Source organism: Nelumbo nucifera, chromosome 2 (genome assembly GCF_055504915.1).
Source record: "Nelumbo nucifera cultivar China Antique chromosome 2, China Antique-T2T, whole genome shotgun sequence".
In the NCBI taxonomy this organism is placed as follows: Eukaryota; Viridiplantae; Streptophyta; class Magnoliopsida; order Proteales; family Nelumbonaceae; genus Nelumbo; species Nelumbo nucifera.
The window spans coordinates 25,120,247-25,191,991 of record NC_142650.1 but is presented as its reverse complement, the minus strand read 5'-3'; the positions used below and the strand labels follow the sequence as shown (position 1 = coordinate 25,191,991).

At 37.1% G+C, this 71,745-nt stretch overlaps 4 protein-coding genes and 1 non-coding gene across 15 annotated transcripts in view; 3 read left to right on the top strand and 2 right to left on the bottom strand.

The window, feature by feature from the left end:
- The window catches only part of LOC104595320 (boron transporter 4), a 5,707-nt gene extending 1,686 nt beyond the window's left edge, over positions 1-4,021 (bottom strand). Inside the window, exons 1-10 of one of the 2 annotated variants that reach the window (XM_010256014.3) lie at positions 3,666-4,021; positions 2,716-2,821; positions 2,535-2,617; positions 2,072-2,264; positions 1,840-1,978; positions 1,573-1,738; positions 1,294-1,460; positions 727-900; positions 535-630; positions 326-442 (exon numbers count right to left, since the gene is read on the bottom strand). In XM_010256014.3, the coding sequence (XP_010254316.2) occupies positions 326-442; positions 535-630; positions 727-900; positions 1,294-1,460; positions 1,573-1,738; positions 1,840-1,978; positions 2,072-2,264; positions 2,535-2,617; positions 2,716-2,819 (1,239 nt within the window). In that variant the 5' untranslated portion in view covers positions 2,820-2,821; positions 3,666-4,021. The remainder of the gene's footprint in view (positions 1-325; positions 443-534; positions 631-726; positions 901-1,293; positions 1,461-1,572; positions 1,739-1,839; positions 1,979-2,071; positions 2,265-2,534; positions 2,618-2,715; positions 2,822-3,665) is intronic. The other variant, XM_088899246.1, reaches the window with a different exon arrangement.
- Positions 4,022-26,883: 22,862 nt separating this feature from the next.
- Positions 26,884-33,438, top strand: LOC104595319 (uncharacterized). Of its 2 annotated transcripts, none has more exons than XM_010256012.3 (6): positions 26,884-27,120; positions 29,379-29,537; positions 30,528-30,695; positions 30,800-30,954; positions 31,506-31,675; positions 33,190-33,438. In XM_010256012.3, exons 1-6 carry the CDS (start codon positions 27,036-27,038, stop codon positions 33,242-33,244), a joined length of 792 nt encoding a protein of 263 aa, XP_010254314.1. In that variant the 5' UTR covers positions 26,884-27,035; the 3' UTR covers positions 33,245-33,438. The 2 variants fall into 2 exon arrangements, with proteins under 2 accessions (XP_010254314.1, XP_010254315.1); XM_010256013.3 differs by having other exon boundaries at positions 26,909-27,120; positions 30,803-30,954.
- Positions 33,439-34,337: 899 nt separating this feature from the next.
- On the bottom strand, positions 34,338-52,790 carry DXPS3 (1-deoxy-D-xylulose 5-phosphate synthase 3). Of its 8 annotated transcripts, XM_088898034.1 has the most exons (13): positions 52,245-52,380; positions 49,818-50,105; positions 49,043-49,255; positions 48,612-48,926; positions 47,962-48,081; positions 47,708-47,872; positions 41,579-41,729; positions 40,884-41,152; positions 40,155-40,434; positions 39,200-39,510; positions 38,519-38,797; positions 36,938-37,222; positions 34,338-34,872 (listed from the first exon to the last, which is right to left on the bottom strand). In XM_088898034.1, the coding sequence occupies exons 5-13, from the start codon at positions 48,001-48,003 to the stop codon at positions 34,723-34,725; spliced, it is 1,932 nt and encodes a 643-aa protein (XP_088754160.1). In that variant the 5' UTR covers positions 48,004-48,081; positions 48,612-48,926; positions 49,043-49,255; positions 49,818-50,105; positions 52,245-52,380; the 3' UTR covers positions 34,338-34,722. The 8 variants fall into 8 exon arrangements, 7 of the variants coding, with proteins under 7 accessions (XP_088754160.1, XP_010254312.1, XP_088754161.1 ...); XM_010256010.2 differs by having other exon boundaries at positions 48,612-49,255; positions 49,818-50,113; positions 52,245-52,376; XM_088898035.1 differs by lacking the exons at positions 48,612-48,926; positions 49,043-49,255; positions 49,818-50,105 and adding an exon at positions 51,420-51,568 and having other exon boundaries at positions 52,245-52,777.
- A 54-nt stretch (positions 52,791-52,844) lies between these two features.
- On the top strand, positions 52,845-52,918 carry TRNAV-AAC (transfer RNA valine (anticodon AAC)). Its single transcript has one exon. It is a non-coding gene; the product is annotated as a tRNA-Val (tRNA).
- Positions 52,919-58,556: 5,638 nt separating this feature from the next.
- Positions 58,557-65,423, top strand: LOC104595317 (EG45-like domain containing protein). Of its 2 annotated transcripts, XM_019197369.2 has the most exons (5): positions 58,557-58,644; positions 61,217-61,275; positions 64,414-64,523; positions 64,683-64,986; positions 65,151-65,423. In XM_019197369.2, the coding sequence occupies exons 2-5, from the start codon at positions 61,244-61,246 to the stop codon at positions 65,155-65,157; spliced, it is 453 nt and encodes a 150-aa protein (XP_019052914.1). In that variant the 5' UTR covers positions 58,557-58,644; positions 61,217-61,243; the 3' UTR covers positions 65,158-65,423. The 2 variants fall into 2 exon arrangements, with proteins under 2 accessions (XP_019052914.1, XP_019052913.1); XM_019197368.2 differs by lacking the exons at positions 58,557-58,644; positions 61,217-61,275 and adding an exon at positions 63,874-64,291.
- Positions 65,424-71,745: the final 6,322 nt, after the last annotated feature.

The window sequence follows — 71,745 nt, the reverse complement described above, 5'->3', positions numbered from 1 at the left end:
TTTATGTCGGAATAGTAGGGTGAACAAAATCTTAATAAACATTTTTTAAGGTCTTTTTCTTGGTGGCATTGCTTGGTGCAGTGGTAAAACCTGGTTGGCAAGCATAGAATGTAGTCTGAAAGCAGCTGGATAGCTGGTACCATAGTTGGGTAATGGCCCTTTTTAATGTCTCCCCCTCCCCTTGCATTTATCTTGCAAGGTCCGGGAACAGGAGAGCATACTATATGTTTCCTTGTTCTGTTGTCTAGTGCAAGCCAAGGACTAGGAGAGATGACAGTGCCAGAGTAAGCAATTTGTGTATGAATAGAGAACCTAGAATACTTACTTTTGGAGCTGCATCCATTTCTATAAACACTGCTTGCATCTTGCCATAGATTTCTGAGTTGCTAGCTTGTTGCTTGATGCATTCCTTAGCACTCTCTACCATCTTCTTTCGAAGCAACTGCAGCTTGCAGTTCAGATTGTAAGTATTTAAAGCAACTGTACTTGTATGAATATACAGCAGAAATTTTGTTTTCAGTTCCTTCAACAGACCTGCCTCTTAAGAACAGCAAGGCTCTTGGTGTGCATAGGGGATTGTGGGAGGACCCCATTTGAAGGAGGTAATCCAATCAATCCACACAATAAAACCTGAAACCGTAATTTTAAAGCAGCACATAAGCTATGAAGAAAAATAGGACCTAGAGGAAATACATATAAACAAACATAATTAGAAAGAAATAATACCATGACCCCCAGCAAAAAGATGTCATAATGGTAAGCAGATGGGTTCTTGAGATTGAAATCCTTTTGCTGTGCCATCTGGGAAGCAACGCTATGGTCAAAAAAATAAAGACCTGCTACCATCACAGCTGGAATAAACGCAGCAAATATGTATACCACAGGGACCCTCCACATATCCTGAAATTTAGGTAAATAAGCTGGTCATTTAGTCTGACCATTTTTATGAGCAATGATAATAACTAGATATGCACTGTGGTTTTCCACCTTTTTTCCTACAAAGGCACCTAAACAAAATGTGAAATTTCATTTAAGCCATACATAGTGGAACTCTATCTTGTCATTCATAAATTGAGAATATATCCCTCTCAATTATGTCATTATAACATATTGCAAAGTTACAATTCTCTAAAATATAGGTTCAAAGAAAAGGAGCACATGCCTTCAGAAAAGACTGCTTAATATAGATGCAGTATTGTGATTAGGTTCTAATTTCTTATATGGAATTGAAACAAGCAAAGGACCACTGAGAAATAAACAGAAAGAAATATTATTTTGCCAGAATGTTTTTACCTTGATTACTGTCCAATGGTATAATGAGTCTGAATCCCAAGGAAGAGGACTAAAAAGCCTCCTAGGAACTCCAGAAGGAACTTTGCTTGGTACACTGAATGATAATGCCGTCCAAACCAATACCATCAAAGGAACACCATAGTCCGCAATGAAACTTCTAAGCCACCCTAAATTCAGTGGGAGAAATTCAGGTTGGCATGCATGTCACTTTGAGTAGAAAAAAGAGAATATCATCTTTCCTTTTGCTATTAAAAGTCTCTCACAAATCACTTCACAAACCTGTGCCATATCGCCATGACCTTGCCCTCCTGCTTTTTAAAGCTGTATAGAGTAAACCAAAGGAGAATATGAGCCCCAGTAATCCATTTGCATAAAGCCACTGGAACTGGTACTTTTCTTCCTTTGGGTCTTCAGCTTTGGGTATCTTGAATTCACTCACCACTCCCTGTGAATCAAGCATTATAGAGTGTCAGGCTGTCAGCATCAATTTTTATTCTGCAGATGTGCTAAACTCTTAGTTTCTTTTGTTATAGATTGAACAGACACCTTGATAGCCTCTTGGATGAAAAGAACAGCAATTAACATGCCAAAAAGCTCCCCTGCAATCCTCGTAAATCTAGTGATAACAGTGCAAGCATTGAATATGGCTAGAAGAAACAACATAAGTGCTGTCCAGATGCAAACCCTGCAAAGAGAGATTATGTTAGTAAATTTATTATGTTAGATAAAAATCAAGGAATCTCAAATGTGGAATTATGAAGAAGTTGCTTCATGTTACCATCCTGCCCAAGCCAAGTACAGTTCTTTTCCCAAATCTTCCCTTCCTTTGGTAAAATTGTACAAATAAGTGTACATTATAACAGTGGGCTCTGCAACTCCAAGTATCAATAAGGGCTGTCCACCAAATATTGAGTGTATGATACCACAAATAGCAGTAGAAGCTAAAGTTTCTACCGTGGTCAAGCTTCCATCTAAAGACAAAAAACATACAATCAAATGCAATTTAAAAACTCAAAAAAAAAAAAAAAACAGCAATGACTTGTTAGTTCAGAGCTAAACTTGAAATAGTTTATTCAGATCACACATTCCATGAAGAAGAAGAAAAACAAAGGATATGGCCGTGAATAGAACGGAACGGTTAAACAGGATTCATGTAAACGATCCCAGATAGATGGGACAAGTCTTAGATGATAATTATGATGACATTCTATGAAGAAAAGGAAATATAAACAGAAGCCAACCTGTTTCTCTACTCAATTGCTCCCCAAAGGCAATAACTGGAAGAGCCGAAGCGAAGAAAATATAGGCAATTGGAGCCAATATCCTGACAGAAAAGAACAACATTTTGAATTTAAGTTGTAAAGCCCCTCTGCCTGTGATAGAATTACATTACTACTCGGTTTCAATCAAACAAAAAACTACCTGACGCCTGAACGAAGTCCACTAATCCAATCTTGCTTATAGCATGGTGTCCTTCCTTTTACATCTTTAATAATCCCTCTGAATGGAAATTTGATGTTATCCATCGCTGAAGAAAAAAATAAGAATATCAGATAAGGCGCCTTAGAGAACAGATAGAATAAAAAATCCACAGAGGTGTCTCCTGAATCGTTGAAAACTAGAAGAAGTCATAGACTCATAGTCCTTAAGAATCATGAGTATAAAATCTGTATCAATAAAAAACGAACTAGAAAAAAAAAGGAGAAATTAGGGAGAGAACTCTCTTGACGTCTAAAAAAGGATTAAAAAAAGCACCCTCAAAGAAGAAGTCAGTAGCCTTTCAAGCTCCTTGAACAATCAAAAGAACCTTCAGAAAGGCTCACAGCATGTATACAACGAACTTTAAAGAAGAACATAAAAAACTGATGAAGTTAGTAAATATGGAGAGAGAGAGAGAGAGAACAAAGAAACGATGATAAATCGCTCACTCAAGTGCTTCATGCACATAAGAAGGAACTTGAAAAGGCTGTTCGTCTATGAAAAACAGGACGAAAGCTCCATAAACAGGAACAGAACATCAAGGATTTGTTTTCTTAAACTAATCAATCAGTCTGCAGTAAAGTGCCCGGAACAAATCCGAGAATGGTCTTATAAGACCCACAAATCCGAGAACGGAACAAATAAATAAGAAGACAGATGGACAGTTCTATAAATCTCAAGAAACAAAAAGAAACTAACGGAGAACCTACGTTCTACATCGACAAAACCATAATGCAATATATTTCGACGAAAGAAACGCCATTAGAAACACCCATGCACTTAGTAGCTCGATTCCAGATCCATTAGTCGAGAAAACAAAACCAACAAAACCACAAAACACAAACACATTACAGAAATAAATATATATGATAGAAGAAGAATCGAAACCCTACCGGAGCCTCGGATGCCAAGACTCTCCGTGTCTATCGCTAAGAAAGGAGAAGCAAAATCTCTGTATTTCTCACTGGAGGCTCATGACAAGAACAGAGGACAAGAGAAAAACCAAAAACAGTACCCTGAGACGAAGAAGCCAAAGAAGAGATTCGTGCGTACAGCTTCTCCCGCCAGAAAGCCTTACGAAACTCTCAAACTCGCCGGCGGTAGCAGTGGCAAGGCCGGAAAATTTCACCAGAGAAAAAATAAGACTAGAGAAGAGAGTGTTTTTCTCCTCTTAGGTACGTCCTTCGCAGTCTGTCGAGCGTCGAACGGTCGAAGTGAGAGTCTCGCATTCGCTCCTTTGAAAAGCCGCGCGACTCGGTGGTCCCCACTTCCCTTTTCTATTGACCTTCCGGGGAATCCTCCTAGTCGCCACGTGGCTATACTTTATTGGCTCCTCTATCTAGCAGGTTCCGCCTGTCTTTCCTACTACTTGACAATGCTACACCGAAAGAGGCAAAACATTTCCAAATAGACCAGCATACCCCTGACACCAACAAGGTTTTTTGTTTGGTCGTTCTGTCATTTTAAGTATATATAGGGATATCTTTGTCTTAATGGAGCTTCAGGCGAATAAAAGGTATCTCTCTTCACGTAACCTTGATGATCACGTGTAGGTGTATGCACCGAAATTCGCGTGCATGGACTATCACTACAGAGTACAAACCTCCAAAATCTGCCCATCAAAATGGTACCCGCCAAAATCAGGTTAAGTAGTCATATCGGACGGTTCAAAACAGGCTGTCATTGCTCCGAACCGCGTCTTGTTCTAATGATAGCTATTTGGAAGCCTTTATTTGACTGAACTTGAGTGTGTTTTTTGACTCGTAGAGAACGAGTATTTAGTGTATCACATGACTTGTCCCAACACCGCCACTTCTCGGTTGTAAAGATCTTTGTTTCAAGAAGATGGCAAATTGAAGCTGAACCGTTGGATCTGTTGCCTCGGTTCTCGTCGTAAGATGAAGGGCTAGGGGCTTTAATAGCTACTCTAGTTCTATGGTCCATGCCACAACCTGACAACCTTCAGACGAGAGAGAGTGTGTGTGGTTAGGCAGTTAGAGGGCCCACACGTTTGCCGAACGCAACAAATAGGAGAGCTCGTGCGCCAGGGAGGATCTATCTGGCCTCGTGGCACGGGCACAGACGTGCACCTGAAACGACGCGAAAATTCTCTGTACCAACGAATTAATTAATCAAGTTTGGTAATTACTAATTAGTATCGCTAAGCGCGCTTGCACAAATAAAATTACTTGTGCAAGAGCACTCAACCGTCTGATCTACTTCTAGATGATAATTAAGTAAATCATGGCCACTTGATATGATCCAATGATGATGCACTGCAAGTGCACTTCATACATTGCAATAAAACCCTTAGGAGTCATTAACTTTTGCATTCCAATTTTAGTCTAGTGATTGTCGCCTTGTCGGCACCCACTTCGATGATGCAATGGATTAGGGGGTTGAGACAGAGGAAAGACAGAGGCTTTTGCTGGTGAGAATGAATCTAGGGTTGATCATTTATAGTTTGGCCACTAATTCGGAGGCCCCTTATGATGAATGGTCTGGATTTGGCCACAAGATTCCTCCGTAGGGTGAAAATATAGTAGGTTTTGTGGGGGAAGTGGGCACCGTTTGGCTTTATTTCTGCTATTTGGAAGGATGATGTGGCTTACTATTGAAAGTTAAAATCTTCTGAATTGATCATCATTTGTTCATCAATTCCACGGTTGCAAACAGCCCTATATTGAGTTTTGTTCAAATATGAGATGGCCCGGTCCGGAAGATAGGCCCGATCAGGTACCCGATTTTCATCCCATAATCTATAATGCAAAATTTTTAAATATCCACTTAAAAATGGGATGCAATTAAAGCGAACTTTAATCGAATAATTTTGGCTCGAGTTCGAATTTTAGAGCAATTTAGATTTGTTATTTGAATTTGAAATTGATTAAATAAAATATTTGGCTTAAAAGCTTGCAAATTTAGCTCATTTAATATTATATTTATATTTATAAAATATAAAAATATATTGGTTTTGAGATTTTGAACCTGATTGAATTGAAAAATAGAGTTTGAATTGAACTGGAACTCAAATTGAAATATAGGCTGCATTTGAATGAGGTGTAAATGTGAATCAATGCCATCAGTTCGCATTTACACCTATTTATTTCTTGTATAAAACTCTACACCTGTCCTTTTTGTAGCAGTTTGTTTCCCATGTAAAAGTTACACCGAAAATCGATGTAACCCTCTTTTTGGCTGATTTTTACATTGTTAATCGATGTACCTTTACATCTATTCTCACTTAAAAAAAATCCCAATGGTCCAAATAGTTTTAAATTATGAATCTTTACATGATGAATTTTTGTATTGATTGACTTTCACATAATGGATTTTTCCACTGCACTCAAAAGTCTCAAACACAGCCATATGAATAATTTAGTTGAATCGAGTTAAGATATGTCGAAACTCAACTTGATTTGACTAGATTGCACAACTACTTAAAAGAGCTTATTTTACAAAAATGACTAAACAATTTTGAATTAAAACTTCTCCAAGAAATGATGAACTAGCAGAACTGTTGGGTTGCCTACACTTTCAGACTAGATGAACCATCATTGCCAAACAAGAAGCTTGGTTGTTTGGAAAAAACAACCAGGGCCGTTAGAGAGCTTCTTGACATGATACCATGGGTGGTGAGTGCTAAAAGAATATTTGCAATCAAATCTTTTAGCTAAAAGGACAAATGCGGAACTAAGGTGACATGTCATGTGTTTTCTTCTCCCTCTTTTAGTGACATATCTGGAGTACTTGAGAGCAGCTGAACCAACATATTAACTCGATATTCAGCTCAGCCTCCCAAACAGGCCCTAAATAAAAATTGCGCTCTGCCACTGCCACCAAAGATTTTAAATGAGCTAGTTACGAAACATTGCAATTTACAAACACCAAAATCATTAAAGTTGTCCCAATACATAGGAAAAGGAAAAGGAAAAGAAAAAGAGTCAAATAACCGTTTAAATTGCATCATTTTCTTGTCTTTTGGGCAAAGAAAAGACTCGATTAATTTATGTGGTTGGGTTTGCCCACCCACGTGTATGTGTATGGAATATTGTTTTGTTTGTTCATTCGTGAATCGTGATTAATTTATGTTGTTGACCATGCAGAACAGTAGATCTTTTAATACAGAAATCGGATTCAGTCATCATAATATTTGTTCTTACACTGTTTTCACAACGTTTACAGCCTTACATTTGGAATATCTCTTTACTTATATTTTTTCATTTATGAGGGATATTCTCAATACATAACAAAAGTCTGTGAGTACGGTGTGAGCACATGTGAGGACTGAATCCAAATTCTTAACCACAACACTGAAGTCACACATCGAGAATATGCTTCCTATTTATACGCTGTTATTGATTGGGCATGTTCCACATGTGTGGTTGTAGCATGTCATGTAAAGGTGATCATAGGCCAGGTTGGGCCCGGGCCAGGCTTTACATTTATACCTCAGGCTCGGGCCGGACTTAATGCAGGGTTTATGTATTTTATTTATAAATTATTGGACTTATATAATGTTTTACATTGAATGGCATATAAATATATATAGAAATTTACATATATAAATATCATATTTAGATCTGTTCATGGGCCAAATATGGAAAAAAAATATTGTTTTCTTTTTCAATTCAACTAAAAGTTATTTTATTTATACTAAAAGACTTCAAAATCTAAAAAAAATGAAAAGTGCCATTATTACCTTGAAAAAAGAGAAGAAAAATAAATAAAAATACTATATATATATATATATATATATATATATATATATATATATATGTGTGTGTGTGTGTTTTTATTATATAAAATATATTTTTATTAATATAATACATTATCAAGTCAGGCTTGGGCTCGGGCCAGGCTTTTTTGAGAAAGCCCTAGCATGTGGGCCTAAAATCTTGTCCAAGCCCGACTTAGATCGGGTAGGTGCGGGCCAAGCCGGCCCGTCTAGCTACCCAACCCATTAATAGGTTTAGTCATATTATAATATTTATATAAAATATTTAATATAACATAAATAACATATATACGTACTTTGTTTACAAAATACATATATTTAAATATATACAAGCCGGCTGGGCTCGGGCTAGGCTTAAAGTATTAGGCCCATGCCCGGCCTTGAAAATTGCTGGCCTAATGAAGTCCCAAGCCCTGACCCAGGCCTGAACATAAAACCTAGGTCCATGTCTAGAATTTTTGGGCTGGGTTGAAATGAGTGATGGAAATTTTCCCCATTTTCCTAATGATTTTCCCCCGTAGGGACAGGGATTGGGAAATTTTCATCTCCGTTAGTAGGGATGGGGAGAGCACTCCCCGACCCACGGGGACCCCGATCCCTGCCCCGTGGGATCCCGATTAACATATATATATATATATATATATATATATATATACATACATACATCTATATATTAATATTTTTAAAAATATGGTTGAATGTATTTGAATAATTTCTAATGGGATTGTAAATTTTAATTATTTTATTTTTATTTTTTTAGATAAAATAAAAACAAAAACAAAATGGATAACATTATAAAAAATCATAGGGAATGGGGGATCCCCATGGGGACGAGGATGGGGATAACTTTATCCCCGTTAACAGGGACGGGTCCCCATCCCCGCCCTGCTCCGTTGCCATTCCTACCCCTAATCTCATGGATAGTGTACGTAGCATTAACCTACCAATCACTGCTTCTATCAAAGGTTTAAAATTTCGACATGATATCAGAGCATATTGTATCGGACCAGTGCATTGATATGTCATTTTTAAGGGTCTTTTGAAAAAGCCAATGTTTTAAAATAAAAAATTAAAATTATTTTATATGCCACGTAGCATCAACCCACCAATCACTGCTTTTATCAAAGGTTTAAAATTTCGACATGATATCAGAGCATATTGTATCGGACCGGTGGCCATTGATATGTCATTTTTAAGGGTCTTTTGAAAAAGCCAATGTTTTAAAATAAAAAATTAAAATTATTTTATATGCCTCTACTTCAAAGTATTGATAACCTGATACTCAATTTATAAATATTGAACATTTGCGACCGAACTGGATGGTCAAGCCGAAAAAATCAGGAACCGCTCACCATTTTACCCCAAATCCACTTTTTGGCCAAAAACTGTTGATTTGGTTAGCAAACTGTTCACCCGTGTGGTTGAACCGTCAAATCGTCAATCCAGACAATAGTTTTTGGTTGCTTTGTGTTTTTAATTTTTTAAGGTCTTTTTAAGTTTTTTTGTCAGAACGAACTATCCGCTCATACTGGATGGTCGGACCATTCAACTCAAGAACCAAACTCCAAAACGGTTCCCTATCTAATCCGGTTTTAAAAACCTAGATTTAAATCAATTAAAAATCTCTAAATATTATTATTTGATGTATCAAAGACAATGAAAATCGATATATATGATAGCACCAATAAGTTGCCATATTTTGAACCTTTTGCATATAGGTAGGTTTGATGAAATCAACATTAACCAACAGCCTAAAAAACTGTATCAACTTTGATAGTTCAATTGTTGAATTGGGAGGAATCTAGACATAATTGGTAAAGCACTCCTTGCCCAACTCTCAGGACTAAGAATGGTTATGGGATATTCTCACAACAAAAACTGTTTCAACACGATTCTAACATGATTAGTTCATATATCTCACCATAAAACTAGGACCCATTATATAAATACAAATATATACTACTTATAAAAGAACGAATGCCCATTTACTTTTATAATATTCATTGGACGTTTTCTATCCTTTTTGTCAAAAAATACAACGGACATAGAAAAGACATATATATATATATCACTTATTCAGCTCATGAGTTATAAATAATTTTGTTTTAGAGAGGACAAATGCACGTAAACAATTACTAGTTATATTGAAACATGTTCGGGCCCGTCCACCCTCACCCATTCTGTTACTTTGTGCATAAAACTTTATCCACTTTTAAATTTTGGTAGAGTTTTACGGTTATGTCCACCCTACACAGCTTACTTTACATAGAATCCGTTTGCTTGTCCAACAGTCCAAACAAAATTTATTAAAGACTATGACTAGCTGATCAATCTGACCGACCTTTATTCCTAGCTGGATGCATGGAACCATGGCTGGTAGCCCCAAAGGTTAGGTCATCCATCACAATCTCTAAGTACAAATACAGATTCATCCATATAAAAGCTATGACGTTTCAAGCCATCTTCTTCAATGTGACAAATACATGAGCAAAAAATGCACAAAGAAAATTTTGGTAAAGACGCCTAATAAAAATTGTTGTATTGTGGTAATCACCATCTACCCATTCATTGAAAGCAGACTTATATATATATATATTTTCATTTTATTAAATTGTGTATACGCAAGTAGTTATCTATAAATATATAAATTATTCAAAATTGATGAATTCATACAGGAGAAAGGCCCATTATTATTTATTGCTACATGTGTAATTTTCTTCTCTGAAGTGTAAGCCATGCTTATTGGCTGGTCATATGTCATCAATCTTTTTGGATAACACAAAAAAGATGGTTTGGGAAGAACTATTATAGATTGATGACATATTAACATACTGTGATATTACGGCCAAACAATTGGTGAATTTAAAAACTTATGTTGTTTTGAATAGATTTTATTTTTTATAATAGTGATATTAGGAACCTATGCCAGTAAGAGGAGATAATGGAGTCAAGGCTGAAAGCCTAAATATAACAAAAAATAAATAAAAGAAAATTTTGGAGAAATTTATTAAGGTTGCTTGTTATATGGGATTCAATTATGATGCCAGAAAAATATGACATCCTAAAAATTTATGACCAATCAATCAGTATCATAAAACATGGTAACGAACCAGGTGGTCTTTATCAAAATTCACCGGTGGATTTTGATTGATCAAAGTTCTTGTACCATGTCTTTCTTTCGGTCATCATAGATTTTCCCTCTTTGGGTGAATTTGGATTTGGTAGTAGAATTGAAATTTGAAATGATGAGAGGAGGGGTAAGAAAAATTGCTGGAAGTAGTTCATTGGGTTCCAAACTCATCTTAAAAATTGATTCTTTGGAGCTAAAATATATCCCCTTAAAGGAAGAATAATTTTTCCATCAAATAGTGATTCTTTCAAGCAGAATTTTAATCAAGCTTCTTTAAAGTTTATCTCTTATGTGATGGAGGCATCTCCATGAGTAGAATTTCTTCCTGTTCTTATGGTTAGGAAGATAAGGTCTATGATAAGATATAGAAAATTACTTGGGCCACAGGCTAAAGCAGGTCAATACCAGAAAAGAAAACGCCACAAAATCTTCTAAATTCCCCAATTACAGAGAACGGAGACAATTATTTTCTTTAACAAGCTTATTATTATTATTATTAGTTTTTGGGGTATTTTGCTGATTTCTAAATGATTTCTAAACCACAAAAAACCCAGAGCAGACCACTTTGTGGCTTGATGCTCCATCCTTTACTGAATTTTTCCCACTTGAATACTCAACCAGTTAAAGGAATCTTTTAATTAATGTACTGAACAGAAAGAGTAAAAGACTGACCCACTTGAGGTTAAGAAAAGTGTTTCGATCTTTTGTCACTTCATCACCCAAGTGCACCGAATCTGATGGGCTGTCTGCTGGGGGGCCCATTGGACCAGTTGAGAAAAACCCATTTAATGGGGGGAGGGGGGGTAACTGGTGTTGAAATTTTGTCAATGGATGACTTTTCTACGATGCAGAATGGCTTAGAACATGAGTGGCTTTCAAGTTTCAGGCTTGTTGAACCAAGGGTCCAAGTTTGTATTCAATGACACAGTCCTTGTCAGTGACTCAGTAGTCAGTTCCTCCCATTTCATGTGCGTCACTATGAAAATCATGTTGGACTGTAGTATAAGCAACTAGGTTGAATACATATATGCTACGAACAAGTTATTACAGTCGTGCATTGAAAATATCTCCCATCAATTACAGGGTAGATATTCCTAATATATAGCTGCAATGGCTTGTTGGAATTTCTATCTATACCCCACAGAATGTTCTGGACGCCCCACAAAACATCTTAATTTGCATTGGAAACATCTCTTATTCTCAATAAACGCTAAAATGTGCATATGGGGCGCCAATGTGAAGTTTACATCTCCGCCATACAATGTCCTACAGTACATTCTCGCCATGTATTTAGAACATTTTTGGATGATAGTATAAAATCAATGATGTCATCATCAAAAGATGCTTCCAATACACAACGAGAATGTATTGTGGGACATTGTGAAAAAACCCATTGTGGGGCGGAGATGTGCCCTCGCCAATGTGAACTCAGCTTGTTGGAATAGTGTTGAGAGCGTTCTTGATAGCAAACCCTTAACCTAGTATGGTGCCATTGTCTCTTCTGCAGGCTGCAGGAGTGTATATGGCCGAGGACGCTGGAAGTGGAACCATATGCGCCTCGTGATCTAGTGGCTGCAGACACCAAGGCTGAAAGAAGAGGAACACCACTTGTGTGTTATAAAGAGACTTTGTTATTACATTCCACAAGCAAACGAAAATTTGTCATCTTTCTTTCTCCCTGACAAGGAACCAATGCTTTTAAAATCCGGGTCGAAAGTTGAATTGATTGTGTTTTTCTTTGGGTCAAATGAGCCAGTGGTTCAATTGTCTGGGTCATTGAAATATCATTAATAAAAATTTTAGAAAAGTTAAAATAATATAGAAAACAAGAAATTCATTAAAAAGGTCAATGGACTCATGGTTCAACCATCTGGTTGATGGACCAAATTAATGAGATTTTGTGATATTTACGTATATGTATGTATATATGTATATATGTATATATGTATTGTGATATATATATATATATATATATTCGTAGGTGCACGCAACCATATGAATAATTTAGTTGAATTGAGTTAAAATATGTCGAAATTCAGCTTGATTTAACTCAGTTTGACTAGATTGCACAACTACTTAGCTTAATTTGCAAAAATGAGTAACGATTTTGAATTAAAACTTCTCCAATAAATGGTGAACAAGTAGAACTGTTGGGTTGCCTAGACTTTCAGACTAGGCAACCAGGGCTGTTAGATAACTTCTTGATCTTGGCATGGTACCATGGGTGAGTGGTAAAAGAATATTTGCAAACAAATTTTTTAGCTAAAAGGACAAATGAGGAAGTAAGGTAACATGTTATGTGTTTTCTTTCCCCTCTTTTAATAACATATCTGGAGTACTTGAGAGCAGCTGAACCAACATATTAATTCAAAATTCAGCTCAGCCTCCCAAACAGGCCCTAAATAAAAATGCGCTCTGCCACTGCCATCATTGATTTTAAATGAGATATCTTAATTAGTCTAATTACGAAATATTGCAATTTACAAACACCAAAATCATTAAAATTGTCGCAATACATAGGAAAAGGAAAAGGAAAAGAGCTCAAATATAGAATATTCCTAGCCGAGCTAATACTAGACTATATCCATTTTATTTGTGTTAGATAGATATTCAATGTTAGGTCCAAATTATCTCTTTGCAATGAGAGAGAGAGAGAGAGTCAAAGAACCGTTTAAATTGCATCATTTTCTTGTTTTTGGGTAAAGAAAAGACATGATTAATTTATGTGGTTGACCATGCAGCACAGTAGATGTTTAGAAATCGGATTCGGTACTCACAATATTTGTTCTTACACTGTTTTCACAACACTTACAATCCTACATTTGGAACATCTCTTTATTTATATATATTTTCATTTATGGGGATATTCTCAATACTTAACAAAAGGCTATGATTGCGGTGTGAGCACATGTGAGGACTGAAATCCAAATTACTCTTAACCACAAGACACTGAAGTCACACATCGAGAATATGCTTCCTATTTGTATGCTGTTATTGATAGGGCGTGTTCCACATGTGTGGTTATAGCATCTCATGTAAGAGTGATCATGGGCCAGGCCCGGCCAGGCTTTGCATTTATGATAAAAAGCTATAACCCAGGCTTAGGCCGGGCCCAGACCAAGCTTTGCACCTATGATAAAAGGTTGTAGCTCAGGCCGGACTTAATGCAGGGTTTATGTATTTTATTTATAAACTACTGCAATTAAACAATATTTTACATTGAATGGTTTATAAATTTATATAAAAATTTACATAAGTGTTATATTATAATATTTATATAAAATATATAATATATAATATAATAATACATATATACACACACACATATATATATATATACTTTATTTACAAAATACATATATTTAAATATATGAAAACCGGCTAGGATCAAGCTAGGCTTAAAGTATTAGGCCCATGCCCGGCCCTGTAAATTGCAGGCCTAATGCCGTCCCAAGCCCTGACCCAGGCCTGAACATAAAATCCAGGTCCATGTCTGGAATTTTTGAGCCGGGCTGAGATGATTATGCTTTTAACCTCATGGATAAAGTGTAGGTAGCAACTTGTGATTAACAGATCCAGAATGCTTCTGCATTTCATTCCAAAAACAAAAGTATCTATTGTTTTTCCTGATATGGCAGTTTTTTTTAATATTTAAAAAAAAACAACCACATGTCAAAAACCAGACGTCACTTCACCTAATTGAAAGTAAAGCCGTTACAATGCATTAAAGACTTTGATTTCATTGTTTCAGTGCAGTGTTACACTATCATAGCAAATGTGATTTGGTCGTCAAACACCCCCTTATTCAGTGTTGTCAAATTTGGATTGAACCGATAATGGTTGAGCCAGTGAGTTCTCCCATCCCAGCCTGGTTAAACCGGCCAGCAACCCATGACCTATTGAACTTTTCTGGTATTAGATAACTGCTTTGAAAAGGTTGCCGTCGCTGACATAAAATCCCATTGAAAATGATATATAACGGATGGAATACCATAACTAAGGCATGGACCACGATGCAAGGTAGACATAATTTTCTTGGTCTTAATTTGAATTGATGACTTTTGTATGGTAGGGAATAGCTTAGAAAATATGTGTCCTTTGGAACTAGGAAATAAAGTAGATAACCAATGATAGAAAATCTTTGTCAATGTCAACATTTAGAAAGAAACAAAGAAGAATTAAAGGGGAGCAAGAAAACTATTCATCAACCCACCAATCACTGCTTATATCAAAGTTAAAAATTTTGATACGATATCAATGAATATTGTATCGCACCAGTGGCCATTGATATGTCATTTTTAAGGGTCTTTTGAAAAATCAATGTTTTAAAATAAAAAATTAAAATTATTTTATATGCCTTTGCTTCAAAGTATTGATACACCCAATACTTGATTTTTAAATATTGAACATTTGCGACCGAATCGGATGGTCGGGCCAGAAAAATAAGGAATCAGTCTCCGTTTTACCCTAAAACTATTTTGATTAAAAACTATTGATTTGGTCAATAAACCGTTAATCTGGGTGATTGAACTGTCAAACCGTTGATCTAGACAATAATTTTTGGCTGTTTTTAAATTTTTTTTTTTTTGTCAAAGTGGGCTATTCATTCGAACCAATAAGTTGCCATATTTTGAACCTTTTGCATATAGGTTGGTTTGATGAAATCAACATTAACCAACAGCCTAAAAAACTGCATCAACTTTGATAGTTCAATTGTTGAATTTGGGACGGAATCTTGGCATAATTGGTAAAGCACCCCTTGCCTAACTCTCAGGACTAAGAATGGTTATGGGATATTCTCACAACAAAAACTGTCCCAACACAATTCTAACATGATTAGTCCGTATATCCCACCATAAAACTAGGACCCACCAAATGGACACAAATATATACTACCTATAAAAGAGTAAATGTCCATTCATTTTTGTAATTTTCATTGGACGTTTTTTATCTTTTTTGTCAAAAAATACAACGGACATAAAGAGGACATATATGTCCCTTACCATGGTTTTCAAAACCGGATCGGACTGGACGGTCAGACTGGAAAAACTGAGAACCGGTCACCTGACCAGTTCCGTTTTCCCCCAAACCTGCTTTTTCCCCCAAAACCGTTGATTTCAGTCAGCACACCGCTGAACCGGCTGGTTAACCGTTCGAATCGTTTTGACCATTTTTCAAAATTTTTTATTTTTTTGTTAGAACGGTCCAGTCGTTCGGGTCGAACGGTCGGACCATTCAAACTAGTAAATGGACCCCTGACAAGTTCGGTCACTGGTTCAGTTTTAAAAACCATATCCTTTACTCTCACTTCAAATTTCATAAACTGTCTACTTATAAACGTTAAAAAACAACGCATAAATTATAAATAATTTTGTCTTAAAAATAATATCATGTGCAAATACATGTACACAATTACTAGTTATATTGAAACATGTTCCGGCCCGTCCACCCTCACCCATTCGGTTACTTTGTGCATAAAACTTTAACCACTTCTAAATTTTGGTAAAGAGTTTTACAGTTATGTCCACCCTATACAACTTGCTTTACATAGAATCCGTTTGCTTGTCCAACAGTCCAAACAAAATTTATTAGACTATGACTAGCTGATCAATCTGTCCGACCTTTATTCCTAGATGGATGCATGGAATTATAAAAGCTATGACATTTATAGCTTTTATAGCTGATCAATCTGCCCCAAAGGTTAGGTCATCCATCACAATCTCTAAGTACAAATACAGATTCATCCATATAAAAGCTATGACATTTCAAGCCATCTTCCTTAATGTGACAAGTACATGAGCAAAAGATGCACAAAGAAAATTTTGGTAAAGACGCCTAATAAAAATTGTTGTATTGTGGTAATCACCATCTACCCATTCATTGAAAGCATACCCTCTATATATATATATATATATTTCATTTTATTAACTTGTGTATACGCAAGTAGTTATCTATAAATATATAAATTATTCAAAATTGATGAATCCATATACAATCTAAGGAGAAAGGCCCATTATTATTTATTGCTACATGTGTAATTTTCTTCTCTGAAGTGTAAGCCATGCTTATTGGCTGGTCATATGTCATCAATCTTTTTGGATAACACAAAAAAGATGGTTTGGGAAGAACTATTATAGATTGATGACATATTAACATACTGTGATATTACGGCCAAAAAATTGGTGAATTTAAAAATTTAAGCTGTTAGGTGAGATATTTGAATAGATTTTATTTTTTATAATAATGATATTAGGAACCTATGCCAGTAAGAGGAGATAATGGAGTCAAGGCTGAAAGCCTAAATATAACAAAAAATAAATAAAAGAAAATTTTAGAAAAATTTATTATGGTTGCTTGTCATATGGGGTTCAATTATGATGCCAGAAAGACATGATATCCTAAAAAATTGTGACCAATCAACCAGTATCATAAAACATGGTAACGAACCACGTGGTCTTTATCAAAATTCACTGGTGGATTTTGATTGATTAAAGTTCTTGTACCATGTCTTTCTTTTGGTCATCATAGATTTTTCTCTTTGGGTGAATTTGGATTTGGTAGTAGAATTGGAATTCTGTAGTTTATTGGAATTTGAAATGATGAGAGGTGGGGTAAGAAAAATTGCTGGAAGTAGTTCATTGGGTTCCAAACTCATCTTAAAAATTGATTCTTTGGAACTAAAATATATCCCCTTAATGGAATAATAATTTTTTCATCAAAACCCATCCTTCAAATAGTGATCCTTTCTAGCAGAATTTTAATCAAACTTCTTTAAAGTTGATCTCTTATGTGATGGACGTATCTCCATGAGTAGAATTTCTTCCTGTTCTTATGGCTAGGAAGATAAGGTCTATGATAAGATATAGAAGAAAATTACTCGGGCCACAGGCTAAAGAAGGCCAATACCAGAAAAGAAAACGCCACAATATCTTCTAAATTCCCCAATTACAGAGAACAGAGACAATTAATTTCTTTAATAAGTTTATTATTATTATTATTATTAGTTTTGGGGGTATTTTGCTGGTTTCTAAATGATTTCTAAACCACTAAAAACCCAGAGCAGACCACTTTGTGGCTTGATGCTCCATCTGTTTTCCATCTGATGGTCTGCATTAGTCACAGGATTTGACATCTCACAGAAATGGGTGCACTATCCTTCACTGAGTTTTCCAACTTGAGTACTCGTCGAACTTTTGTCTCTCTCATCACCCAAGTGCACTTAATGGGGGGAGAGACTGAGAGAGAGGGTAACTGGCGTTGAAAATTTGTCAATGGATGACTTTTCTACGATGCAGAATGGCTTAGAACATGAGTGGCTTTCAAGTTTCGGGTTTGTTGAACCAAGGGTCCAAGTTTGTATTCAATGATACAGTCCTTGTCAGTGACTCACTAGTCAGTTCCTCTCATTTCATATTTGTCGCTATGAAAATCGAGATCGGCTTCAGTCAGAGCAAGGCTGTTCGAACAGTCTTTACAACCTTTCATCAGGAATATTTCCGTATTTTTGCTTTATTTCATCGGGAGTTATTCTCAAGACACTGATGGCTGTTCGAATGGACTTCCACCATAATTCTTAGATGCGAGATTGAGAACAATCTTTGACCAAAGAGAGTTATCTTATAGCAGCCCTCAAACCCATGGTTGGTATGGAATTTCGATTGGACCTAGCAAAATTCAGCTTATGGGCCGATCCACATGGATAAAAGAACATTAATGCACGCCCCTGTTCTGTTGCAAGCTGAAAGGGTTAGAAGAAATAAAGATAGACTAAAAAGACTATAAATCGAAATTGTAATAAATGGTTTAAGTATTCATAATTTAACAATAGATATAATATTAAAAAGAATCGTATGCAGAAATCGGTTTCATGTAACCGACCCGATATGGTTGGGATGTCCGAAACCACATTTACCTGGCTAAGACTTGAGTTGTGCTTGGACTTAAGATAAGCTCCTCGTGTAATTGGTCTCATATGGGTTCTAAAACTGACCCAACTTCATAGGCCCAGGGCTACAAATTACAATTTCAATATGGCGATCATGTTTATGGATGGGAGTATCTTTCCTTGAGAGGCATCCAACTTAGGGGGTCAGCATTCGGTTTATTTGATTAATTGAATAAATCAAAATTTTAAAAACCGAACTAAAAAAATAAAAATCAAAACTGAAACCAAAATTTAGAAAAACTGAAATAACCGAAACTGAAATTTTTTGTTCGGTTTTTAGTTATTTCGGTTAAAACCGATTTTTAATAACATATACTTTATTATATATATTATATATTATATATTATGAAATCAAATTTCAGTATATTATATATTATATATAACAATAAAAAGTTTGGTTAATTCGGTTAACCGAAATTCTAATTCCAAAAACCAAAACTAAAAATCGAAATAACCAAAAACTGATATAGCTGAACCGATTTAACCAAAAACTAAAAAAACCGAACCAAAATTTTTGATTCAGTTATTCGGTTTTAACCGAATTATGCCCACCCCTAATCCAAATTGGCCAACATCATATAGTTGGGATATAAACTGTTTAAGTTAAATCTGCTCAGCCTCTGCAAAACTTAGTGCGGGTTAATCCAACCTTGGGCCCAAGGCCCAATTCCCCAATAATCCAATTCATAGCCTAAAAGGCTAGAACCAACCACAAAAAAGTCAGGTTGGTTTGGGTCATTGAAGTTCAGGTTAGCTTAAGGTTGAGGTCTTGGGAAATCTGACCCAACCTGAACCTAACATGTCTTCATATTTATATATGTAAATATTATAATTAGTATTGTATGTATGTATTTATATGTGCAATGATGAATGAATGACTTTATACATGTATAAATGATATTAAGTTTAAGGCACAAATTTTCTAATATGACATAATACAGTAGTGAAAATTAAATAAAAAAGATACAAGTCAAATACATCTAAAGCACTATAACCATGTCCTAGTACATATGATAATGCTAATGTGAGTTAATTGACAAAAAAATAAATAATCCACTAATCTTTTAAGTGATTCAATCTAAGAAATAAGAAGATTTTAGCAATAAGTTGAAAAAAAATAAGCCATCCTGATCACAACCTAAAGTCATCGAGTTGGATTATAGTTGATCTCAATCCAACCTTACTTGGTCCAACTTGAACCTCTAGGTTCAGCGAATATGATTTTTCAAAGTGATCTGCCAAATCAAATGATATGGCAAGACGAAAAAAATAACTACCACCATATACTTCAGAGGTGGTGACACAACCCCCAAACTTTATTTTAACGTTTTAAAAAATACCTGGAAATAGAACCATTGTGGCCACTGGTTTTTAGGTTGATGGTTCGATCGTTCGGTTCAAATGGATGGCCCATTCTGATAAATAAATTAAAAAATAAAAAACCATTAAAAATCATTAAATGGGTCAACGGATCGATGGGTCGATCACCCGGGTCAATGGATTGTTAACTTTTTTAACAGTTTTTTGCTAGAAACCGAATTTAGGCTAAAACAGAACCGGTTGCCTGGATGGTTCTTGAACCAAACGGTCCAACCATCCAGGTCGAACTGCAGTTCGAAAACCTTGCTTTATTTTACAACAAAGACCTCCCTAAACTTCTGGATTTCAGCACTTTGCCCCTACTCCATTAATGAGGTTGATGGTGGAGGTAAAATTATCAAATTATCCATTCAAGATTTGATGGCTTGATAGAAAAGAGCTATCAAAAAGATGAAATGGGCATGCTAAAGAACAATATCTTCTCTACAATGATTTCAATTTCTTCTTTGGTAAGGCTTTGGAAGCACAACAACCAAAACCCATTTCAAAAGATATATTATGCTTTAGGATGACCGCTCTCATCAGTTTGATAGCTTTTGCTCCTAAGCCCTAGCCCATTAAATCTTGAATGTGCAATTTAATAAATTTAGCTTCATAGTCAACTTAGGTTGAAGTGTTGAGATGCAAGAGTTTTAAGGGGTCTGTGGCAAAACAAAGTTTAGAGCGCTAATTGCTTAGTGTCACCACCCCCCAAATAGGGGCTGGAGGGTGGATTTACCCTATAATAAAATTGGCAAATCAAGCCTTCCCATCAAACACCCCTTAGACTATCCAAATCATTTGAGGTAGTATGATAATGAATCGATGCCTACCTTATAGGGAGTAGGATCGGCTACCCACAACACTTCCTACAAACCTACCCACTAGACACTATAGTTACACATGGAACCTAAAACATTTTAAAATTCGGAGGCCAAAGTACAAAGCCTAAATTAATTTGGAATTTTGGACTATTAGGCTTTGAGAGCACAATTGCTGAAGCTTTATCCAAATAAAACTTCAGTTATTATTTATGGAAAGATGTCCATGTTCGGGTGTGGGCAATGTTTTTGTGGGTAGCAGATCCACGCTCCTTTATAGGCAAGGTTCAAAGTATTGACATGTATCGACCCATATCGGTTGATACGTATCATTTCGGGGCTCTTTTGATATGCCTCTACAGTAGGTGTATCGGGGGTCTGACCGGTTCAAGGGGTGGAGGAGTCCTAAACTGCCCCCCCTGAACCAGTTTCGGAAAAAAAAAGTAAAAAACAAGGTATTGATTCGCCCCGATACGCCCTTACCGACGTATTAGATGTATCGATATTTTGAACCTTGCTTATAGGGTACATCTTTAGCTCGGTAAAATCTTTGACTAGTTTGAGCAAGAGAATTGGGATAGAACCCACCTTCATCAAAGTTGAGGGTTTACAGGTTTTGGGGATGAGATACCCCATTATGTAGGCATTAGGCTCTATTGCTTGCGAGGCTATGTATAATGAGTCTACATCTGCTCCTCTCATATTGCTTCTCACACCAACCTCACAACATGTCTTAGTTGCACATCTAAAACATTTCCCATACTTGTATTTTGTTATTCAAGGAAAGATGCTCCCAATACACCATGGAATGTGACCGATAATGAGTTATGTAACCAATCACGAGTTGCGTATACTTATGTGTGCATATGTGAGTGGGGATTTTTACACGACAATTGGTCCTCATGCCCTTGCAACTGTACATCGGGAACATCTTTGTACTTATATGCTTTTATTCATGGGGAGGTGTTTCCAATGCACGACTTCAAGAGCAGTGAAGTGGGTGTGAGGAGGAAATCTAAACTCTATGTGCATCAAGGCCTAGCTAGTTTTTTCTACAAATATTTTGGGTAAATTGCAAAGACCCCCTTGTACTATAGGGTTAGTGACAAATACCCCTGAACTATCATTTACAACAAAGACCATGTGAACTTTCACTTTGCAATAAATACCCCATAACCGTTAAATTAGATGATGATGGAATGCATTAAATTACCAAAATGCCCATATAATTTTTTTTTATTATTTCTTGATTCATTCTGCTCACATCAATGTCTCTCCTCATCTTAAAATATAAAAGTTATCCACTCCTTTCTCCAATAAATCATGAAAAACCAAATTAAACCATAAATTTATGCGACTGTTTGGCATCATTGTCGTTTCTGGAGCAATGGCGCCACATCAGTGCCACGTCGGAAAAATGGTGCTCCAGGAAACATGCGTTTGTTTGGAATCATTTTTCTAAAGAAAACAGTGTTCCAAGCCATGCCTTGGAAATTGGGAAGGCAAGGCTTGGAGCAATGCCAAATTTGGCATTTCCTGGAGCAGCAGCTTATTGTTGCCAACAGGGACGTAAAGTGGCAGTGACATGACATCCGATGTATTCGTTATTTGAATTGATATGGTGCATCGCAGTGCACCATATCATAAATGTTTCTCATGTGCTTTTAACAAATCTTAATTATCTTTTTCATTTTTTCAGCCATTGGAGGTCGAGTGCAGCCAGTCACCGGAGGTCACCTATGCAACCAGTAAACAGAGGTTTATCCATACAACCAGTGAAAAGGTAAGCTTCTCTCCAATAAGAAAACAAAAAACAAACAGAAGGTAAGATTCTCACAAAGATCTCTCACCAAAAAGGATGGCGGTTATCTCTTAGAGCTCAAGAAATTGGATTTCCTCTGTGAAGGTTTTACTGCTTTCAACTGGAGTCGTATCCAGGGATGTGATATTGTTGCTTTTTGTTCCAGTAGTGTTGGAGTTCATGCTTACTGAAATTCCTCTGATTTGGGGGCCATTTCTCTCATGGCTTACACCTCCTTATCTCTATGTGGTAATTAATGGGATAATAATTACCATAGCTGCGTCTTCCAGGTTTCACCAAAAGGTTGATGAGCAGCAGTCAGAGATGGTGGTTCTGCCCGTCAAAGCGGATGTATGATCTGATTTTGTTACCACGGGTATGTATGAAAATGTAGTGGCGTTGAGGGAGCAAACGGTTGCTGCAATTCCGGAGGTGGCTTATGAAACTGTTGTGATGAAGATTTCAGAAGAGACTCAGCCGAATTTTGAATCTTTGGAGCCTGTGGCGAGGTCTTGACCCGGCGGGGTCTGGACAGGGTCAAGTTGGGGCTGTGGATAATACATAGTAGAAGCACTGGATAATAGGTACAAGTGCTGAAAACGTTTTCTGGAGCATGGGTACCAAATAGAAAACGTTGCTATTGCTCCAAGAAACGTCCTACCTAGCAACAACGTTTCCAAACAAAAAAAGGCATAGTTTTGTCAGAAAATGATGCTTCCAACCACACATCAGTAACATCAGAAAAAGGTGTTGCATCTGCAGCATCGATGCCAAACATATACTATATCTATCAGAAAAACATCTACCTATTTCGTTTGAATATTAAATCCAGCCATAAATCTACAAAGATATATTGGAGCATAAGAGAATTTCAATATTATATTTAAAAGATTAATAAAATCACAAATCATTCAAATAAATAAGAAAATGTTAGTTTGGAGTTCTAAAAAATTTAAACAACTGAATAAGAATCTTTTTTGAAGTTAAGTGAGAAACTCTAATAAAGGGAGTAGTTGTCACATTGAAAGTTGAAGGAAGGAGGGCTTTGTCATGGGGGGTGTCTTTGTAATTTAACTCAAATATTTTTTTCATAAGGGTAAAATACAAAAACCTCCCCTAACGTTTTTGACAATCATAAAAACCTCCCTATAGTTTTACTTTAGCAAAAATCTCCTTTGAACTTATAAAGATCTCAACAAAAACCTCTCTTCTATCGGTGATTCACACGGAAAATAGATAAAATTATGAAAGTGTCCTTGATTAATTATTAGGGAGTCAATAAAATATTTTAAAATGTCAAAATTTCCCCTACATCCCCTTCCTTCCTCTCGCAATAGAAGGGAGCGACGTGAAATCATTCCCTTCTTTTTTCTCTTCTCTCTCTCTCTCTAATGAGAATTGAAAAGCCTTGAAAAAAATATAAAACGGAAACAAATACAACGAGAAAAAAGAGGGGGGAAAACATTTTTCCTCCCTTAACTCATCTCTCTAAAGACCTCTCAGCCTCTATGATGAGAATAAACATTATCATATTTTTATCCCTAAATATTCAGTCTTTTATACTCAATTAGTACTTAATTGGACTCATTATGCTTGTATTTCGATTCAGGGCATGAAAAAAGGCGTCAGGAGAAAAACAAGGCTAATCGGGTAATTTTGCATAGTTTCGGCGCCGCTTAGTAATCTGAGAATAACTCTCCCTTCCGGACTTCGATTGAGATGATTCAAGATGTATTGGAAAGAAAATGGAGAACTCTACAACTTTCATGTTTTGAGTTTTAATAGATTCGGACTGCATCGAAGTCAAAATCGGGCTCGAAGTCTGAGCAAATTCGTAGGGAAGCCCAATTCGCAGCAGAAACCCAATTCGCAGAAAAGCCTTGCAACGACCCAATTCGTTGAAGAAACCTAATACGAATGCAAGAATAAGGAAATTGCAAAGAGTCCTATCAGATTTAATTTTCTGATGTAATTCTAGAAAGATAAAGGAGATTGAGATTACCAGATTAGAGATAGGATATGATTAGATATAAAAGGAATTAGGACTTTCTATTTTTGAGAAAGAACTCCAAAAAGGAGTTGGAAACAACCCCTCCTCCTAAAGCAATCAATTTCTGGAGCAATCAAGGAGAAATCCTCCAAGAGAGCTTCAGACTTCAAGAAGGCAGTCGGCAACGCAGGAGGAGAAAATGAGGAAGGCAACGGCAAGGAGAAGAAGTTCATCGATCTCAACCTCATGGGGCGACATCATGAGTTCTTTCTTATACATTGTTTGTTTAATTTCCTTTATCATGAACTAATATATTTGTAGCGAGGGCTGTGGAAAGCCTAATCACGACCATGGATTGATTTTTATTTAATTCAGCCAAGCTGTTTTTATTTTCATATTGTCTATGAGTTATTATGTGTAATGCAATTAGGAGCTTGGCCACCTCCTAGTTGAATTGGTTTATATGAATGAACCGGAAGGGGAATTCATATAAAAGACTAAATAATTCATAGTGTGAATTGAATGGTATATAGGAATATATATACATGATTCATCTGATGACAGGTTTTTCATAGAACTTAATGCACTTTCTATCTTGAGAACCCTAATCGAGGGATCGAAGGGTTACTTGATAGAAGTAGGCCTGATATATCCTAGGAGGGAATATCAGATAAATTAGGAAAGACTTCAGCTTATGAAAATAATGAATCATCTTGGTTTAATTTAATAAATTGATGTTCATTGGGATGGTTAGGTGGACCGATAGTCTTAGCGCTTTCAATTAAATCGTTGCAAGTTCAGTCGTTGATTGCCTTTGTTTTTATTTCTATTATTTCTTCTACTATCTTTAATTTTCAGTAGTTGCTATTGTTAGAATTCGATTGTTCAAATAATTGAGGGAAGCTATAGTTCTAATACTTATTTTGTTAAATCCTCATGGGAACGATATCTATATACTATTTGATAACTAGTGCACTTGCTAGGGTTATATAATTATAGCTATCACTCTGTATCTCTCTTTCTTTCCCATGACTGATGGCTTCAATTGTAGAATCCTCAATATGGGTTTTATTTGTCATCTATATCTCTATGATACCCACATCTCGATTTCCACCCTATCCACTTCTTTTTTTTTCTAGGACTACCTTCCACTGTCAATAGAAGTTCTCATGCTTTTCCATGGCTAATCATGGTCGCATCAATTTTTGAAGATGAAACATGGGTTCATGATTTCATTCCCCCCTTATTTTCATTTGCTGAGCACATATTTTCGTGTTCCTCATTTTTGTCTCTCCCTTTGTCAAATTCAAGTATTTTCTGGTTTCCGCACTCTCCCCGATGCTCTCATTTATAAGTGATTATTCTTTAAATACAAGCAATGTCTTTGTTTTCATTTTTGTGATGTTTAAAACCCCCAACCTCATTTTCACTATATTGCTCTAGAACAGCCGCTCTTGCTGTTTCTCAACTTATTGCTTTTTAGATGCTTCGAAGGAAGGATTTCAGGCCGTTCCCTTCTATTATAAGAGGAAAGGGAAGTAGGGGTAATTTCAACATTTTGAAATATTTTATTCTCTTTCACAATTAATTAGAGATAATTTAATAATTTTATTGATTTTTTGTCTGAATTATTGACAAAAAGGAGGTTTTTATTGAGAATTTTAAAAATTCAGGAAAGGCTTTTATGATTGTTAGAAGCTTCAGGGAAAGTTTTGTACCCTTTATTAAAGTGTCTTCGCAACTCGATTGTAATCAGCAATAGCTGTTGCTTAATGTGTGCTGCTCAACCTCGGAGTTCAGATCTGATCCACAAAATGCTCCCAACTGTTCATCAGGCCACTGCAGCCACACATCGTCACATCGAAAACATACATGGAGATGATCCCGATGTGCGATTCTAATGTATTGTTGGCAGCATTTTGTTGGTATCACATCTTTTTTGGGTTGAAAAGTGTCGCATCCCTATCCCAATCCTATACTACGAGTACGAGCCGAGACCGGATCTGTTATTTACACCAATTTTACATGTAGATCCTATCATGCCATTGGAAATATTTCTCGTATTTATAAATTATTATACACGGGAGATGTTTTTATGTACGGTGGATGTGCCTTTGAAGCGTCCATGTGTGAACAGCAGATCTCGTTCCGTACGAGCCTACGATATGAGTGCAACTAACGCTACTTAGGTTTGGAGCTGAAATGACACGTCGCAAATAACGAAGACATGTTACAGGAAATCCAAAGATGTCGAAGTTGCCCGCTGTCAAGTCAACGACCGAAACGATTTTATATCGAAGGTTACATGCGCAAAAGGTAATAGTAGAATTGTAGTTGACAACTACCGAGAGTTGTGTAGGTTAAGCATTACGTCCCGGTGCACACGGTGCATTTTAGAGGATATCGTTCCGGGGGGAGGGGTCCCATCTAAGCTAAGCTTTCATGCTGTTCGCGGTATTCCGGGAAACGTCAAAGGCAGATGGAGAAATGGCGATCGAAGTTGTTTCTTCTCCTTCTCTTTTCCCATCTCTCTTCGGCGATCTCATTCAATCACCCTTCTCATGGTAAGTCCCCAAACGGCCAAACCATTAATTTTCAATTCGGATAACTTGGGGTTTAGCCGAACGCATGTAGCTGGGACGAAGCTTAGATGATGATTACCTAGGGTTTTTTTTTTGTCTTAAATTCTTGTTTATATAAATTGGACGAGTTCTAATAATCATCACGAATTGCTCAATTTTTAGTTTGGAATTATTGAGTTGATGGAATCCTGTTGGTTTTCTATTGGGATTTGTTGTTCAGGAATCTCCTTCAGATCAACTTTAGTGTGTAATATGTGAAGTGGTTGTTATTGCATTCATTTTTGAAAGAGTTCTGAACTGTTACTTTGGGGTTTATCTAGGAAGGTCAAGCTTGAGTTCTGTTGAAGAACTGAGCTGAAATTTATAACAGACGGCGCCTTGTACTGTTGTCGGCAGTGCGTTTGTTATCGGATTTAGGACGTTGCATTTCGGTATTAAGGAAATAGAAGTTGCGGAAAATAGAGTGATGCTTCACCGCATTTTATTCCCTTTCTATATGTAATTGTCACTGATATGGGAGAAATTGAGATGTAGTTTTCCATGTCTCTGAAAATTGGGAAAAATGGTTGTGCAAATTAGAAGTTCATCAAATTTAATAGGCTTGATCTCTTGTAATTAAACTAGCAATTCCTATTTTATGAGTATGGAATTTATCCTATTCAAAACCATAGATTCTAAAGCCTTCCTCAAAAAATTTGTTGATGCAATTGCAGCTTAAAAGAATGTATCATATGCATCAGTTGATTTCAATAAATTAGTGGAAAAATCTAAACTCTACTAATTCATACTGAACTCCACTAAGAAATTTACAAGTTTGTTGTTGCATGCCATCCATGCTTACAGACTCTGCAAATTAAAGCCCTCCAAATTAAGTGTGTGTCCACTATCCATATAATGGTCCTTTCTCGCCTTTCTTTCGATATATGACTGATAGAATTCACCAGGAACAAAAATCTGAAGCATCAAGTTTCTTAGTTGTCTTCTCTTTTTTGTGATGATCTTCATGGTAGATAAAATGAGAGGGCCACTGAATTCCTTCTTCATCTGTTCATCATAAAGTGAGTTTTTTTTTTTTTTGATAGGAAACGGTAACTTTCATTAGAGAATTGAAAAGATTACAAGCTTACCACCCACAAAATGGATGGAAAAAGAAAATCAAAAACTTACAAACAGGCCCAAAACAAAGCCTCCTTAGTAACTCCTTGCTTAGCTAAAGTGTCAGCCATTCCATTTTCTGACCTTCTTACCCATTTAAAATGTACCCCAATCTCCCTTTCTAAGCTAATAATCTCTCTTAGAGGCCTTCTAAGCGACCACACTCCCAGGTTTTCAGCTTGCATCCACCCTATTACCAGCTTGGAGTCTCCTTCCACTTCTAATTGCTGCATTCCCCATTGTTTTGCCAGTTTCAAACCTTGAAGTAAGGCCATTACTTCTGCCCTTAATGAATCTCCCACCCCAATTGGGCCCAAGTAAAGGGCCAAGACTTTTCCTTCCTCGTTTCTGTACACACCCCCAACTCCCAACTGACTTGGATTACCCAAGGAGCTTCCATCAAAGTTTAGCTTCACCCCGAACTGAGGTGGTGGTACCCAACATTCTTGTACCACAGGGGAGGAAGGCGAGGATACAGCTATAGCACTCCAATTTCTAATTAAGTCAGCTGAGGAGAAGTCCTTGAAGAGATGATGTACTTTCAGCCAGTGCATAACCTTGATGGTGACAACCTCCATAAATGCTTCCTTGGATTTTTCTTGCCCTAGGAAGATCCTATTGTTTATCTCTTCCCAAATTGACCATAGGATGGCTGCTCTTGTTATTCTCCACATTACCCTGCCCCTTTTCCTTGGTTGTTGGAAGAAGCTAGGGTCAAAAAGGTTCATCATAAAGTGAGTTTGAGAATGTTTTAACCAAATAACATCTTACCTCTTTGTGATGATCTTCATGGTAGATAATATGAGAGGACCAATGATTTCCTTCTTCACCTTCATCATAAAGTTAGTTTGAGAATGTTTTAACCAAATAACTGATCCACCATTTTGAACCTAAATTGTCGGGACAAAAGTATTTGGTGGAGTCAAAATGCTAGTTCATGAATTTCTCATAAATCTATATGTCCTGTCTGTCTTTGATTATACTCCTCCAGTAATACTTCAATTTGCACTCTAGTACATTCCAGGTCGCAATTATTCGTTTTATTCATTGGTTAATTATCTTTCTTTTACTGCATAAATTTGTAGGATGCTATTGGACTGAATCTTGTCAAAACAAATGGGTTGGAGGATGTGGCGCGGGTCATGTCATTATCAATCAATCAGATGACTGCAATGGGCTTTGTCCAGAGCCAAGATATCCTCCATGTCTTCCTTTTCATACACACTTTCATTGTTGCAAAACAGGTCAGGAGTCTCTCTTATTCTCTTCCACAATAAGTATATCTAATAAATCAGTACATGGTATCTTCTCTTTCATAAAAAGGATTTATCCTTTCAGTATTCTCAATTTTCAGAATTTCTAAATGTGTAGTCTTAGAATTATGGACTTCAATAACCTTCTATGGACAAACTTCCACCATGTAGCACATGCAAGTGGCAAGATAGTTGCGGTGGCTGTCCTAACACTACTTGTCAGTGGTAATCTTCAGAAGTTTACCAATTAAATGGATCGACCATTTTGGCAATCTTAGTTTTCTGAATGATCACATATTTTGGATGTTTATATCTATTTAAAAACATAATATTATGACGCATGGCACAACATGTGGAAGCAATAGATGGTTGATAAGCCAACATTTATTGCAGGATCCACTGGGTCCCTCCACCATTCTCCCCATCCGCCCCCCAAAAAAAACAACAAAAAAAGGAAAAGAAAAGGAAAGAAAAGAACATTTGAAATTGGTAAACCCAATATCTTTTGTTGGTTAGCCCCAAAAGCAAATCTGGACTCCGAATCAGATGTATATTTGCATATTTTTTCTGCAACCTATCTATCTCTGACATAAAGTATCAGATTGACCTAAACAATTTGCAGTGCCAATTGTTACTTTATATATAATCTATCAAAAATGATGTTACTTTATATATAAGAGTCTGGCCCCGTTGTTTAGCCTCTGGATGGTAAGACTAAGACAGTTCCGTTATGATCTTGTGGAACTGAGGTGCTGAAATTGTAATATCAACACTGACCTTAGTTCCATTCTCATGCAAATTCAAAAATGTAATGCTGCATATTCTTCTTTACAGTTGTAGTCTGATAGAAGAAGGTGATGTAAAATAGGTAAGGAACATTGAAAAATTTTCAGATTAGTAAGTTATTTTGAGCCAACCCTCTAATCAATCAGTTTCTTATTATTATAGATTTTTACTTCCATTTTGCTTTCCTTTGAGCAGAAAGTCCAAAGGTGACAGATAAGTGTTCAAAATGCAAGAACAAAATAGATTATGGCGACGAATATATATGTTGCACAGACTGCTCAGATCCTTACGTCACTGACAAGAATACCAAACTGGGTTACTGTAAGACTGGTGCAGAATTAGCTATGCAGCTAAAACCAAAAGGTGCTTGTACGAATACTTCTTGACATGATCAGCTCTGGCAGGGTTTATGTTCTTTTCTACATTACATCAACTATTTCTTGGTAAGTGATTTCTTTGTCTTACAGAAGTTTTCAAGTGGGTTGCTGGGCCATGGATGCAATGTTCATCTCCTTGTGATGGTGGGGTTCGATATCGAGACGTAGAATGCTTTGGGGTAACAGAAGATCTTTCCATCCCACATTATCCAGTGGATGACAGTAGATGCTCTAGGGAAGAAATGGTGAGTAGAATGATCAAGGTTGTTACATTTATTGTACAACATTAGAATTTATCCATCATTGATAAAAAAGCATTACCATATCCCCTCTCTTGTCTGTTGTGTTGATTTCTACAATACTGTCTCTTTACATCTACTTCATCTTTCTCAAAGTATATCCATTAAAAAATTAAGCCAAATCAAACAAAGGCCAGTGACCTAGCAAACAGTTGATTACCTTCTTAAGTTCTATCTTAATATTTTCTTCTTCCTCGAGTCTCCTTCATGAAGTTTCATCCAATATTCTTGAACAGACTCTTACCTTTGTATGGTTTTACAAGATGTTTTCCACTCATTTTCTTGGGCAATGATTGCTTTATAACTTATAATCAGTTTGATACTCTTCAAGAACAATTCTTTTCCCATCTGAATTGTCTGTGCTTGGAGGTTTTGCATAAAAGTATCACCAGAAATACTGAATTAGGAATCACTGGATTCGTGAATTTCTGATTCCTATTGAGAAATTTTTGATATATTTCTACCATTTTGTTCTAAACTATTCAATTGAATGGCAGCCTGCCAGACAGGAGCCATGTAATTTGAGAAGCTGTGCAGGGCTCAACACTAGCAATTCACATATCAGAAGGCAGAATGGGATGTCAGCCTGGGTGGTTACTTTCTTCGTTCTTGTTGGGGTTGCAGCTGTTGGCGGTCTGGGTTTTGCAGGATATACACTGTACAAGAGGTACATATACATAGTACAATTATAGATAGATGCATACACGCATTCATTTACATAAACCTGGCTTGCTTAAAACATATAAACTTGTTAATAGGAACTGACAATTTTTAATACTAATACATGAAAAATGCTTAGGAACTGAATAGTTCAATTTTGTGTCACATAAAAATCTCAATGCACAAAAATATGACCCAATGGGATGATATCAACTGCACAAAAAATTGCATTGTCCAGATGGCTAGAATATGGTGAATGCTTTAAAAGAAATCCCATCTATATATAGATGGTCATTAGTCATGACTGTCATTTGTCTTCACATAGGAAATGTTCCAGGTGGACCCTGTTGTGTTACTCTGACTATTGACCTGTTCCTTACAATTCTGTGATACATATGTACATCAATGCCTCTTAAACTAGTCATTAACCATGATCTAACATCATATTAATTCCTTGGGAAAAGAGAACTGGAAATGCAGGGGAATTACTTGAACTAGGTCTGTCAATGGTCCAGGTCCCGGTCAGTCAGCCCAACAGATTCCAACTGATTCAACACTATTACATAGAGCATGGGTTTGTATTTCTCCTGATTATTAATAGGACCAGTTTCTGCATTTAGAGTTCTGATTATAGAAGGATCAGAACTGGGTTTTGCTTGTTTCAACCCAATTAAGACCCAAACTGATAATGTAAACACATATGCATATACATATGAAAAAAGACCATTTCCAATGTTGGTCCCAGCTATCTGAGGTCTTGGGAGGGGTGGACCGGATATGGACTAACCTTTGGCATTTTTTGCATAGAGTGGCTGCTCTCAGGCTCGAACCTGCATTCTCAGACATACAAAATGAGGACACCTCCTGACATTTTACTTATGTTACTTATGGTTCACGTACAATAATTTCATATAAAATGTCTAAAATTGTCATTCTATAGGAGGTATATAAGATATTGGCAAAGTTATTCTCAAAGTAACTAAAGGCCTATTAGCAATGCTCTAAGACTTGGACCATACTGAAAACTGGAATGGTCAATGGGTCATGGTTTACTGGTTTACTGGGCAGTTAGCCCATTCAACTTGTGAAAACTATCATTTAACTGGGACCTGAAGAGGCCACTTGTTCCCATTTTTTTCACAGTTCGAAGGGTCCTAATTTTACAACACTGCCTATTAGTTAAAATCAGGTCCTATCAAGTCAGACCTGTTAAGTCCAAATGGTAATAGGGTTAGTTCAGGGTCTCTTACTTGTAGACCTATGTATTCTGGATTGGATGTGGTTCAGGGTGTTACTTGTTAGGATAGGACTGGGTCTACCCTGACACAGCTCAGACCTGACATATTTGACAGCCTAGCTTGAATAGAGAGAAGGGTTTTTGCCTTTAATTTATTTGTTTTTTTATTCACTTCGTATTGAAAAAAAAGAAAAAAAAAACTTGAAGATGCAATTCACCACTCTGGCCTTGATTTTTAGCTGACAATATTCATAATAAACTGTTTTTTTATTATAATCTTGCAGGCGAACCTCATCTCAACATGGCTATGTATATATCATGTTGGAAGGATATTCTTGAGAGTCCTATTCATTCAAAAGGCTATGTTATTTTTTACATTTAAGGAAATTCTTTAGAGTTTGATTCGTTTGTTGATATCAATGAACAATATGTATTTTTCAATTGAATTGTATTATTTGAAATCAGGTTCTTGTACATTTGGAATACTTGAAAGCATTGGTAATGTGAACCCAGGAAACTTCTGCTTTTATTAAGTTAGACTGAACGTGTCTTCATGACTGAGTTGTTATGCTTTATAAATTTGCTAGTAACTTTATGGATTGGCCTCTGCTTTCTAAGTTGCATTCTAATTTCTAAATTGCTGATTATTTTGCTCTAATGCTTCTATGTGATCATTTCATTTTAAAAAAAATGTTTCATTTGTTTGAATGGTCTCTGGCTTGTAGATTCGAGTGGTACCAATCACCAATCGCTCCACGAACCAAGGTAGAATCTAGAATGTGTACTCCTGTGATATAACAAAATATGATGAACTTACATAGGGTATAAAAGCATATCCGATCACCCAGACACCCAGCGCACACTGGCCCAATTACATGTTCCAGAATTTATAGACTCGAGACCCATATGAAATCAGCTAGAACTTCACTGGACCTGATGAACATGATTATTATACGAATCTAAAACGTATACAGGAAGAACGCTTCTTTCTCTTGAAGTTTTTCGGTAATGAATCGGACGTATAAGACCCACTGGAATCCAAATATTAATGGATCAAATCTAGATCAAGGCATATCCAATTCAAATAAAACCATTCATAGCCCTATTCTGAGGTGTGTTTTGGATGGTTTAGATGCTAGAATTAGGAAGCTGCATGAAAAAAAAAAAGATGGTTTTTCCTGCGTACTTTGCGGTCTACAAGGCATGTATTCTTGTATAGTGGAGCAGAACTCCCTGAATACTGCAGAATACAAGTAGGAAAAATGGATCCAACCGACTTTTCAATTGCTTCACTGCATATATGGCCTTTTAATCAGGTACCTAACATGGTGGCACAAGGTAAGCAGCGCAAATCATATACGAATCTCTGTTTGTTATGACCATTGGTGGCACTTTCTCGCCCGACAGAGTAAAATCACAACCAGCCCTCTAATATGTCGATACTAATTTCTTTTTTCGTATAAACAATTCAATCACATAGTTGACTTCACCAGGATCTAACATATTTACAGTTTTCGTATCTTCCCTCTTGCAGAAATGCCTGCCTGCTATCATCTGTAAGAAGCAAGTATCATAACTCTATCCAGATACTCGGGCAATATCTATACAAAATTACAAATCAACAAAATACATACAGGACGAAGGAACCTAGATAGGAAGATCAGCATACAGTAGCAGCTTTCAGGAGCCACCACCGGTTGGGAATAAGGTGTTGGTACGAGAATTAGGTAGCCAAAAAATGATTAATGGTGAAATTAACCAAGCAAGAATATTACATCTTTTGAAATTCAAACAATAGTTGGTAGGAAGCCAACTCTCTAGCGCATCAATAGGAGAGCATCCCGGGTGCGGCCAAGCAGGTTCAGTGCTGTGGCAGCAATGTGATGTCCACTCAGGCCTGCAAGTGCAAGTTGTTCTTTGGGGGATGCATGTTCTACGTAGTTGTCAGGTAAAACAATCGGTCGCCACTGGAAAGTTATTCAATGGAGATTAATAATGGAACATAAAAGCTGAACACAGTACTATGTTAAAAGGTATAACATGCATTACCAGTCAACTTATAGATACATGAAGCAATGTGTCTAACATGAAACATGTGTCCATTAGAAACTCCTTATAAGTAACCTAAAAAGTCCAGGCTTCTGGAAACAGGAGTGCAAGTCTTCTAGCTGGTATGTGTATTTTGTTTTGAATTTTGTCCAATGCAAGATTTTTATCTCAATTTCCCCATTCCTCTTCATTACAAAAGGGAGAACAATGCTGACATGGAAAAAGGAAAAGAACCATGGAAGAAGAAATCATGTTTCTTCAAATTCCTATACCAATGGCAATTTCATAAATTTTTGGTGTTTTCTAATCATCCCGGGTGCTGGAGTGCAACATCACTTTTTCATCCTATTTTGCAGGGGGTTCAAAACTTCGCTAGTTTTGAATGATTTCGGTACCATTAGATAGGTTTTTAGTTACCAATCCAATAAAGACCAAAATCTTGTAAATTCAATGCATATTGAAAGAGTTGTGGCCATTTTGGTGATATGTGCAAGTCAGTGATGGGACTAGAAAGTTTCTGATTTTTAGGTTTAGAGTTGTCATTTGTTAGGATTCATAATGAGTTATTAAGAGTTGTTTTAGGAATAAAGTCCATGTTTGAGTGTCCTAATAGGTTATAAGTCAGTAAACGGATAAAAGGAGATCAAAGTCCTTGAAAGCTAATTCGATATATAAAATTTTGGTTGAGTGATTCTGGTTGTCTCCAGGTCTCTTACTCATTTCCTCCTCTAAGCAGTCTCTGTAATATGTTCTAAACTTCTAATAGTAAGTTTTTTCTTTTTTAATATCATTCTTCCTATTTCCAAATTGATTCATTGCTGAAAGCTAATTTCCTGCTCATTTTTCAGTGGACACCAAGCTGTTTACTTGCTTCTCCATCTCAATTCTTCATCATTAATCACCCAAATTGTCTTCACCCTACAAAACCCTACCATCAGATCTGAAAGTGGTAGAACCCCCTACCTATCCATCATAATTGGGTCCCAGTTAAAGCAATCTATCATGCATGGAGTAAAAACATATCCAAGAGCTTGCTGGCTCCACCCCTACTTGGGGGTGGCCACGAGCCGAGCTCTTCACGAGCTACTCGAGCTCGGATGGCTCAGTTTCAACCGAGCTTTGAGCCGAGCTTGAGTCCAATTTATAGGCCCGTTTAATAATTGAGCCAAGCTCGAGCCTAATATAGCTCGGCTCGTGAGGCTCGCAAGCCAAGCTCGAATAGCTACATATACATATACATATACATATGTACATACATACATACATGCATATAATAATAATAATATTTTTATTTTTATAATATAATAATAACTACTTATTATAATTCTTAATTTTTTAAATATCAAATAAAAAATATTTTTATATATAATTTTTTTATTTTTATAGAACACTTTTTCTCAAGTCGAACTCGAGCTCGAGCCTTGTACTACCTTGGCAAGCTGAGCTCGAGCCTCGTACTATTCAGCTCGGCTCAGCTCGAATCCACCCCCTACTGTTCCTGAGAATGAATTTCACTTCCCCCTCGTGAATAATAGCTTCTAGTTTTTCTTATTTTTTAATGAACTATGACTAGAAAATGATTCCTTTAGCCACATGATGGGGGTTATCAATTGAAATTGGCTACATGAAAAGTACTTCTGGGGGGAACAACTCAACCATTTTGGGCTTCCCACTCATCTGTCATGTGCCAAAATCATGTAGAAGCAAGATTCATGCTTTTCATTCTTTCCCCTCCCTGACATACTTCCATGCTACTGTTGTTCTTAGATGAGTATATTAGAAAAATAGTATGAATGCCTTCATGCCTAATAAGGTCAGTTTTTGACTTCACCGTGGGTAGATAAAAAAGAGAAACTGCAAGGCTAACTTAAAGCAAAGTTCCTATAATACTTGTTCTCAACTGAAAACTATATTAAAAGAAAGACCATCCATAACCATCTTTAACTACCGTAAAAAAAACAACACTAAGGATAAGAACAATACCTTAATCCTCCCATCAAGTTGCCCATCAAGTGAGATGAACTGTGCAACATGGGAGCCAAATCCTCCAATAGAGCCTTCCTCAACAGTGATCAAAAAGGAATGGTCATGACAAAGTTGTCTGACAAGCTTGATGTCAAGGGGCTTGCAGAACCTTGCATCAGCAACAGTAACCTCAATGCCAAGGTTGGAAAGAAGAGATCGAGCCTTAAGGCAATTTTGGACCATCACACCATATCCAAGCAAAGCAACATCTTTACCCTCTGCAAGAACTCTCCCTTTTCCAATCTGCCACAGTCAAATCTAGTGTCAAGTTAGTGGTGTATGAGATACCACATGCAGAAAACCAAAACTAACACATTCATGATGTCATAATAATATTGAAGGAATGGGGTTCCTCTCTTATACCTATCAAAACCTCAGTTGTGTCACCTCCCCAAATTCAGGGAAACTTTGAATTGTTCAGTTCTCTGTGGATTCCTAACAACTGTTTGCTAATGCAACTAGATTTGGTAAACCCTCTTATAACCAGAATACTAAAGCTTTTGAATCCTCTGTTGGTGAGCAGGAAGGAATTGAATTGGAGAGTATGAGAGAATTTAGAGAAGAGGATTGTCTTTGAGAACTATTTCAAAGCAAGTGGTGACCATTGGATGCTTTGATGAAGAACGTAGAGGAGCTAGAGCCTTTTGGTTTTAAGGGGAGAGAGATACTTCCCATATCCAAGAAACCTGAAATTCAATCAGATCATGCATGCCTATAGACAGTAATAAACCAATAAATGCTGCTGAGTTACAGATAAAGGTTAAGAATTTGTTAAGCATAGCTTTGGAAATTGGTGGCCTTTTAAAGGTCCTAGGTGGAGTTAGCAGGTAGACAGGGCATAGAATTATCTAGACCAAAAGAATCTAAACAAGTTGCCGAGAAACCAAGTAAATCTTAAACCAAATCTAGAAGGAAAAAAGAGAGTGAGTTGAAGAAATTGTACTTAGGAATTGTTTATGAGAAGGCACAAGCAAACAGGATAGGCAAAAAAAATTGTAAAAGACCAATAGATATGGTTTTTCAAGAAAACAAGAACAAAATGATTCAGTGCTTCTACACCTAATGTTGTTAATTAGTTTTAGCTGTGATCCATCTAACATGAATCTAATGGTCCTTAATCAATTATCACATGCCGATACTTTTGAAATTTCGATAAGCATGACAGACCATTCAAAGTCTGAAGTCCGATAATAAGCACTCGCAGACCATTGAAGCATATGCAGGAAGTGAATTCCTAAATAAACGTTTATGCATATGGTATGAGAACACAAACTTTGGACTGAAAGATCCCACAGATTCTTCTTCGAGTAACATGGCACAATGAAGGGATCCAAACAGATTTTGTTTGTCACAGTTCTTCTGCACTTTTATTTTGTGATATTGATGGGAGTGCTAGGGCAGTACTTCTATATTGTACTTCAGTGTTCTTTTTATTAATGACGTTTTTTGATCAGTTATCAATCAAAGAAAATAGTAATAAATATCAAAGATAATTAATACTATATTAATGATAGGTAATAACAACAAGACATTAATTACCTCAAGGGGTATCCCAGTGCGCACAGGGCTGTTTATCCCAGCTATGGCACCTCTTGGATACCTGAAGCAAATAGGCCTTTCATCAATGTGAGCAGCAGTAGCCACCATGTGAACAAGTTCATCCTCATCTGATGGCGCCATAACGATCATGTTTGGCAAGCATGACATGAATGTAATATCGAATGCCCCACACTTAATTGGACCATCAGAACCCACAAGTCCTGCACTAGTTATTACAAACCTCACTGGGATACTCTGGCGATCCACATCATGGACAACCTAAGGAGAGCAAAAACAGAGAACAGTAGATCAGGGGGTGAAGATTTTTTAGTGTCAATGAATCACAGAGACTCAGCTCAAAGTGTCTGCATCAGTGAAAATCTTATGCATACATATCTGATGTCTGAGACAGTGCATATAGTCAATAGTAATATTAACTATTCCCTTTTTCTCTTTCTTCTTTCTGTTTTTTTCACTGCCTTAGCATTGGTGACTAATTGAAGATCAGAAAATTGAGGATTGGAGGTAGAAGTCCCTTAGGTAGCCTCCAAGATTCAAGGAGAATAAGCATCCTTCCAGATTGTACCCTTGAGAGATAGCATATACTGATTCTTTTTCAGGTCATTAAGCAACATAAATGCTCTTCTAAATTTTAATAGCACATGAACGAGAGAGAGAGACCTGATCATAAGCTCTCTGTAGGAAAGTGGAAGGTATTATACAGAACGGCTTCAATCCACCACATGACAATCCAGCAGAAAAGGTGACTGCATGTTGTTCAGCCATACCCACGTCAAAGAACTTCTCTGGAAATCTTTCATGAAATAGCTCAAAAGATGGCTCAATTTCCATTCCTGCATGAACGACCACAATTTCCTTGTCCCTTTCCATCTCCATGACCAAAGACTCCACAAAGAAGTCACTATATGTCCAGGACAGACTACTACCCACTGGTTTTGGGTAGAACTGCAAAGGATCCGAATTACAATAACCTGTTTGGTATAAGGATAGGAGGGGAGAAGAAAGAAAAACACAAATAATATCAGGTTAGTTTGCATTTTTTCTTTTCTTCCATTAAAAAGAAACAAGGCATGCAAGAGGACTGAGGCCATTTGTCCCTTGCATAGGGAAAAAGTGGAATTAGATTAGTATCCATCTATTTAAATGCAGGACTAATTAGCTCTTGGTTGGTGATAATAAAGGAGTTCAGGGAGATGGCTTTTGATGGTGTTGTTTTGAGTCATTCTAAAGCAATAGAAGGTTGCTTTTGCTTTCCCTTGATTTTATTTTTGTGGGGAGGCTTTATTTTTGGGGGAATTTATGCCCCTGTAAATGAAAATATACTTTACCCTTTCAAAAAAAAATGCAGCACAAATTAGATATTCTGGGTTAGACATCAACAATGTCTATTATAAGTTGATAATAATCTGAATGCCTAGACTGTAGGTTGGACTGCATTGAATGGTAGATCCTGACACCCTGCCATTGTGCCCCATTTGACCCCCACCCACCACCACCACCAATGACAATGACAACGAGATAACAGTATAGGTACATCATGATAAATAGGTAACCTTCATAGGTTCTTAGAGAAAATTGACTATGGAAAAATATTAATGGCAAAATATACACAGACCTTGTTGTTTGACCTCCATCTCACTCTTATGGTTATCTTCCATCCTCTGATTTTCCTCTGTGACAACATGAACCAGTACAGGTCCTGAAGAATCCAAAGAGGCCACCTCATTGAGAACACAGATTAGATCTTCAATGTTGTGGCCATCAACTGGGCCTATGTAATATAATCCAAGCTCTTCAAAGAGAGTTGATCCCAGGGGACCCATCATACCACGTGCATACTCATCAACTTTAGCTGCCAACTCATGCATGCCCCTACCAATTTTCTTGGTAACCCCCTGAAAACAATGTGCCCATGAATGTTATGACAATTGGAAGAAACAAATAAATAATAAATGGGATTTACACCATGATAGAAAACTTAGGATAAGGGAACAAGACAGCATATGTTGGTTAAGCACCGGAAAATACTGATTATAAGAGATAAATGTATGATTGTCCAGGAGATATTATAGCACTGATTACACACAGTATACAGGCATACACAAACTGCTTCAGAGGCCCACTCAAAAGGACCTAAGCATACACCCTTGCTAATTTTTCATTTGGACATCCAAAAATGAACAGTTGAATTGATCTAAGCATAATGCATCCTTTAGCTAGTAAGAAATTTTGGCAACTATTTAGAAAATATGAATAAACAAGAATGTGAATAAAACACATCAAATTTGCATGTTTCCCTCATAATAACTTAATCCAAGTTTTTTTTTTCTAATGGAAAGCATACCTTGGCAGCTTCTCTAAATTTCCTAAAGGATTTGCTGGACTGTAGCTTGCTTAGTGTACTAGAAAGAGCATTTATTGCTGTTTTTGGGCCTTCCTCTAGTTTTGGGTGTAAAGAGTTCCGGCTATCATTTAGTATCACTACCATATTGGAGTCCAAATACCCTGCATTGCTCATAGCCTCATAGATCTGACCAGCCATAATTGTCTCATTGCTTATAATTGTCACCACTCTGTCTCGCTTTCCTTTAATATCTCGTGCAACAGCCATTCCTAGGAGAGGGAGAAGAGAAAATAGATCAACTGAATAAGCTTTTCTTTTCTAGTTTTATACTCTTTATCAGTAATATTCTTTTTTCTAGTTTACAAAACATTTCTAGAATCACAATGTACTTGAAAAAAAAAATTGTAGCCCAGGGTAAACAAGCCATCAGCTTAGACATTTGAGTTAGACATTATATGTTAAGAGTCAAACAATCAGAGTCAGGTCAAACAACCCAAAACAGCCAATTTGTTATATTAATAGATATTATTCACATATTGAGTATCAGATGCATAAGAGAAATCCAGCTATATATGAAGTCTAGAAACTAAACTTCATAAAGATCATATAAGGAATAAAGAAGAAAGAACTGCCACTGCTGATTTTACACCACAGATGAAAAAGAATGTACAGGGGGAAGGGGGAATAAAATTTACCTAGCCCAGCAGAAACACTGTTGCATCCATGTCCAGCACCAAAAGGGTCGTATTCACTCTCAGAGCGAGAAGTAAACCCTGAAAGGCCATTCTTCTGTCTCAGTGTATGCATAAGGGACCGCCTTCCAGTGAGAATTTTGTGTGCATATGCCTATTCCATTGTAACAAGGAGTTAATTTTACAATAGATCAACTCTTTCTTGTATATATATAACTAGGTCAAAGGATGATCACTACACCCACTGGGACCCAAACAGATATAAGACAAAAAAGAAAGTTCAGGAGATAGAAAAATATGATAGCCTTGGAGTCACTATTTTGTAATATGCCTGCATAGCATTCCAGCGCTCTGCATGATATAAAGATTATTATAATCTAATCTGCACTTGAATTCTGATAGAATAAGGATTGGAGAAGTATTAGAAAGACTAGAAGAAGAAGTAGAACGAGAAGAGAGGAGAATAAAGAAGAAGAAGAATTCTCATTCGAACAAGAGAGATTAATCACCTCTCTAGTCGGCCAGGTTTAATTTATATGTTTCTATTCAAAAATAAAAAGACTCCTTTGTCCCTGCTTAAGTATGGGACACAACCACTAATAAAACATTAAACATCAGCAGCTTTAAACATAAATATAAAGACCAAAATACCCCTACACAGTCAACATTAACACTCCCCCTCAAGCTGGTGAGTATATATCATATAGTCCCAGCTTGTTACATATGTAGTCCACTCTCCCCCAACTCAACCCTTTGGTGAACAGGTCTGCCCATTGGTTTCTTGTGTTAACATGTGAAATATCTATCACTCCACTCAACACCTTCTCTCTCACAAAGTGACAGTCAACTTCTATATGCTTGGTTCTCTCATGAAACACCGGATTAGAAGAGATGTGGATTGCAACCTAATTGTCATAATAGAGCTTCACTGGAGTCTCAATAGAATATTCCATCTCCTGTAGAAGATTTCTCAGCCACATTAATTCACAAGTAGTATGTGCCATAGCTCTATATTCTACCTTTGCACTGCTTCTTGCCACAACTGTCTGTTTCTTACTTTTCTATGTCACCAGATTACCCCCAAGGAAAGTACAATAGCCTGTAGTGGATCTCTTGTCAGATATAGAGCCAGCCCAATCAACATTAATATATCCCTCTATTTCAAGTTTTCCTCCACTTCTATATATCAAGCCACAACCTCCCCCTTTAAATACCTTACAATCCTTAGAACTGCATCCTAATGTGGAACCCGAGGTTTTTGCATGAATTGACTCACCACACTAACTGCAAATGAAATATTTGGCCGAGTAATAGTTAGGTAGTTTAGTTTACCCACCAACCACCTGTACCTTCCAGGATTTTCAAACTCTTCACCCATATCACTGCTCAACTTAGTATTTGATTCCATAGGTGTTTCAACTGGTTTGACACCTAATAATCATGTTTCTTCCAACAAATCAAGAACATATTTCCTCTTACACAAATTAATACCATGCTTAGACCTTGCTACTTCTATCCCCAAGAAGTAATTTAGTTTACCAAGGTCCTTTGTCTGAAAGTGTTCCTGCAGAAAGATCTTCAACCTATCAATTCCCAATCTATCACTCCCGGTAATGACAATATCATCTACATATACCACCAATAAGATCTTTCCAGCCTGAGAGTCATAATTGAAGATTGAGTGATCAACCTAACACTGTTTCATACCAAACTTCTTTACCACCTCATTGAACCTACCAAACCACGCACATGGAGACTGTTTAAGTCCATAAATGGCCTTCTTTAGTCTACACACCTTACCATCCTCCCCCTGAGCAACAAACCTCGGTGGTTGCTCCATATAGACTTCCTCGAGTAGATCACCATGTAAGAAAGCATTCTTGATGTCAAGCTGAAAGAGAGGCCAATCATACATAGCAACTAGAGATATCACAACACGAATTGAACCATCTTAGCAATAGGAAAGGTCTCCGTATAGTCAATACCATATGTTTGGGAATACCCTTTGGCAACCAATCTAACTTTTAACCGCTCTACACTACCATCAGGTAAATACTTAATAGTGTATACCCACTTACAACCAACAACCTACTTACCAGGAGGAAGTGTGGTGAGGTCCCACGTATGATTATGAGTTAAGGCAAAGAGCTCTTCTTCCATTGCATGGCACCACCCTAGAGAGGCAAGGGATTCCTAGACATCCGTGGGAACAACAATAGAGGATAACAAGGAGACAAACTGGCGATGGGAAGCAAAAAGGTGAGTGAGAAACATAATTAGAAATAGGATGAAGAGTGCAACTGCGTTTACCTTTCCGCAAGGCAATGGGAAGATCAAGTTCAAAAATCGGAGTTGGAGCTGGTGTGAGAACAATTGCCGGATCTGTCGACGGTGATGGAGTTGGAGGAGGAGCCGGTACATGTTGGCGATGTGTATACACTTGACGAATAGGTGGTCGTTCAACAGGAAGTGGCACCGGAGGCAAAGATTTGGTCACAACTGGAACAAGAATGGGATCTGCAACTGGAACCGAAAGAGTAGGAGGTGGTGAGGAAGAAGAAACATCACCTGACCCCGAGAAATACGGAGTGGACTCAAAGAAAGTAACATTAGCGCACACAAAGGATCATCGAGAGTTAGGATTATAACACTTATACCCTTTCTGGGTCCGGGAATAGCCAAGGAAGACACACTTAATGGATCGTGCATCTAACTTGTCCCTTCCCGATTCTAGATTATGAACAAAACAAACACACCCAAAAACCCGAGGTGAAAGAGGAAACAGAGACAATTTAGGAAACAAAGTGGTGAAGGGAGAGTGACCTTCAAAGATGGCCATGGGCATCCGGTTAATCAAAAAACAAGATGCAAGTACAGCAACACTCCAAAAGGGTTTGGGTACATTCATATGATGCATAAGGGACTGAGTAGATTCCAAAAGATGACGGTTCTTTCTCTTAGCTACTCCATTTTGTTGTGGGGTGTAGGTACATGAAGTTTGATGGATAATGCCATGTTGTTCCAAATACTCCTGAAATGGTGTATAAAAGTATTCACAGCCATTATCAAAACGAAGAATTTTAATGTGTACACCAAATTGGTTGTGAATTTCAGCATAAAATTTTTGGAAAATGGTAAACAATTCATTCAAATCTTTCATCAGGTAAAGCCACGTTGGACCCCAAACATCTGAATGAACTAAAGAAAAATGACTCGACATACGATTATCAACCCTAGGACTAAAGGGAACACAATGATGTTTCCCCAGCTAACATGACTCACAATCCAAAATAGAAAGATGACACAACGACGGATCAAAAGACTTCAAAACTCTAAGTGATGGATGACCAAATCGATAATGCCACTAGAGAGGAGAAAGAGATGTTTAAAGAGTTGTTAATGCACTTCCACCACCATCAAGATAATATAGTCCACCGGCTTCATCCCCTCCACCAATCTTCATCCCCGTCTTGAGATCCTGAAAAACACACGAAGAAGGGTAAAAAGTGATAAAGCAATTAAGAGACTTGGTCAACTTACTAACAAACATAAGGTTAAAAAGAAACTTGGGGACATACAAACTAAGGATAAAGATAAAGGGTCTATGTTAACATTACCAACACCACAAATGGAGGAGTGGAACCATTAGCAAGGGTAACAGAGTGTGATGTTGGGCATTGAGAGAGGGAGGAAAACACACCTGGAGTTCCAGTCATGTGATCAGAGGCTCCAGAGTCAATAATCCAGGGATTGGGTTTGGATGCCAGACAAGCCATACCTGAGTGTGCAAGAGTGGTTGTATTCTGTTGAGATGTGGCCTGAACAAACCTCTCATACTCATCTCGTGGAACACTCATCATCTCCTTCCCAGTAACATCTGTGGATATAGAGGGCATTTGATTAGTTGGATGGCTCTCCTGTCTGGAACTACTATCACTGGTCACCGCATGATTTGCCCAAGTTGAAGGTGTACCATGCAAATCATAACAATAATTGATGGTATGTCCATCTATACCATAGTGTGTACATCTTCTTGGACTAGAATTGCGTCCTCTACCACGAACTCCCCCTAAATCTCGACCTCCAGTACGTCCACCACCACGACTATACATAGGTCCACCACCACCACTACGACCATACACCGGTCCACTGCTACCACTACAGCTAGATTGAGCTCCCCGAGCTCCGCCTCTAACACCACGGCCTCTTGATACTGCAAAGGCTAACCTATCAGAGTTGCTAGAATTCTCGGTAGATCCAATAGAAATCCTCCGAAACCGAGAAAACACCTCTTCTAAGGAAGGAAGAGTTGATCCTCCTAGTATCTATGCCTATACTGGTTCATATTCAGATTTCAGCCCTATCAAAAATCTGGTCACATCTAGTTGTTCCCTCTATTGTTGCTGAATTTTAACATCAGAGGTGAGGGGGTGATACACATTCAGCTCATTGCGAAGGTTTCTCATGCTAGCATAGTACTCCTCAAGACTTTGATTACCCTGTTGCAGATTAAAGTATTCCTGATAAAGCTAATATACTCTAGTTGTGTTGTCTTGTCCTGAATACAGTTTCTTAGCATGGTCCCAAACTTCTTTGGTTGTATCAAGAAACAAGAAATTCATACTAATCTTGGGTTCCATATTATTCCATAACCAAGTTATAATTTGTGCATCTTCTTGTTCCCAATCACCATACTCATGAGACTCAATAGAGGGTTTTTCTTCCCTTATATGCTTCACTTTCTTCTTTGCTTTAAGAAAGACTTCTACAGATTTCGCCCAAGGCACATGTTTTCTCCATTCAACTTGATAGAAGTGACCTGAACATTCAGGTAGTCGGTGGGAACCATCACACTAGTTTTACTTTCACTGTTGTTTCCCATGGCTATAAAAAAAAGGAAAAAAAAATCTTATTTCACCTCTCACCACACTGCACACTATACCGCATTACACTCAGCACCACTTGTTGCTGAATTCTTCACTTTCCACACCACAACCCTACTACACAACTACCTGAAAACTCACCACACTACTCGAAACTCACTCACCCTTCGAACCACACTGAAATCTACACAAACCCTAACACACAACAACCTGAGTTTTCACCACACGACTTGGAACACATCAACCATTTAATTCACACGGAAAAACTGCACAAAATCACTTACCTAATCACCAGAAAATCAAGCTGCACTCGACACTCCATTGCATCACTTGAAACAGCACTCTTCTCTCCATCGATTAGGGGAGGCTTCCTACAAACCACTGCAAACACCCACGAACTTGCTGACCAAAGGCATAGAAACCTCCAAGGGAAGAGGGCGATCACTCCTTTTCAGCCCCTTTCCTTATCTCCAACTAATGACAAAGAAAGAATTAAAAAAACCCAAGGCTGGATGCGTGAAAATCAGAATTCTAGGCAGATTTGATTTTATCACAGTTGCTCTCATACCATATTATAATCTAATCTGAATTCTGTTAGAATAAGGATTGGAGAAGTAATAGAAAGACTAGAAGAAGAAGTAGAAGGAGAAGAGAGGAGAATAGAGAAGAAGAAGAATTCTGGTTCGAACAAGAGAGATTAATCACCTCTCTAGTCGGCCAAGTTTAATTTATATGTTTCTATTCAAAAATAAAAAGACTCCTTTGCTCCTATTTAAGTATGGGACAGCCACTAATAAAGCATTACACATCAGCAGCTTTAAACATAAATATAAAGACCAAAATACCCCTACACAGTCAACATTAACAAAGATGAACAATCCTAATAGCTCAATTAGCTGGAAACCTCTTGATTCTAGGATATTAACTTGACCTAAAAAAATATATATTTTTGTCCATCCAATTAACCAAGAGATATTTCCATACGCATTAAGGTAATGGGAACTGGTCTATAAAAAGAAGAGAACATTTTTCAAAACATAGGAACTATCTAATTGACATAATTTCTAGTCTTCCTACAATCAAAAGCTGGCTCATAGATCAGACCATTTAGATCAAAGAGCATATTTAGCACATTTAGCAGAGAAAACCTGTGGTCATTGTAAATAACAATTCATAGGCTATTACTTTGCTTTATCAAGAACAACTTATCTATCTCAGAAGGGTGGAAATATATAAAATCTGCAATAACCTGTTCGCCTACATCCCACAGTATCTTATCCATAGGGGCATGAAAAACATGGTGTACAGCAACTGTCAGATCCACTGCAGCTAAACTGGCTTTGAAGGATCTCCGTGTTTTTGACATTATAAAAGATAACTCTGAACGAATCTCATCAGCTAATTGTTTCAGCTCCTGCATCAGAACCCATTTGGAATGAGGATAAAAGTTGAGCTTTTAGATGGCTTGCAATATATTCTATACAAAAATGTAATAATTTATACCTTGTGAGACAAATGCTTCAAGTGAATTGGCGTTTCAACCATATCTAGTATAGGTGTTGGAGACTTCTCCCAAAAAAAATCACCAACGTCAGGTAGAGCATTTACACAACATACAAATGCCTGCATCAAGATAGATCAGATACTACTTCCATTATAAAAACATTGGATCCATAAGAACATTCAACCATGTTGCATTCAACTATCAAGATTAGACAACTTGCATGTATAGCAGACACATAGAGTGGAATTGCATGAATCATCACATCAGACTGCAGTTTGGTGATGCAGACTTCACTTGACAATTAACACAATAGCATGCTTTGGTGAATAAAATTGGTTAATGCCAAGAATCATGAAATTAGGACCTATGGTAACTGGATCTACTTGAGAACTCTACGTGATATCTTATTTTCTAGGGTAAATTACAAGGACCCCCCTGTACTATGGGGTCACTGACAAAGACCCCCTGCACTTTTTTTTTTGTGACAATGCCCCCCTGAACTTTGACTGTTAGACAAAGACCCCCCACCGTTAATGTTCCATCAGTTAATATTGAAAAAAATTCTCATTTAACTGTTTAAATTTTTTTAAATCCCTAATTTACCCTTGCCTTAATTATTTGAACGGTGAGAAAAAATCACCTGACATACCTGTGAAAATCTGGTAACACTACCGATAAGGTTTGCTTGTGATAACCTTGGTCATTCACCGTCCAACCATCCACCGATAAGGGTTGGACAGAGACCAATCCGCCGAACATCGGATTCTACTACAATCCCACCCAGATGGGTCTCTGTCGACAGTCCATGGATGAATTCTTCAGGCAAAATCTTTTTTCAAAGCTCAAGCAGTCCAAGCAGCTTCAATGGGGGACCCAGAATCAAACACAGAGGAATGGAGAGATCCTACTCTGCAAACGTCAGGGTTCCTCCTGTTCTTAATGTTCCAGTCTGTTCGCTTTGAGGCTGATAAAAGTCAGGCTCCATATTCAGATTCAGTCAATTATGTTGCTTGTTTTTCTACTGCTGTCAATGGTAGTTTAAGAATTCCCTTTTTGAAGCAAGGCAGCATACGACTTTACCAGGAGCGTGCAGGTTGCAGGGATCAACTGAGACTGATCTAAACCGTCATGGACACCCAGACACAGCAGCAAACAGAGAGAGTTCCCCGGCCTTCTCCCGGTGGTGGAGAAAGAAGCACATTGTTCTATGGGGTCAAGTCCATTGCACAAGGCCAATTTGCACAAAAGCATCATAAATTGAAAAATCCATTGCACATTGTTGTAGCTCAGTCGCTGTTGTTAAAAGGGTCAAGTCCCATCAAATGATTAGATTTCAGCATCAAGGAATCCTGTCCTCTTTAACTAGCTTCATAATATTGACGTTTTTATCAGTAGTTTTCATTAATTAAGGTCACATTTGGTCACACGTTGGAATGTTTCTGGTGTTCCAATGAACAGAATGATTCTTTCTTTAACGTGTTTTTAATAATGAAGTGGCTAATTGAACTTTCAGGAGAGGAAATGGAGCAACTAGCACACTGGTGCCCAACAGAGGAGTTCAATATAAAAGAACAAAAGAAACAGAATCGAATTGATTACTTAGTCCTCTCTTCCAATATTTATCTGTTCAATAAGAAAACCGAAAGACCTTTTCTCCATTCCCTGGGCGTACAATTCAATTATGTTAATGAACTCTACCTCCTTCCTGGAGAGAAGGAAAGGCTCTGAAGTGGGTGACCAGCCATCCATGCCTCACATCTTTGAGAAGATCTTTAACTTCCAGTTATGTGATATTATGTGATATGTTTGCATTGAAAGAAGAATACTACAAATGGAATTGAAACAAGAGGCTTACTGGAGTCAGTAATGCTTGAGAGAGAGAGAGACCATGGTTTCTCTTTCTATGGTTCTGCACTTCTGCTGTCTCTCATTTTGCTTACCTCCGCCTCAGCTTCCACTCAAGACTCTGGCACTTCACCAGTGCATTCAACTTGTGACAACCTCATTGAACTCTATGATCAACAAAAACCCAAGTGCATCTGCCTCTTGCTCAATGACAGTTCTACAATGAGCTCTTTTCCTCTGAAGAAGAAGCTTGACTGCATATGTCAAATCTCTGCATCTTTGAAGTTAATCTTTGTACCTGCCCATCTACCATTATTAGAAAAGTAACATCATTCTTCATCCCAAAGCCCACCAAGGCCCTAAAGCTTATTAAAAAAGACCAGGGACCCACCACTTCAATGTATTTGTCGATTGAGAATTCGCTGTGCTTTAGCAACTGTTGTTTAATGAAGTTTCTTAATGGTTACAAAACCAAAGGTCAGAAAAAAAAAAAGTATGACAAAGAGGAGAAGAAATAGACGATTGAATGCAATCAGACCAACACTGGTGAGTAGTTTAAGAATTATTGGATTGGATCGATAATTCAAGAGAAAAGGGCAATGAAAAGAAAATGCAGAAAGTCTTGATGGGCATTTTGGTAATTTAACACATTCCGTTATCTGACTTAACGGCTAGGGGGGGTCTTTGTCTAACGGCCAAAGTTCAGGGGAGCCTTTTTCACAAAAGAAAGTGCAGGGGGTCTTTGTGGTCAGGGGGGTCTTTGTAATTTACCCTATTTTCTAATTCAAAATCTGTTTAGATGCCAATTTCTGTGTTTTACTGTGTAGCATGAAAAATATTCAATCAAATTATGGCTATTTCAACATTTTGATCAAGTCCATGATAGATTAATATTTTGTTTAGCAAGCCTTCTTAGTCTTTGTGGAGTTTCCTACTTGACTCTTTATGTGTTTGTTTATTTCCAGCCTCTAAGTTTAAATAATAGCTAGTATTTGACTGCTTGCTATTGGGTCTTTCTACTAGTTGCTAAATCCTTCAGGAAGCCTCATTTGGATTCCAAATAATACCCAGTTCACAAAAATGCAAAATTTAGGACAGCAGGATTTCTATTTTCTAGTTTGAAGAATCAGACAAGTACTCTATCCATATCAATACCTCTATGCCTCTACTTTTTGAAAATAGACATGTAATAGAAGAATAGTTTCACAACATCCCATCCTGCTAATAGCTGTCAGCCTGTCACTCACTGAGGTGTAACTACTATCTGTTCTAGGTGGCCTTACTACATAAAATGAGGCTTCAAGATAGTGGGGCTCTACACCTCTACACTCAAGATCCTTTTAAAATAATGATATTAGCTTGCAGATCCCCCACCCCCCAGTTCTTATCTTTTTATTCAATTTGATTTTGTTCGTGTTGGCAACAGTAAATTTCAAAACCCATATGTACAGCCCAAATAATTCTTTTCCCCCCTCAATGTGATACTCTGCCACCATATCTACTTCTCCATCAAACTTCATGTCAATCCGTGTTCCATCCCAAACAACAATAAAATTAAAACTTCCTAAACCTTACTCAAACCCATGCATGCAAAACTATATTCAGAATTTACCTGTAACAGCCAGAATCTTTCATCCTCACTTAAAGCTTACTGTCTGACAACATTTCGGTGTCTAGACTTCTGTTCATCATAAAGTGAGCTGCTAAATATCAAAATCTCTTTGTAGTTCATAATATGGAATTCAAACGTGCTTGTCAAGCCTAGTATTCAGCAGTAAACCACAAAAAATAGTCACCAACAAAATAATAGTTTACTTCAAACAGGTCAAAATAGAGGTGAAAGAATGAAAAGAAAAATATCTGAACCTAGCTGTGTTTCGGTAAGGTGTCAGGATTTGGAACCACCATGTTGAGAATCCATCCAAAATGCTCACTTAGACTAATCCAAATAATACCAGACTCAGTATGTCAGGACCCAAGGATACCAAGTCATAGGGATTTTAAACCCAATTGTAGAGAGAAGAGTTCTGCTGAGGACTCATATAAAATGATAATTTTGGCAGGATGCAGAAATAAGTAATTAAATCCCATTTAGCATTCAGGATACACTCATTTTATTAGAGTATGAGCTCGGTTTCGAAGCTCTTTTGAAACATACAAACATGCATGCACACATCTATTAGATGTATAGAGGGCGTGTCTCTCAATAACAAACCTCAACAACACAATCCCTGCTCCATAATCAGAATTACATGACTTCAACTTAATTAACAAATTGGAAAACGAAAGAAAGGACTATAACTTGTAAGAATACATCCATAATCCCATGAATGTTACATAAGAATAATCAGAACTACAGAATTGTTTCAGCTTCAATGGTAAGTACATAATTACAAGTATCAAATAAATTAAACAAAAACGTCGATTGAGGATATACCTTAGAAGAATTCGTGGAAGAAGAACCCAAATTCAGGCTCATCCTGAGAAATTCCCTTCTCCAAGGACTGCAAAACCTCGAGAACTCCATTTTTGTAGGTGAAACTCGAATTTGTCCATGGACAAGAGCACCAATTCGAGATGGGCACTGAGCAGAAGCAGTACCCATCATTAAGACCAGAAACCCAACTCCACAAAATCACTCAATTGCAACAAAGCCCACCAAAAATTAAGGCGAAACCAACGGACAGAGACTCAGCGGTATGGCAACAAAAACACTCGCATCTATCAACGAAACAGACACCGAATAGCCATAACAAATCTCCCAATATAACAGAGACAAAACGGCCAAAAAGAAGTTAGAGAAATAGAACCCACTCAAGCAAAAAAGTATAAATCCAACAACTAATCCTGCGTTTTGAGTTTTGGTGCAAAATCAAAATTTCACGACTAACCAGTGAAATCGACTACCAGCAGAGCAGACAGAAACAAGCGCAGAAACATGTATGTTGGTAATCACATGCCCACTGGTAATTGGTCCCTTCGAGATTACGGATTTAGAGATTATTAGGATTATATACATATATAAAAAAGTAAAAGTGGTGTCGTGGTGTAGTTGGTTATCACGTCAGTCTAACACACTGAAGGTCTCCGGTTCGAATCCGGGCGACGCCAAAGCCAATTTTTTCATTTCTGCCCTTTTTATGGAATCAGCATGTGATGAGCTAAAAGAAAATCCAATGGATGGGTAATGGGTTCAATCAAAGTTTTCAAACCGTCCTTGACTTGGACGGTCGGACCGTTAGACCAGGAGTTATCTAGCAATGGGTTCCATTTTATTCTAAATTTGTTCTTTGGCCAAAAACAATTGACTTGGTCAACAATTGATTGACTCAAACAGTTGATTCAGATAACAGTTTTTTATCTCTTTTTTATTTTAATTGTTATTTTTTTTAATTTAAAATGAATCATCTATTCGAATTGGACAGTTGAACCACTGACCCAAAAAGGAGTGATGAAAGTGGTTTTGGTTCCATATCGGTTTTTAAAACATTGGGTTCAATCTTCAATGGACTCCTCCTAACCCAAATGAAATAAATATTATTAATTTTGATTCATCAAAAAGAGCTAATGGCAATTGCACTTATGGTTATATATGATATAGCCAAAATTTTCAAGGGTGAAACTTTAAAAGTTAGATCTGGTTCAATTAGAAAAACCACTATTACGCTAGCTGAGATGAAAGCAAGTCTCCAAGCCCACATGATAGCGAAGGAATTGGAAGCAAAGCAAGCATTAATTGAAGGTGATTCGAAGACCTCTATAGAATTACTTCAAGGAATGGGAAACTCTTCATGGAGATGCCAATCGATCAAGGAGAAGTACAAGAAAGCCATTAGGGAAACCAATCTCAACAACACCTACAATCACATTCACAAAGAGGGGAACCAGGCAGTACACTGGATCAGCAGCAAAGGTCATAATAGAAGAATAGATTCAATGGAAACTTCCTCTTGGGAGCTATATTGCATTCTATTAGCTGATATAGCTGGTAATGCTTTTCCTATGTTGTGTTTCTATTGTATTAGTCATGATTAGATTTTGGGCAAAGGAAGATTATCTTAAGATTTATATTCGTGAACCTTTTGATGAAATAAAGATTTTTTTTTTATTTAGATTGTTTAAGTTGACAATGAATTTTGTTTAAGGATGGGAACCATCTATGGTATCAGTATGGATGAACTTTTTGTTCTTGTCATTTTTATAGTGAAGGTTTGTTGATAAGTCAAGGTTTAAAATATTGATACGTCAGTAGAGATGTATCGGGCAGTATTGATAGTTTTTTTTTTTAAATCTGATTCAAAGGGGTCGATTTAAGGTCCGTTCACCCCTGAATCAGTCAAAATCCCAAAACACCCCCTGGAGGGATGTATCGGAAAACCCCCAATACGATACATATGACTGATACATATCAAAATTTTAAACCTTAGTACAAGCAATTCGCCCTGTTCTTAAGTTTTGATCCAATAATTATATCACCATCTAAAACTATTTCCGCTCATGTTTAATCCGTAACGGTAGAGATGGTTTTGGCAGCTTTAGTTGTATATGAGAGAATACCAAAATATTGCAGTCAACGTTACAGATAGGAGCCTAGAAGCATACCAAAGCCAAACAATGGTAAGTTGAAAGCAATTGTTATGTTGGTGCCTTAATTCTAATTGTGAATCCGCTTCATGATCTAATTTAAATAAAGTTGAGACAAACCAAAAGGCAAAATTTCGTAATAATATATTGTAGAAGTAAAGATATTAACTCACAATATTGAGGTCGTTGCACTTGGGACTCACAAGTTATCCCGAATCGAAAGTAGGCAGGAATTGCTACTCATATTGATTTGCAGGTTGGATTCGCATGTGGAACTTACAAATCCCAGAATTGTAGTACTCTAGTAACGAATTTTGCGAGACTCATGAAATCCATTACTTAGCAATTTTGTACTGGGGCTGACCTATAAAATGGCCTTGTATTTTTCACAAGAAGTAATCTTGTATCTTGAGTGCCAAAAAAAGAGTCCGTGGGTGTGGGAGATATAGAGAGTAGGAAATGCTTTGTATTATTCTATTTTACATTTTTCTTCCTATTTCTCTACTTTCCATTCATTTTTCTTGTTATTGGGTTTGTTAGCATCACATAAACCCTGGAGATAAAAACTAAGGATATATTGGCAAAATGAAGCAACAAACAGGAGAAAATTTAGAAACAAACAAGGAATATAATAAAAGGTTTTGATCCAATTTCCACTATTGGAAATTCTCAATTACTCCGGTGATTATAGAAGAGGAAACTATGGACGATGACCAAGTTCTCAGCAACAAGTTTCAAAGAAGGATATAGGGGAGAAGGTTGCTTCATCGATTCATGGTTTGGATGATAAACCCTAGTGGAACCAATTTTACATCATGTTGAAACGATGCAAGTTGACAATGCAATTATCAGGGATGAAGTTATTATGATTGATGCTTGAAAAAGTGAATAAGGCAAAGAAAATAAGAAAGATGTAGTTAAGAAGCATATTAAAAGAAAAAAAAAAAAAAGCAATGGAGATGAAACAAGGGTGTTGTCAATGTTGATAGTGCAATGTGTTCAATTGGAACAATTGGTTGTTAGATCGGGGTTCAGGTTTTGAGAAACCAAGTGAAACTTATATCATCGGGAGATGTTCCTCAATACATGTCGGTAAGGGTGTCAATGGACCGATTTTGGATTGGACCCCATCTAGTTCAAAATCAATTTCGATGAATTGGACGGACCAATAAGACATATTGGATTTGACCAATCCAGTCTAAAATATTTATTAGATTGGATTGGACCTGGTTCGCCCATAACAAATTTATATTGGATTAGGTTGGATTAAGCCAATATCTGGTCCATTGATATAAGATAAGAATATATGTGTCAATGGACCGGGTTTGGATTGAAACCAATCTAAATCAAAATGAATTTGAACAAAGTGGACGATCCAGACATTGCATTGGGCCGGTCCTAATTGGTTCAAAAAATTCATTGGATTGAATTGGACATGGTCCATTTATAATGGACTCACATTGGACTGGATTGGATTGGACCAAATCCAGTCCAATTGACAACCCTACATGGCGGGATGTGTTGTGGGACTTTGTGGGAAACTATCTTGTGGGGGACTGATCTCAACTCATGATCGGGATGGGTTAAATTCAATTAGGCAGATGGTGTGGTAAGTCCAATGGTATGAGTGGAAATTGAGATGATATGGCTAGGCGGATCCGTGCATATGCCGCTATGGGAAATTGCCCCATAGAGATTTGAAAATTTGTAAATTTTTTTTTCATATTTTCCTCCACTCAAATAAAACAATAAGGAGTCAATTTATTTACGGAGAAGTATGGACAGGCCCAATGCAGATTTCTGATTTCCACTGCAGAATTATATAAACATTCAAAATGGCAACAACCCACGCTCTATGCACCAACGCTCGCCCGTAAATTGGCATCAATTCCGAGCTGGCACCTACCCCAACTGTGCCTATAAATTCTGACCCTGGGCTGAACCGTCTTTCTCCCATTTATTTATTTATTTATTTATTTTTATTTATGACCCTGGGCTGGCACTACTTACAAGCATTATTCCTGAAAACTAATGGGGTAATTCAAACCATTTATTCTCTTTTCAAATTTAGGGTTGGAGTTAGGTTGTTAATGGATCGAAGACTGGCCCAACCCAACCTAATCAAATATGAGTCCATTACAGATGGACCAGGTCCAATCCTGTCCAATAAATACTTTGGACCATTAAGTTGGACTTGTCCAATTCAATATGTCTTAATTGGACCATCCAACTTGTTCAAAATGGTTTTAATTCAAATTGGATCCAACCCAAACCTGGCCCATTAACACCTATCCTTATCTTCTTTTAATGGACCGGATATTGGTTCGACTTAATCCAATCCAATATAAATCCATTATGGATGAACTAGGTCCAATCCAATCCAATAAATACTTTGAACCATTAAGTCTGGACTAGTCCAATTCAATCCAATTCAATGTGTCTTATTGAACTGTCCAACCCATTCAAATTGATTTTGATTTGGACAGGTCCAATCCAAACCTGGTCCATTGACAACCCTAGCTTGGAGCAGGTTGTTGGACAGTGAAGGAGGAAATCGAGGAGATGAATTAGGTATTCCCTTCTATCTTTGTTCACTCTAATATTCTTGAAGGAAGAAACACACCACTTGAGGAGATATCTCTTTTGGCACTTTACAAATTACCATCCCTAGATTTTTTGTGCAAAACCATCCTAACCATTGTTGCATTGGGAAGAGTGAATCCTAACCATTTTTTTTTATGAAAATTACAACCCCTAATTTTTAGAGGCCTATGTATCCATCTTTCTTAAAATGTTTAGAGTGAAAGTATTTTAAATCTCAACAGTTTTGCTTTAATTACTCAAATTTTATTACTAAGATGTTATGGCAATGCTTACCCCCACTGATCAAAAGTCTTAGATCTGCCACTAGCCACCGGGGAACTGAATGATGAACAACATATGAAAGTGGAAAGATTGATTGTAAAGGAATAGAGGAGGATTAATGAGACCAAATATTGGCTGTGTTGGTGAAGGATCACCAAGCAATGAAGTATAAGCAACCTCCATGGTAATAGATGCAATCTTAGAACCTATAAGTTGAAGGCTTGAAGCCTATTCTGTAGAGATCAAAACTCAAGGTGGGGAAAGACCAAAAGGGAAGCCAACTCTGTGGAGAAGGAAGTTCAAACCCAAGATTAGAGGAAAAATGCCAGGGATTGTTCTACAAACCCATAGTCATGAAGCCTTGTCCTGTTGTGACATAAGGCTAGGGATTGTTCATGAAAATCTGAAAAATCGAACATCCAAAACGAAAAATCTGGACAACTGAACCGAATGGTTTGATTTCAGGAAAAAAACGGCAGTTAACTGATTCATATATATTTAGAATACATATTATAAATGGATTCGATTATGATATGGAAAAGATATGATATCAGAAAAACAATTAACCAATAAACTGGAATCATAAATGTGATAGCCAATCAGGTGTTATTTATCAAAATTCATAGGTGAATTTTGATTGGTCAAAACTCTTTCCGTATCATAGATTTTCCCATTATAAATACCTACTTTTCAATTATGTGTGCTTGGTTTATTATAAGTTCTGAATATTGAAGTTTGATGTGTTTTTTATATTAATTATTAGTTGTTTGATTTATTTAATTGTTTTTAGATAAATATTGTTGAAATTTTATTATTGATTTTTGTTTTTATTGGTGATAAAATATTAGTTAATTGTATTCTTTAATTTGGGACGAACAGAGATTCTTTTTACATGAAAAATATAATGAAAAACCAATCAACCGAACTAGCTAACCATTAATTCAATTTACTTCGAGAAAAAAAAAAGTAAGAAATGGAAGACTTTGGGGCCAATATGACATGGTCAAATTTGACGTCCATCTGAAAGTTTGAATCAGGGATTACTCTAATTAATTTAGTTTATAAGGATAATTAAATAGTCACTTAATGTTGGAGTAATTGAGGATTCAATCCGCCATTAATTAAGCTTAACTGCTACGTCTGTAAATATAAATGGATATGGTTCACCCCGAAGTATCAAACTATCAACCAACTGAAGTAGGCCTTTGGCTTTTGTTTCATTTTTTCGCTGAAGCTCGAGTACTGCTGCAGGCCTGCAGCTGCATTACACTTTTCTTTTTTTCTTTTTACATTGTTGTTTCTTTCTCTGACATTCTGCATTCTGGGGTTTGCCCTCAAAAAAAAAAAAACTTCTGCAACCACATCTTCTCAGGGTTCTTCATAAGAAGGTACGTTTTCTGCTCTTGTGCTGTAGTGACCACTTGTGTCCTTGAATACATCACCATCTGATTCATGGTTTGAAGGTGATTTATCGAGCATATGCAACTCTTGCAAAGTTTGATGTCTTTTTATGGATAGTTTTGATGAATTTTATGATTTTAAGAAATTACTTTTAAATTTGGATTTAAAAGCTAAAATATTAGCTGAAGAATGATTTTAGGCTTGAAACTTATTATTCAAATAGTGGTTTTTGGATCAAAATTTTAACTGAAATATATGTTGCTTTTTGCTGTGTAATGGAAGCATTAGAACTTAGGCCCGTTTGGTCTGTTTGGTTCATAATCAGAACCAGTATCAGAATCGAGATAGTCTATTTTCATAATTGTTTGATTCAGATAGGAATTGGAATTAGCTGGAATGAGATTTTATTCTCGAGGAAAAGGGAATGGCCATTCGTTCAAATGGAAGAATGTCGTTCCACTAACGATTAAAATAAGATTCTGATTCTACCCTATCAAACAGTTGGAATGAAATGTCCCATTCTAGACCCCTATTTTCACAAACCAAACGTTAGAACATTAAAAAAAATGTTTTATTTATTTCAGAAATAGCGGAACTGATCCACCGTATTAAGTGAATCTCGCCCTAATTTTCGCTTCTGTTCCACGTATGGTATGGTTGTGGTCTGGGCCTGGCTGTTTGGGCCTCCAGTGTCCCAGGTCAATCATACCTTCGGGGTACTGGATGAGTATGCAAGGCCCGGTCCGAATCCTAATCAAGTATCATGGTCCAGACTGTCCAGTACTAGTAATACTGTAGAGGATTCCAAACTGATTCATCATTTGTGCCACACAGCCTATTGTGCCCCAGACTCCCCAATCATTTCAATCTTCTAACATGGCCCAGGGGCCAGGCCTCATAATATCTTCTTTGAGGGGCACCATCACCCTATCACGTGACTGCAGCATTTGTTGACCGTATACCAAAGCTTTAGTCAAGCAGTTCACATTTGTAGTTTCATTTTCTTTTCTTTTTTATTATATTAGAATAATCGAATTAGTCTATTCATTTGATTATGTTGGTACAAACCTGGATTTTAAGATTGATTTTTTCTTTTATATCGATCAATTTTAAATGTAAATGCTTACTTCCATTTTGAATAAAAATGTTAGCATGACACCTTTATTAACTTTTATACAAAGTTATAGGATTACCTGAACGCAATAATTATTTAGCAGGCTCTAAAACCAATGATAACACTCTACACCGGTCATAAGATATATGGGTCCACAGTCATTCAACATCTCATTGTGGCCCCTTGTAATTATCAATGACATGGGGCTTAAGGTTGTCAATAGATCGGTTTTGGATTAGATTGGACGGGTCAATAAGATATATTGGATTGGATCAATTCAGTCCAAAATATTTATTAGATTTGATTAGACTTGGTCCATTTGTAATAAATTTATATTGAATTGGGTTGGATTAAGCCAATATTTAATCCATTGATATAAGATAAGAAAATAGGTGTCAATGAACAAGAGTTTGGGTTGAAATCAATCTAAATTAAAACGAATTTAAATAGATTGGATGGTCCAGACATTGAATTGGATCAATCCGAAATAGTTCAAAATATTCATTAGATTGAATTAGATCTGATCCATTGTAATGGATTCACATTGGACTGGATCGGATTGGACCAAATCCAGTCCTATTGACACTCCTAATGGAGCCTTCTAAACATTCGAATTACATAGCTTTTATGGTTAATTATAGGACTAGCCCATTCAACTCATAAAAACCATCATTTAACCAAGATCCAAGAGGCCACTGATTCTCACTTTGTCAGTTTTCATGGCCCAACTGAACCTGAAATCAAACACGAATAATATCCAATCTGAGCCCAATAAGGTGGTTTATCAAAATTCATAGAGGGTTTTGATTGTTCAAAGCCCTTTTATATTATCTTTCGGACAGCATAGATTTTCCCCACTCGAAAATGCAAAAGTAATGTTACAAATGTATACTGTTATAGATGATAATAGAGGTTAAATAAAACAACGATCCCCTTGTCAAAAATTATTACTCCACCGTCTAATCCAATACGCGAGTTCACATCTCCGCCCCACAGCACCTGTTTTAACAAGTGTTTATTTTAAGTGTTAGGACACACATTAAGTGGTAAAGAAGTACTTATGTGTATTTGATAAAAAAAGTCATCAAAAAGTATTCTTTTAAAAAGTACTTATAAAAAAGTGACCTTAGAGTTGCTTTTTCTTCAGCATTTCTCCAAAAAATGCCTTTTCAATTTGAATGGGATGATTCAGTCCCAAAATATTTTTTTAATACCAGTTTTACCCCTGCACGAGGGTTTTCTTCCCTCCCCTCCTATTCGAACACAACAAACACACAAGGCAGTGAACTCAGTTGCAGGCCCACCAGCGACGAGCGACAGTGCGAAAAAATGGTTGACAAACATGTCGTTTTGCCATTTTAACTATTTTTGTGTTTTTTTTTTATTTGAAGCACTTTGAAGGGGTTTTTTAACGCCTGAAACCTCTCTCTTCTCCATATACGCAGATATGTGATTGGGCGAGTTTAACGGCGATGCCCCATCATCTAGCCGCTAGCAAACAAAGGTTAGTTTGCCCAAACTCCTCCCCTCCATGTTTGATGTTTTTTTTTTGGGGGGGGGGGTGAATATTTGTTTGATTCATTTTCTTTTTAGATTTTTCAAATGAGAAATCCAAAATATTTATGCCTTTTTTTTGTATTGTCTATGTGATGGTTCCTATGCATAAATAGAAATTTTTTCTGCATTTTTTTGTTGAAAAACATGCAAAAAATATGCTGAAATATGTGGGTTACATGTTTTCTTGATTTTTGTATGAATAATTAGTTAAATGTTTATATTTTTCTTGATTTGTGATTGCATTTTTTTTATTTTTGATATGCATAGTTGTGATATTTTTTTATATTTTGTTGTGATTAATATTTAGTTAAATGTTTGCGTGTATTCTTGATTTGTCATTGCATTTTTCTTTATTTTTTATATGAATATTTGTTATGTTTTGTATATGTTGTTGTGATTAATAATTAGTTAAATGTTTATTTTTTTTGAATACTTGTGAAGTTGTGATTGCATTTTTTATTTGTTTAGTGTAATAGTGAAACTTTGTTAGTAAATATTATTTGGTGATGTTAAATTCACATTGCATTTTTTCATGAATTTTTTATTGGTGATGTTTTTAATATTTTTTTTGAATAACCAAAATTTTCCTCTTTTACTTTTTTAAATTCCCATTGGCATTGGTGATCTTTTTTGGAAACTGGTTATTGAAAGTGACTTCTGGAAGTGTTTATTATTTGTTATATAATAATAATAATAATAATAATAATAATAATAATAATAATAATTACTATTATTATTATTAATCCACATGGCACTCCATGTGTGGACCCACATGGGCTCTCATGTGTCATGATATGGTGATGTTGCGAGTTTTCATTAAAATGTATAATATAATTATGTTAAAAGTATTGTTTATATGTATGAGTGAATTGAGGGCTAAAAGTGTCATTTATGCCAATATAAGCACTTGTAGGGAAAGTAGCTCGTCAACCCCTCCCCCCCAATAAGTGTTTAAAAAAACACAATAAGTGATTTGACAAGTGGGTTACCAAACAGCCTTAAGTGGTTGTTAAAATAAGTACTTGTCGCTTATTTTAACAACCACTTAATCACCAAACATAGCTTAAAAAGAGCTGAAAATTTGGACTTAAAAAATAAGTCCTTATTTTTAAATAAGCACTTATTTCAAGCTTATTTCCCAAACACCAAAAAGTGCTTAATGGTATGGTCCCGGCCTAAATAAACACTTATTTCGAATAAGCAAACACTCCCAAACATGGCCTAAATCTAAATCCATTTCAAGTCTTACAACATTATTAGCACTATTTAAAAAAGGCATAGTGTGCTAGTCAGTTGGACCAATTGAATTATTGAACCGTGACCAGCCCCTATTAGGTTCAGTCATGCCCTTAAAACTGAAACTCATAAAAACCAGCCAAAACCATCGAACCATCCAGTCCAACTAAAATCATTAAACCAGTTCCAGTTTCAAATATCGGCCATTTTTTGAAATACTTCAAACATAAATGCAAACTTCTGAACATTGATTGCTATTTGCTAGACACAATGGATTAGTGGTGAAAGGGTGTACTGAAGTTGTAAAACAGTTCGTGTTGGGCCAGCACGTCACGGTTTGTAGGCTGTTCCAGGCCGTGCCTTCCTCCCCTGGGATATTTTGGGGGGTCATTCCAGCATGATCCATGGCCCGAGCCCATGTCGTGCCACGGGCCGAGCTGGTCTCTGGGCCAAGCCTAATTGGGCCAGGCCAGGCCAGGCTGTGGACTATGAAAGGATTAATTTAAAAAAATCTTAAAATTTTTATTTTATATGAATTTTGATATATACAATTGTTTATATATACAATAATTAAATAAAATAGTATAATAAAATTAAAAACAATTGTTTATTTTACTAATATATTATATACCATATATTATTATATAATTATATATAAATAATATATAGGGCCGTGTTACGAGCTGACGTGCTAGCCCGACCTATGGACCTGAAACCCCAAGCCTAGCATGGCCTAAATACCCGTGGAGTATTTAGGCCCTATTTGATTCACAGGAATAGGGGTCTGGAATTGGAATCGGAATAGCCCATTCCGATTCCTAGTCCTATTGGAATCTCATTCCTAGTCCTGTTGGAATAGCATTCTCCCATTTGAGAGAACGGTTATTCCTTACCCCTCTTGGGAATGAAATCTCATTCCTGCTGATTCCAATTCCCATTCCTATACTTATCTGAACCAAACAGACTATAGGAATAGACGATTTCGATTCCAATTCCAAAGATTTTTTATTCCGATTTCAGATGCGAACCAAACGGACTCTTACCATATATTAATCGAACACTTTGGAATCCTAGGTTGACTGGACTGATCGACCCCTTGGCTTATCAAGCAAGCAATACTTTATGGAGTAGACAGTAAATATAGATCAGCATGTGCTCTCACCGTCAAATTGGTGAGTCAACGATTTTTTTTTTTTAAATGAGTGAGTCTATAACACGTACCTAGCTGAAGATGGAGTCGATGGACCAATCTTTCAAACAAAAACCTGAAGATGTACGAAGAAAATTCTAAACCCGATTTACTCCGTGATAATGATTGTTGAACAGTGAAGATGATTTACAGTAAATAGAAAGACTAGAGAAAGTCTTTACAATAATACCATCGGCAATTCCTCCATACAAAATACAAAATACAGAAATTCTCTCACCCAAGACACACTAGACGATACTCAGTCGGCGAGGCATGGGCGCATGAAGGCGATGGCGCGGCAAAATTGTCACTTGTGACAACGTGGCAGTCAATTGTTCGACAGAAAACCCCTAAGCAGAAGAAACTTCAGCAAGGAGGAAAGGGTTCGCGTTTAGGAGCTTTTGCTTGAGTTACGTCATTTGGTCTATACGCTCGATTTACAACGAAATATCGTTTTTTGGCCCGTCTCTGCTTCCATGAGCAGTTTTTTTCGGGAAAACTTCATCTATTCCGGTGTGGATGGCAGAATAGTTTTAAGGTCTTTCTGGGCTCTCATTTGGTCTACGTTGTTTCAATCTACTACCATCTGAAAATGATCAAATTATCAATGAAACCTTTTGAGTTCTGACTTCTGAGCAACTCCCTTCCATATCTTTGCAGGGTGCCGAAGACCCATCATCTCTGCCTATCCCTCCTCTTTTTATTCGCAATCTTCGGCTCCTCTCATGGCGACGTAGGCACATCTTCCTTCTACAATCCCCCGTATTTGCGTAAGTGGCCACCGACGACCAGCCATTAATCTACAGAGTACAAACTACGTACTGCAAGCTTCAGAAACTTCTCTGAAAATTTACCGTCAGCTTGGTTTAGAATCTCATCATTTTTTTTCTTCATTTGTTTTTGCTTTTGGGTGAACTTGGGATGCACAGCGACGGCATGTTATGGCAATGATGTGAGCCAGTTTCCGGCGAACAATTTGTTTGCGTCGGCGGGTGAAGGGATATGGGACAATGGGGCCTCCTGCGGGAGAGAGTACCTGGTGAGATGCCTAAGCGCGACGGTCCCCGGAACTTGCGTTGAAGGGCAGATAATTCAGGTAAGGATTGTCGATCGAGCGGCCACTTCCGTCTCTCTGGCCTTGAGGGATGGCACCACCATGGTTCTCTCCGCCACCGCTTTTCAGATGATTGCCAATGCTTCCTCCGCTGATGTGATCAATATAGAATTCCAACAGTAAATCTCATTCTCTGCTTATGTTTTTGTCTCATCAAACAATCTAGTTTGAGCGATATTCCGTTTCTCTTCCAACCCCTACCCCCCTTTTGGCTTGAAGTTTCGGTTTTTAGTTTTGAACTTTTGAGAAGAGATGGATTTTCATTTTCCTTCTCCATGTGCAGGGTTTGATTTGGCAATGCTAGAACAAGGGATGGAGCTGGAGACTAGAGCTGCTAGGCTGCAAATATGGATCCTGGTAAAGGGTGACCCGAATTCAATTTGGACCCAATATGGATCCGTCCTTATTCCTTGTCTATAATTTGGTTAAATTTGGATTTCACCTTTATCATATGCTCCCGCTTAATTAAAATTTATATTCAATAAAATTGTCTTTTTTTAAAGATAAGCAAGCAAATTTTAATGATTTCAATATTGAAATGATGTTTATTTCTAAATTTTCTAAATTTTACTTTTCATATATTTTGTTTATGATATACAATATTGAAGTCATTTGTAATTCATTTTGTTAATGACATAATAAATTATCATTTTTAAATCAAACTTGAATTCTATGTTATACCCGGTTTGATCCGAGAAGAACAATCCAAAGACTTAGGCTCCAATCCAACCTAAGTCAATCAGATTGTATTCTCATTTGGTTGGTTGCGTTATTGATTATTTTAAGATTCCTTCAAGTAATCAATCCCTAACACAATTGGACGTAGTTTTCACTTTCTGCTTCAATTCCAAATAAAAGTCAGCCAGCTGCCGACGACCTAAGCCAATCTAAGATGGTCTTGGAATCAATTCGAGTTTCCTGGAAACTGCGTTCAAAGTATTTGTCATATCATTTTTTTTAATATGAACGGTCACCTTTTTTTTTTGCAAAAGAAGCAGCAAAATGATCTTACATGAGAGGTACGTGCGTGATATATCATAGTGCAGTGATAGACGGCCGTTACATGAGATGTATGCAAAAAGACGGGCCGCTTGATTGTAGTTCCTATTTATATGTACAAACCGAATAAAAGTAAAAGAAGAGATTAGTCTTTGTAAATGACTTCTGTGGAGCTGATCTATCCATTGGATTGAGTTGTCTGTGTTTGCAAACTCCATTAAGACTGCGCTGTCCGAAAATACCAAAAGACGATCGATACCATGAGATAGTGCTGCATGTAAACCTCTCAGTGATGGGAAGGTGTTTGGGATTGGGGCCTGTTAGAGGCAAAATAAGCTGGATTTGCTGCCAATACAAGTGTATAAACTTGGCTATATGTAACCACTTATGAGTGAGTGAATATGCTGAGTCCGGATCTGCTCCTCACACTGACCTCACATCATATTTCATCTGCATATCGAGATCATCTTTTATTCTTGTCATTGGAAATGTTCTCAATACACAGTGGGATATTGCTGTAAGGTCGATGTAAGAGGTGTTCTGTAAGATCAGAGCATATCCCAATTGGAATATGCCAGTGTTTCATGTATACAGGGCCCGTGGGCCTACATTACACTCATTGTTGGTTATATAGCATGGTTCACACACTAGTGTTCACAGTGTTAAGAGTTCAAACGGTGTGATTTTCTGTATATATAGGGGTATTTTGGTATTTGAGCATGTCTTTTTTTATCACGAAACATTATGTCAGTGTGAACACCATGTAAATGTTTAAGGGAGAATCACGGTTCAGCCCAAGGTCAGAATTTTTAGGCCCAAAGTACAGTTGGTGTGGGTGTCAAGTCGGAATTGATGCCAATTTACGGGTGGGCATTGGTGTATAAAATGGGGGTTTTTGACATTTTAAATGTTTATAACTCTATAGTAAAAACTAAAATTCTGCCTTGGACCTATTCGTACTTCTTCGATTGTTTTAATCAATTTCCTATTTGATTGATTGATTCAAGTAGAAAGTTTGATTCATAGTCGGGATCAGAATCGAAATAGTCTATTTCTATAGTCCGTTTCATTCAAGCAAGAATAAGAATGACAATTAATATTGCAATCAGCAAAAATGAGATTTCATTCGGTCATTCCAAGAGAGGGGGGAGGGAATGGCCATTCCACTAGGAATGAAAATGGAATTTCAATTCCATCCAACCAAACTGTTGGAATCGAATCCGGTTGCATACCCCTATTCCTGTCAATCAAATGGGGCCTGAATTTAACTGAATGACTGAATGATTTATGCTTTGGTTAATTTTGATCGGCATGGGCATGGTAATCAACCCAACTTCTATTATTACAGGCTCGCAGCCTCTAGATATTTTATCATTCAGCTCAACCACTTCAACAATAATTAATATCAAATGGCCCTTGGCCTCTAGACAAATTCGTTAAATTAGGGCCACATATATTGTTTGTGGCCCTAAGTTGGTCCTATGTCTCATATTGTTTGTCAAAAAGTTCAAACGTGTTATGTTCTATATTAGCAGACTCTCTTTGACTCTGACTAATTCTATCAATCTGTAGGTGGGGTTCCCGTCTCTGTAAGTAGTTCTTCACACGGTTTCACAAGGAGTCTGAGATCTTAGAACCTCGATTCCAGAAAACCCATGTGCAGAACAAGAAATTCAACTGCTCAGATGCGACTCTTTTTCTGAATAATGAGTTTTGAGATTAGAGAGGTTATTTGGTTTTTATTTAACATAGTAATAGAGATTAGAGAATATGTTACAAGCCCAATAAGTATTCTCACTTGTGTGGAGTGGTAATACCCCAAGGCTCTGCTGCTTTGCTGCTTACAACGAAACGAAACGGTAAAAGAAATATATCAATGCCAAATTTCCTCTAGTTCAATTGTACGATACAATTGATAAATAGATATGCATTTAGCCATAAAAGGTTTTAATACGGGGACAGCCCGTTGTATTTGAAGGGAGAATTAATTCTGTTACTCTTATGCTAAGGCTTTAAATCTTAAACCCTTGGTACTTTGAGTTTTAGATTAAAGGAATTCGAAATCTTTTCTTAGCAAGAAAAAATTATTAAATTATACATGGGTATATTGCTAAAACCTCCCCTGAAATTTTTGGTTGTTGTTGATACTTCCCCAAAGTCTGGCAATTGCAATCATTTCCTCTGAACTTTCTGACATTAGTTATAAATAGATCCTCTCTAGTATAATTTTTTTAAAAGAGCCATGAAAATGTCCAAAATACCCATGCAATTACTTTTAACAAACATGTTTATTTTCCAAATTTTCTCTTCATATGAATCACTATCCCATACCCTTCCATTCTCTTCTCTGAAATTGATTTATTTTCCAAATTTTCGCTTCATATCAATCACTCAAAGATAAAGCTGCAACTTCAAATTTTCTTTATTTTTGTTGTTCATAAAGTTTGTATTGCTTTTTCGTAGAAATCAACCTCAAAAGTAACTGTATAGATATTTTTAAACATTTTTATGCATTGTCTTAGAAGATTCTACCAAAGGGGATTACTTGCAATTGTATCATAAAATTCAGAAAAATTGATTGCAATTGTTTAAACTTCGGGGGAAGTTTCAGCAATTTATCCAATTATACATTGGAATTTGGACTTTGGCTCCGAGGAGAGTAATAGCCATTGCCCATTGGTTTTGTGTTTTTTTTTTTCTTCTCAGTATTGGTTGTGTTAGTGGTCAGTCAATTTCCCATCCTGGAGGTTTAGCCTTACTTGACTTTGTAAAGGGAAATTAATCAACCATGATTTACGCTTTATAGATTGAAGTAGGAAAAGTTTGGGTCATCACAGAAAGCAGCAGTTCAAATTCCTCTTCAATTAAGGAGGAAATTCAGGTCATTTTAGCCCAACCTTATTATGATATGGGATTGTTGCGTTACGTGAGAGACTCCATATCAATCATGCAATTAAGGATAATTATGGAATCTTGTTGGGTGGTGTGAAGTTCATGGTTGTAAGAAATTAAGGTGTTATGGTTTCATTTTGAAAATGACTTTTTTTTTTTTGAAAAGGTGTTATGGGTGTTAGCTATCTGATCTGCAGTGGGAATGTACCGAATTTGAAGCTTCTTCTGAGTGATGAGATCTCGAAGAAAATGAAAATCCACTTCCACTTGTTTGGTATGAGCATGAAAAATAGGGTTGGCAGCCAAGTGGGTAGCTCCCATATTGTTACACCAAAGGATTGATGGAGGAGCCCAACATCCAATATCTTTGAGGAGAGACTGAACCCACAACAATTTTGTCACAGTATTTGCAAGAGCTCGAAACTCAGATTCAGTGCTGGAGCGAGCTATTTTTTGTTGTTTCTTGGAGCTCCAAGCAATGAGATTGGAGCCAAGATATAGCATACCCACCAGTGGAGCGCCAGTCATCCGAATAGCTAGCCCAATCAGCATCAATGTAAGCAACTAATTGGCAAGAAGTGGAACACCGGAATGTAAGGCCATGAGAGATAGTAGCTTTGAGGTAACGAAGAATCCTTTTAACTGCTGTCTAATGCTCATCAGTGGGAGAGTGAAGAAACTGACACACTTTATTAATAGCAAAGGAGATATATGGTCGAGTAATGGTGACATACTGAAGAACTCCAACAATATTGCGATATTCCGTTGGATTAGGCAAGGGGTTTCCAGAATCCTTAGAGAGATGGCTAGAGGTAGCCATGGGTGAGCTTGTAGGTTTGGCTCCTTCTAGGTTCGTCCGATGTAACAAGTCCAGAATGTAGCGTTGTTGTGAGAGATATAAACTGCCAGAGGAACGGTTGACCTCGATGCCCAAAAAATAACGAAGAGACCCTAAATCCTTCAATGGAAATACCGAAGATAGGGAGTGAAGAAAGCCATTCATAGATGCAGAAGAATTCCTAGTGAGAATGATGTCATCGACATACACCAAAAGTATCAGCATGATTTGGTTGGAGGTGAAGATAAATAGTGATGGATCAGCTGTAGAGTTGCGAAAGCCCATTTGTTTGAGGACGGAGCTCAAACATAAGTACCAAGCTCGAGGTGCTTGTTTAAGCCCGTAAAGTGCCTTTTTTAATTTGCAGGCATGAGTTGGGTGTCTGGGATCAACGAACCCTTTGTGTTGATGCACATAAATGTCTTCATCAAGTAAACCATGGAGAAAAGCATTATCTATATCCAACCGATGCACTAGCCAGTTGTGAGCAAGAGCAATAGAGAGAACCGTCCGTACGATGACTGGTTGGACAACTGGGCTAAAGGTGTCAAAGTAATCAAGTCCTGGAACCTGATGAAATCCTTGGGCAACTAGTTTGGCTTTGTAGCAATCAATGGTACCATCGACCTTTTTCTTTATCTTATAGATCCACTTAGTTCCGACGATGTTTATGGAAGGATCATACAGAACTAAGCGCCAAGTATCATTTTTAATGAGGGCTTGATATTCTTTTTGCATAGTCAACTGCCAATTTTCTGATTTTGCAGCTTGACTAAAATTTTTGGGTTCCAATTCTTCTTTAGAGAGAAGAGTAAGAAGAGTCGAGGGAATGGGATACCTTGTAGCAAGCTGAGATCGTGGAAGGGTACCATCCATAGACCTAGTACGCATGGAGTGAGAGCGTACAGGTTGTGGAACTAGAGCTGTATTTTCTAACAATTCTTGAATGTTGCGGTACTTTTTTGGTCGATCAGGAGAAGTCTGATTCGGAGATGCTGAGACTGGAGAGTATAGCCAAATTGGAGTTGGACTCAAGAGGAGTCGTAGAGTGGTGCTGATGTAATGATGACAACGTACATGGTGATTCTGAACTTTGGGGGACCAGTGCTGAGATGAAAACACCCGAGGGAGCAGTGGAGGCGCAAGAAGAAGTTGGTTCATTAATTCCCGAAAACATGCTTTCATCAAACACAACATGGCGAGCTATAAATAGACGCCTTGAAGGAACATGCAGACAACGATACCCTTTGTGGGAGGTACTGTAACCAATGAAGATACATTTGAGAGATTGAAACTGGAGTTTGTTCTTGTTGTACGGCTGCAGAAAGGGATAGCAATCACACCCAAAACAACGAAGCAAAGAATAATCAGGAGAGGTTTGAAAAAGCTTCTCATAAGGTGAAATACTATTGAGAACTGTAGTCGGTAGATGATTAATCAAGAAAATAATAGTTTCAACTGCATCGGCCCAGAAGGAGAAGGGGAGATTGGAGGTGGCCATTAGAGATAGAGCAGATTCAACCATAGGTCGGTGCTTCCGTTCAACAGAGCCATTCTGCTCATGCATGTGAGGGCATGCTAGTCGATGTGTGATTCCTTAAGAGTCAAGATATCAGGATAGGTGACGATATTCGCCACCCCAATCAGATTGAAATACTTTTATCTTTGCATCAAAAAGGATTTCTACATGTCTCTTGAACTTAAGAAATAAATCAAGTACATCTGATTTTCGAGTCATAGGATATATCCAAGAAAATTTTGAAAAAGCATCCATAAAAATGACATAATAAGAAAATCCACTATTTGATTTAATGGGAGCAGGTCCCCATACATCAGAAAAAATTAAATCTAAAGGACACTTGGACTGAGAACTAGAAGACTTAAAGGACAACCTATGACTTTTACCCATTTGACACGACTCACAAACTACTAACTATTAGTAGACCTATTAAACGGAAGACCAAATTTGGAAATAACTTGTCCTACGATGCGCGTAGCTACATGACCAAATCGGAGATGCCAACCATGAATGGATGTGTGTTCTCCAATAAGAGCTTCTAGAGCGATTGTGGCTGGAGCAGGGAAATTGTATAATCCGTCTCTATTAACCCCTCGAAGCAGGATTCTCCCCAAATAATCCTTCACATAG

What these genes read in the sequence shown, in the direction of transcription:
- DXPS3 (XM_010256007.2), bottom strand. Translation starts at nt 52,415, where the DNA reads ATGATGGGTACTGCTTCTGCTCAGTGCCCATCTCGAATTGGTGCTCTT. An exon ending in CAGTGTTTCTGCTGGGCTAG is followed by an intron (nt 41,153 to 41,578) that starts GTAAATTTTATT and finishes TCCCTCTCCTAG; the next exon opens with GAATGGCTGTTGCACGAGAT. An exon ending in AATTTAGAGAAGCTGCCAAG is followed by an intron (nt 40,435 to 40,883) that starts GTATGCTTTCCA and finishes CATTGTTTTCAG; the next exon opens with GGGGTTACCAAGAAAATTGG.
- LOC104595319 (XM_010256012.3), top strand. Translation starts at nt 27,036, where the DNA reads ATGGAGAAATGGCGATCGAAGTTGTTTCTTCTCCTTCTCTTTTCCCAT. An exon ending in CTTTCATTGTTGCAAAACAG is followed by an intron (nt 29,538 to 30,527) that starts GTCAGGAGTCTC and finishes TCCTTTGAGCAG; the next exon opens with AAAGTCCAAAGGTGACAGAT. An exon ending in TATGCAGCTAAAACCAAAAG is followed by an intron (nt 30,696 to 30,799) that starts GTGCTTGTACGA and finishes TTTGTCTTACAG; the next exon opens with AAGTTTTCAAGTGGGTTGCT.
- LOC104595317 (XM_019197368.2), top strand. Translation starts at nt 64,230, where the DNA reads ATGAGCAGTTTTTTTCGGGAAAACTTCATCTATTCCGGTGTGGATGGC. An exon ending in GATGGCAGAATAGTTTTAAG is followed by an intron (nt 64,292 to 64,413) that starts GTCTTTCTGGGC and finishes ATATCTTTGCAG; the next exon opens with GGTGCCGAAGACCCATCATC. An exon ending in CTACAATCCCCCGTATTTGC is followed by an intron (nt 64,524 to 64,682) that starts GTAAGTGGCCAC and finishes TGGGATGCACAG; the next exon opens with CGACGGCATGTTATGGCAAT.